We start from the raw sequence: 72,089 nt of genomic DNA, 5'->3' as shown, positions 1-72,089 counted from the left end.
TTAGGTGTTTCAGACCAAACAAAGGGGCCTTAGTAATAGCTGTGACTAAGGCCCAGGGTTTGAGCTGAAACGCATAAGCTACTTTGCTGTTTTTATGCCAAAATAAAATAAAGTGATATTTGGAGCAGATCTCTGTCTGTGTGTCGGTGTTGTAGCACCGGGGTCACCACAGGCATGCAGATTAGACAGGAGGATGTCTATCACGTACCTGAGGCTGAGACCGGAAGACGGGGAGGCGTCTCTTGCGATTCGTGTCCTGCGACCCCTGGAGTTGGGAACAGGAGCGCGCAGGGCAACGAGAAGCACGAGTGCCGTAGGCTGGAAACAGACACTGTACAGGAACAACTTTGTAGAGAGGTCAGCAAGCCAAGGGTCAAATTCAGAAGGCAATATCAAATCCAGGGAACAGGCCGGGGTCAGTGGCTGGCAGCAAGCAAAAGAGTAGTCCAGGGCAATCCGAGTCAAAGCAGGTCTAAGTAGCAAACACAGGAACACAGGTAACAAACACCAAGCTGACAAGACCATCAGCAGTGAAAGGGAAGCTGGCTCCTCAAATAGTCATAGAATTTAAGACAGCTACCTCACTTCCTGTGCGCCTTCCCGCGCATTTTGCTGTGATTCTCGCGCATGCACAGTTTGCCACGATTTTCCCGGTTGGCTCTTTGCGCATGGGCGGCCGCAATCGTGCCTTTACAATGTCTAAGGATGAATATGAGGGGCTTCACCCTGGTTATAAGGGCGGGTTCACACCAGGCCTGTTGAGTTGTGTTGGGCATTGTTTCCCAATATGATCCCTATGCAAAATGTATCACCGTACTAATTCCATAGGGTAAGGAAGCTAATGTGCAGCCCAGCATATTCAAAGTATGGCTTAGGCATGCAGAAAGAAATTAAATGCATGCAAAAACATCAGAGAAAATATGAACCAATTAACAAAATTATACAAATAAGACCACCTTAGGCTTTTTGATCTTTAAATGTTATTGACCATTAATAATTGCTGAGAAGCTTCTACAAACTACATGTGACCCCTGAGTCACTAGTTGGTGATCACTTAAGATTTGAGATGTAGTGGCACATGTTGTGCTATTAATATTGATCTCAGTCAGCTTAAAGCTACATTGTGCATGTCCTAAGCCCACTTACTTGGCAATAAGGTCCCAGGCACGTTCATCTTAGGGAGTGATTTTTTTTTTCTCAGGATGAAAGAGGGATGGATAGCAATCACCCTAAAGTTAACCTGAACAGGTTTTCTTGCACTAGTGCATGGACAATAGGAAGGACAGAGGAGCGTGAAGGTTTTCTACTTTCAGGAAAGGACATGCATCGATGTATATGGGTTTTAAACATTTTTGTGGTGGGGCAATGGATGGGATTAATGGATAAGGATATGGGAAGACCGGGAGGGGGAAGCTGGTGGGGGGTGAGGTAGGGTGGGCTTAGATAGACATAGTAAGCAGAGAGTGTAAAATAAAATGCAGGGGTGGGGGCCAGAAGCCTTTTCCCTCCACCCCTGAGCAACATCTAGCATGCAGAGTCCTAGCGTTTAAGGTAATGTTACTTTAGTTGTGAGAGGACATTGTGCAGAATCTGAAGTGGAGGAGAATTTTGTTCTCTAGAATTTGTCATGGGTTCACCTATCTGAGATGAGATCCTTCATTCATTTAATTTTCATTTATCTTGGCTATCCACAGTGATATGGGGGAGAGGGAGCATTAGGTTGCTTCTACAATTTCAGTATGCAACTCCTAGCTGCTTCAATAAAATGGGGTAGAACAGATTTTGTAATATTTCTCGGTATGGAGATGTAATGTAGAAGAAAAAATAAATTTTTTTAGATCTGCACTGGACCTAATCCCAAAAGGTCCATAAGTGTCTCTGATGCCTAATATCTTCCCAACCAGCTAAACAGGCCTACCAAGTGTGCTGATTGGTTTAATCTCGAAACATCCATAAGATAAACTACCACCTCTAGCACACCATGCTGGAGCCGGCTAAAACAGCAAGTGACTAAGAATGCACTAGGCTGTGGGGGACGGGTTTGCACCCCCCCCTCCGCGCCATACCAGGCCACATGCCCTCAACATTGGGAGGGTGCTTTGCCAGGGAGGGAGCTGGCAAAGCACTTTGTCCCCATTTTTGATTAGGACAAGGGCCGCTTTCCCACAACCCTGGTTCTGGCCCAGAATCTTAACAAGTTAAGAATAAATAGCATTTAAAAGATAAAATAACAATAATAACGCAGACCCCCACAGCCACCTGGCCAGGGTTGTGGGGAAGAGGCCCTCGTCCTCATCTACATGGGGACAAGGTGCTTTGTCAGGGGGTTCCCCCTCTGGCAAAGCTCCCTCCCCATGTTGAGGGCATGTGGCCTGGTTTGGGGTGGGGGGGAAGGTGCACGCTACCCCCACCCCTTTCCTGCTCTGCTAGGCTGCTGCTTGGATCAAGAGTCTGGTAAGAGATTTTGAGCGCAACCCCCACGCATTTTTGTTTTTACTTTTCTTGGTGTTGGGGTCCCCCTAAAATTGCTACCAGACCTAAAGGGTCTAACAGACAAATACAGACAAGCTACATCCCTCTCCTTCCTTCAGAACCATAACAGCCAGGCAAAAATTTAATTTAGAAAAATACTCTACAGCATATATATTTATATATATTTATATATAATTCTGCCAAGTTTGTTGTAAATAACAAATTAGACATTTTTAATAGTCTGTATCACAATATTAGCACCCAAAAATTATACTGAGAATGGGCAGGGCCTGTTCACACAGTGCACACAAACTCGTCACTATATCAGTTTGTGTTTGCCAAAACACTGTTGATTGATTTGCCCTATTGATTTTTTTAAATGGTACATTTTCTCAGTTTAAACATTTGATATGTTTTCTATTGTGAATAAAATATGGTTTTATAAGAATTGGAAATCATTGCTTTCTGTTTTAAGTAGATTTTACCCAGCGTCCCAACTTTTTGGGGATTTGGGGTTGTATGATAGAGTTGGGGTTTAGTTGATCAAGGTATTTTTGGGGGGAAGTATATTCAATTTATTTATATATTGATAGGGCCCTTTGTTTACCACACAAGTGTGCAGAGACGTGCTGCAAAGTGTTGTGCACAAAGCACCACATATTTATTCCCCCTATTGCCACAGCTACCATTAAAGGAGAACTATGGGGTCAGTGTTTTTCCCCATAGTTCTCCTTGGGGTAACGGGAGGACACAAACTAGCGTCCTCCCGTTACCCTAAGCTCAGTATACCGCGAGCTCTCGCGATATACTGAGACGCCGCACCTGGAGCGGATCCCAACGTAGATGACGGGATCCGCCCAGCTGCGTGAGTGACAGCTGGCTCTGCCTATCTAGAGGCAGAGCCAGCTGTACCCGCCCCCTCCCCCGTCCATTCCGCCAGTCAGCGCTGGCAGATCAGAGCGGGGAGAGGGGAATCCAGCCCCTCCCCCTGTCACGGCAGAGAGCCGTGACAGGATCGAGAGGTGAGGGAACCCGGTATGTGTTCCCTCACCTCCCGATCTACTGAGCCGACCTGTGACAGTCTCATTGTCACAGGTCGGCTTAGAACTATGAGGTGAGTGGAAATCACTCATGTCATAGTTCTCCTTTAAAGATGGGTAATACCCTTTAATGCAAATATCAGACAGACCTAAAAGGAGAGGCAGAGGTCCTGCATGCTGTGCTAGTAGGAGGTAAGCAGGTTCTGCAGGACAAAGTGGTGGTTGGGCCACATGATCTAGAGGCAGGGCACATCTGCTTGTCTATTGCAGAGTGGTTGTACCATAAAACCACAGCACAAGGAGGAGGTAGCAGTATACGAACAGACTGCACTATCCAGAGAATTCCAATACTGCAGACTTTATTGAAATTCACAGCAAATCCAGTATATATGTTGCTTCATACACTTGTATTCACTGATATACTGGATTTGCTATGAATTTCAATAAAGTCTGCAGTATTGGAATTCTCTGGATAGTGCGGTTTGTTCATCTGCTGCTGCATTCCAAGGTGGAGACGCACCTATTAGACCAGCACCTGGGGAGTCCTGATGGTGGCTAAGGAATTGGAGCGGTGAGATTTCCTTTGGCTCTACAAGGAGGAGGTAGTTGAGTGGCTGACAAAGCCACCACCTTCCTCCTCTCCGATGCACAGCAGTCAGTTGTCTGCCACTGCTTATGTACCCTCTTCTTCTTTCCTCAGTGCTTTCTATTGCTGCATCCATCAGCAAAATCTGTGGCCTCTAATGACATTGAGGAAAGTCTCACAGGGGTTTTAGAGGCTTAGCGTATGTAAAGTTAAGCAGAGAAGGGCATCAGCATGGGGCCATGCTGAGTAGAGTCAAGCGAAAACTTGAACCTTGTCAGAATTCTCCAAAACCAACCTTGCCATCTGCAGGAGCATCTGTCTCAAGGCAGGTATCTTTTCCACAGCTGCTGGAACAAACTAAACAAATGCCCCTAAATTACCCCTATGCCCACCGTCTTAATGGCAGCTTGGCAAAACTGCTGACTTGGCAGTTTGTGGAATCACCATCTCCTTCTACAAGTTTATGGCCTTTGCAACACCACAGTGGCAGGTACTCAGTCACTATTATTTGTCCAGAAGGCCATTGCTGCCCTGCAACAGTGCGTGGAATGCAATGTATTCATGTTGCTGGACCACACTGTCTGTAGCAAACTACACATGACCCCTGACCACATGGTCCAGTAAGCATGGGGAAGGATGCTACTTATTCTTCACAACACACTGGGTAAATCTTCTGGCGGATACGAAGGATGCAGGATGGAAAACACCATTTAAGCTGGTAATGCTGCCCTATGGCCTGCCATGTCTCTTCCTCTTACATTGCAGCCTTTCCATGCTGCTTACATACCGTCCAGCTACTGTACTATGTGTTGCTATTGTCTCATGTAATACACTCTAATTTTTATTGCAAGATAAAACGTGCTTTGTCTTTTTCTATTTTCCTATTCAAGTATTGTCTTGACAATGTCTACAAAGCCAATTTCTACGAAACACATACCTTAAGCCCATATTTTTGGAGGATAATTTAATTGTACTTTCAATGGCTATTTACACCTACCCAAAGTCAGTCTACTAGGCTTCATCCAAGGTTAACACATTGGTTTTGGTTAGACTTTATTTAATCAAAAACACCTTTTAAATGTGGCTGCCGCCATACACCTCACTGTGGTCTCTTTACTGTGGTCAACACTTTGTTTTACCTTTGTTAATAGCGCGATGCATTCCCCATACAACCATAATGAATGAAAACCAAAGAGGCTATGGGATAGAATACACGCATGTGTAAAACACATTTGTTACACATACATTTGTTACAAATCCTTTATTTAAGACTGAACTCCAAGCACTCACAAAAACAATTATATTAAATAATACTGCTAATAATAATCAGTAAATTTAACTTATTTTAAGGGCTCGTTTATAGCTTTGCATTTGTTAAAAATGTTGCCACACCATTCATTTTGAATGGCACCCTAAAGCACCAAGGTAACACATACCAATGCACCAAAGTACCACCTTTTGTATCACTTGCCCCTCCCTTTTAGATCGCAAGCTCTCATGTGCAGAACCCTCCTAACCATCTTGTTTTGAATTGTATTGTACCTGAAATGTTTTCCTTATATTGTAAAGCGCTACGAATACTGTTGGTGCTAAATCCTGTAAAAAAAAAAAAAAAAATAGGCCCTTAATGCAAGCAGTGTTAGTATCTAATTTGACTTGGTATCAGCTGCTTCACTGTAGAGCTCAAACTAAGGGAGGAAACAGAAGCACAAGGAGCCAACCAGTTTGTTGTAGCGCAGTGAACATGCTGATAGGAGGAGAAAGCAGAGTAGCAGAGAGATGAGCTCATCAGCCAACTGCTTCTCCTTTCACTGTCCAGTCACATGCTGGGGGATGGACAAGACCCGTAAGTCATGTCTTCTGCCCAGACAGACAGTGCTGTTCTTTGTGGCAAAGTTGTGTATCTTTCAGAACCGTATGAGCAGAAATACAAATCCATTGGCAAGTAAAACAACCTCTTTATATGCATTTCATCTGTGTATTTAGCCGTTTGCCTGGAGCTAAGTTTTAAAACAAGTACAGGACACAATATTGACATATTAGCCAACAGTGAGAAGATAATCTTTCTAGAGGGTATCACACTAATAAAGCGGTTATAACTCTGGGCAATGTGGCACCACAAACCACAGGAACATCAAGAGTCTCCGCACCCAATCAATGACATAAATAGGATACTGAACTGTTCATGGATTTATCCTTTAATTATTTAAAAAGCCAGGTACCTGAAGGTAATGACTGCGAGACAGAGACAAATCTCCAATCCGCCATTTAAGAGGATTTTTAGGGTGGTGGTAATTGAATTTTTTGACTCCCAGCATAGATAAGTCCATGCTAATATAGAATATTTATGGCATAAGCTGCTTATCCAGTAAACGAAAGTAATGACAATCACTTGTAGCTGAAACGTTGATCCTGCCAGTCAGGTCAATGCTTGACTTGGTCGGTACCAGACAGCTGTCAGATTCTACTGGAGTATAATGGGGAGGTGAATATTAAAGTTCTAGAGGAAAGCTAATTTAGACTCTTACTGTAATAATGGCTCATACAAAAGGAGTGGCTTAAGTTCATAACAATGAGACTTTGTGCTCCTGTGCAGTGCAGTAAAGCTTATCCATTACAGGCTCCATTTAATACCATTAAGCCAAGCCTTTCATTGTTCTGTGAAGATGTCAATATTTTTCCTTTTAAACATACCTGTAAGAGAACTCCAGGCAAAATTCAGTGGAAGAAAAAAAAAAAAAGAAACATGCCAAGTGGAATACTATTTACAAACGTCTGTATAAAACAAAAAAACTATAAAGTTTTGGGCCTGCTGCAGGAAGTGGTGTGCGTCAAACAATGTCTCGATTCTGTGGCTTCTGGACATTAGCCATCACACACAATGCAGTTTGATGCTTCCTCATCCGCTTTAGCTGCTGTGACCAGACATGTCAAATACTGCTGCACTTCTCAATTAAAAGCACACTAATTTTATGTATGCAAACAGATTGCAAAGGTGAAAAACGACCAAGAGGCATTGGGACTCCAATTCTCATTCATATAAGGCTGTAAAAGGGAAAATGATCCTATGGAAAGCTCACTGGCTCTTGTTAGGCAACTTACAACAAGAAACTGGAATGCTCAGGTCACTCAAAGTACACACCACTATCACTGCCATCAATGGTGGCATTACTTGCTTTTTGAGCCAGTAAAATCATTTTGCACAGAATATTGGAAGCTTTTCTTCAAGTCCATTCAAGTCTCTCATTATATGGGGCCCTGATAAAGGGAGAGTATCTGGACCCCAAAACGCTAGCAAGCAGTAGATCTATGCAAAAAGTAAAAAAAAAACAAAAACGCTTTAACAGCGGTTCAAACTTACCTGTGTCTTCCCTGCACGCTCCCGTCCGCATTTGATTACATGTGATGTGTACAGTTATAGCTGCATCAGAGGTTTTTAGTGGCTTAAAATCTAGACCCAAGAACAAAATTGTATAATATTGCAGCTTACCAGTCCTGTAATGTGGTGGCCACATTAGTTTTGTTTCCCCCCCCCCCCTTTATTTTCAACTGGTCACCCTCTGTGGTAGGGTGACAACGCTCACTCACTGTACTGTGGCTGTGGAGGAGCAGAATTGTCATCCCAGGACAGGAAGTATCTTAGGACATTACCATAACAGGTTTTACTTGTTATACAGATTCAAGTAAATACTTTCAATGGTGTATTTAATAGATCAAACGTTTTTCGGGTGTAAATGCACCTCATCAAGCAAGTAGCATGTAGTGGGGATCATTGGTGCATATGCGATCATGCAAATGTAATTACAACAGGCTAGTTATGCCGCTCACAGCATAGGGAGTCACTGCATCAGTTTTTAGTGACAAGTTACTAACTTTTAGTGATCAATTACAAGTGATTTGAGTAACACGATTATGTTGCGCTGTAGCTCTAGCCCTAACCAAATAACCATACAGTCTCTAAACCAGGGTGCCTTGAAATTTTTACTAGCACCATGGAAACAAAAGATGCTAACCCAGGGAGAGAGAGAGATTCAGCTATGTTGCTGATGTGAAAGAGGGGATCCCATTTGTTTTTGCATGGGGTTTACCCCATGAATACCAGACCCCTATATCTGGGGGCCACACATCTTTTACAATATTTACATTTTAGACTGGGGTGCCTCAAATTTTGTATTCCTTTAAAGGGTGCCTTGTCTAAAAAAAAAAAAAAAAGGTTGAGAAGTGCTGCTGTAAAACATGGCATGTTAGGCAGTATTCTGTTACCCAGTGCTATATGCAGGGCGAGACGTCTGACACAGACGGCAGAGGCTCTATGATCACGCAAACATCAAAGGATGAACAGTTTAAGGAACTAGATTGAGCAAATTACAGCACTCATTTTAGGTCATGACAGTTTTTTCTTAAAAATTCACACACCAAAGTCATAGCACAGGAAGGTTTCAAAAAATATAACTTTATTTCAGCTCATTTTTACATTTTGTAGAATAGGAAAATGCTTTTAATTTTATACACCTTTAATTAATCACTCTGAAATATATAAAACAATGTATTTATATTTATACACTTGTATATAATTAGATATAAAAATATGAATTGCTGTATAAAACCGCTGGCAAAAATGATTGGCTACCACAATGTCATCTGCTGCTACAGGTATTAAATCCGATTTATTTTTCCAATTTCTTTCCCTGTAACAGCCGACTTGATTTCCTAACACCTTTAAAACAGGTGTTAAGTACAGATTATCCTGGCAACCATGTTACCAGGATGATAACAATACTTTATTAATAAGAATTAAATAGTTGTCTTAATATTTATAAAACATTTACAATTGCATTCCAGGAAAAATAAATGGCATCGATTAAAAAGAGAAAAAAATTTACAAACTCCTATTATATGGATATTACATTTTTCTTTTTAAATCAATGCCATTTTTTTTGCAGTTGCATCTCAACCAGCGAAATTTTGCATTTTTAATTTTAAGGTCATCCTGGTGTAACATAAATTCACTGCCCATCAATGTGGTCAGTGAAAGGCTGAAAAATGACGCATTTCAGAAATCCGTAATACTAATCACATAAATTGCTGAATAACTGCACTTTTCAGCTGCTGGAAAATCACTTTTGAGCCAGATTAGAAGGGTAATGCAAATATATTGAAGGCTTTGACAGTTCTACTGATTTGTAGGACATTCCTGATGAAAAAAATGAAAAATACTATTTGAACCTTGCCATGTAAAATGCATCAGCTTTTGGCACTGTGAGAACATGCTGGATGGCTAGTCTAAGCGTGGCACAGAAGAAATTAAAAGGCAAATCAGGCACGGTTCTTGCTCTGGTTACTATAGTTTTTGCAGAGAGAAGTTCCATGTGATCTGCTCTTCATCCTGCAAACTTTACAGCTCATCATCTGATGGCAGCAGATCATGACAGGGAGGGCAGTTTAATGGACAGGCAAGAAAGGACAGATAATCCCAACAGCTCCAGTTTAGGATAAAGTGTTCGTCTGTTCTAATCAAAAGTGTTTTGAGCTGCTTATTTAGAACAGACAAAGAACTAATTAGAATTTGTGAGATCAACACATTCAACTTCTACAGGGACCAGACAAGAAAACACTGGTTACATGGCAAGTGCTGCACCACAAATATTGCATTTTACTGCACCCCCAAAACCGCAGACCTTCCACGTTATGTGAACAGTCCACCAGGCACCACTAACATAGGCATTCACATATCACTGAATTTACAGTGGTTTAGAGTGAAAATTCCCAAATTTTTTAATTGAAAGTTGTACCTACTACACCAGTGCTGTCCAACTCTGTTCTCTCTGGCTTGATCCTCCATTATACCATGAATAAAAAGACGACTTCTAAACCTTTGCGAAAGACACAATGTGTGGCTAAAATGGCACCATAAAATCTTATATGGTTCCCTGTGCCTCTGTGCCAGAGGAGAGACTTTGGAAGTCTTAAGGTGCCCATACAACAGATTGGAACAGGTGGAGATTACTCCATCCACACAGTTCAGTGTAGATGGAGGAATCTGTTGCACCTTTTCCATCTGACCACAGAAAATCTGCAGATAAATTGGAAGGCTGGGCACACACCTTACAACCATCGCAAGACTTTTGTCTTGCGATGGTTGTAAGGTAATTTAAAAGAAATGTACGATCTGCCTATCTTGGACAGGCAGATCGTACTTGCGATGATCGCAAGCCCCCCCCGCTGAGGGGCGGGCTCCCGATGACTGCAATGCTGAAGGGGCAGTGTCCGGCTTTTATCTTACGAACATGCTACACACCCGCCGAAAAACGTACGATTCTTGGCAGGTTTTCGAACCTGTTCCTAAGATAAAAGTCGTGTGACCTTACAGTAGCAGAGGTAGCACGGCTCCCACACACACCTTACGATAATCGTAAGATCGCGGGTTTTTCCGCGACTGTCGTGCGATTATCGTAAGGTGTGTGGGCACCTTAAAGGTGTATGGCCAGCTTTAGGGGGGAAGAAGAGGGCTTGTGATTTTTCAGCATTATACCCTGCAGGAGGATGGATCAGATGTGAAGTACAGAGGCACATGGGCACTGGGTTGAACAGTAGCTGCACTTCCATTACAAAAGGACAGAAGGTAAATGCATTAAGGGATCAAATCGATCTCCATACGCAAAATCAATGTATCTGCAACAAAAGTTTTTGTCTGGATATAGCCAGAGCACTTTAGGTGGACAGCCCGGTACAAGACTATCCTTTGGGTCCAGATGATATTGATAAGTACAGACGTCATACAGGGCTTCAGAGTATGGAAGAGGCTTAAAACGCCTATAAAATGCCCAGGACTTCTATTATTGCTTAAATAAAAGGCATGTTTTTCTTTTTGTGCTTTTACAGTATGTACAGAAGGCAATCAAACCCTTTAAAGATAATTAAGGGAGAAAAATCAACCCTTAAAACAGAGTATAAGAATTAGTTGCTATGGCTTGTTATATTTGTCCATATATTCCGCTCAACAGGATCACAGTGAAGAAAATAAATCCTATCGCTCTACAAACTCATTCCTTTCAGGCTGGATCCAAAAAGACTTCACATAATAGGTCTAATCTGTTCCTAAAACAGAACAAATCTAAGGAGAAACTGATCAGACCCTCCGATTACAAATAAAAGAACACAGAGGGTCGATATACCTCTAATAAAACTAGTACCACAATGTAAATTTAGCTGTAAAAAAAAAAAAAAAAAAAGAAAAGTATTCAAAATAGATTTAAAGTAAAAACGTCAGATGGCAACATCCCTCTGATCAGTACTAGCTGTGAATTCTTGCTTTACAAAGGAGACAAGAATACCACCAGCAATCTGAATTAGCAGCATTTGGAGCAACTGTTTTGCATAGCTTGATAACCAGAAATAAAAGCGTATCCTAACGTAGCGGTCATCTATAAGTCATCAATATTCAGCGTCAGCTGAATATACAGGAAAGCTTTTACTCTTTAAATGTTGATGGCAAGTTTAAATGTGATTTCTTTTTTTTTTCCCCCATCCGTAGGGTCCATTTTTTTCTTTCCGTGTAAGACACAACTGATCAATGACATTCCTCTCTTCAGGTTCTGTAGTAAGGGTGCTCAACTATCCATAGATTTGCAATATTGGATTTCATAGTGGTAATTCAAAACATAGCAGGAAATGCTCTATGTTATATGGCAAAGTCAATCCTGTCCATAAATAATAATAATAAAAAAGCTATGTGCTATATAAATACACTGAAGTATGTACATATAATGTACCTGAATATACTTAGTGGCCTTAAACATTCAGGAAGTGAGTGTTTCCATTTTTTTTGCACCAGGAAAACATGCTTCCACTTCCATATCAAGTTCAGTTTTTGTTCAAGCAGAACTCTGTACGGTTATCCACAGTACGAGATCACAATCTTCTTCACATACTGCATCCCTGCACTATGACCAACGACTGGGCGACTTCCTTTTGTCTCTTTTCTCTAAGCAGCCATTCCATTTATACTTCCACAATTAAGTCGCTGCAATCACTTAAGATCACCAGATTTTGTCCTTCTCAGCTTCCATCTTGTTCAGCTTGCTGCATTGTCCATTATCCAGCAAGATTTCACATCTATGAGCAGCACTAAAATGCTATTCACTTGTGTCAAGTGTACATTCAACATGCTCTCTCCACCTTGCAGATAATCTTTTCTTCGTAGAGTGGTAGCACGGCATCCTCTTCGGAGATTTCTTGGAATACAGCGTTGCATTCAAACTCCTGGCTCTCCTTCTTGAAGTAATATCTGGAAATAATAAGTAGGAGATTACTATCTGGCAAACATAATGCTGTGAAAGATGCAATACAAGTCAAATAATGCATTCATTTAATAAATGGTTGAGGCGGCATTGGTGGTCCACATCAAAATCAAATGGCCAGCTTTCTTTTAGTCTTACACTCGAAAGGGGATTTTCCAATGGTTGCCACAAATGAATGCACTTTTCTGCCTTTTGCACTACTGTATTACATTTGAAAAAACTGCAACATTACAAATCAGATTGGATACTTACTTGTAGCTTCCCTTCTTACTCAGCAGCTCTTTAAATTCTTGCAAAGTCAAGCTTGGCTCCTTTGTTCGAATCATATAAGGGATTCTTTCTCCACAGAAATAATAGACAATCGCTAAACCTCCTTGTCCTTGATCGATGCTCATCTTTTTAGTGGACTTCAGCCTACAAAACACAAAATGTTTGGATGAGTAAAATAGAATTGAGTGAGGGTACCTTACACATGCAGTTCATTTGTGTTGCAGTGTCCTGGAGGCAACCGGATCTCTGCCTGCACTATGACTTGGGTTCATTAACTTTCTGTAAAACAAGTGGCAATCACTTCTACTGATGGTCTTGTGTAGGGATGCACCGATAAGTACAGTACTCGGTACATGTACAGATACCTTTTGAGCTCCAAGACTAGAGAAAAATTCAAAAATTAGGAGGCAGCTGTCATTTGTAAGGAGCACACAGAGCTCCTGGGATGTGTACATCTCTGTTTTAATGTATGATTTTGTTTTTATAAATATAAAGGGATGTACCGATACCATTTTTGCGAGTACAAGTACTGATACTTGCCCTAGTACTTACAAGTACTGATACATTTGTTTGTTTATTGTCATGTGAGTTTTTCTAAAACAATATCGACTAATGATTTCAGAACAGTGGTGGAGCACCAGAGCCCGATCCCAGCTGCAACCCTGGTAGTTCTCCTGAAAATGCCAAGTATCGGCACTGGTACTCGAAAAGTATCTGTGCATCCCTAGCCTTCTGCTGAACTCGCAGTTATAGGGTACCTTCCTTGGTGCCCCAAAGCCTGGCACTTGCAGCCAGATGGCCTACCTCTTTCCTCTATGTCTTAAGTGAGGTCTAGCTTACTCTGTTGTCCCACAACGCCCTCTTATGTAGGTACCCGCATTACATGGTGGGACTGCTCACATAAAAGATCAGTGCTAGCTGAGAAAAACTTTTTTTACATGAAAGGTTCACTTTAAGCACGACAGAGAATGTCACTGCCTGTGTAATGTTGACTGCTTGGGCTTGCAGTCAACATTACACACACCATACAGCCTTGTGGTCAGAGCTCTGCACTTCAAAAGCTATGAGCCAAGGAGCTCAGTACAAACAGAACAAAAGCACACAAATATAAAAACAGACACATGCTTATTCTTAGCTTCTGCACAAGGGTAACAGCAGAGATGGCATGAGATCACAGACAAGGTACTTACTCTTCAGAGAATTTCAGTGTGGAGAAGCCGGAAGAGATGCTCTCAGCAGTTTTGCTTTTTTCTTTCAGCGTTGCAGACTGCACACACCTGGAGTACAAATAAACAGTATTAAACTTGTGCACCTCAACAGCTAGGAGAGATGCATGATGGGGTATATTTATGGCACACTATCTGCACACTAAATGCAAACTAGCATCTTTAGCTGCTATTTAAATATTGTGAATTATTTCACTTGTACCTGGCCATTGAGTAGCCAAGATAGACAATATAACCTTACAATAAGCTACAGTACAAACAGTGTTGTCCAGGGACTGCATACGCCAACAATAGTGTTCAGCAGATTAAAGGCTACAGCCTATTTCAGTATTGCATGGTTGCCAGCAGGTGAATCTCACACTGGTTTCCTATATCTGTTTGAAACTCAAGTGGAAAGATCTAACAGAATGTCCAATGCTATCCCACAACTATTACAAAGCCAAGTGAATGTAGGTTTTCCACAGAATAAAAGTATTGTAGGGAAATCTAATTCCCAGAAAGCGATGCATTCAATGCGGCCTAATGGAAGGAGCAGTGACTCAAAAGTTTTCAGTGGATTTTGCTTTTCAAAATATGCAAGACTGTACGATTGGGTAGTGGGGGGTTACTAGATTTGACTTCCTTTTTTTGCAGTAAAAATATAAATAAAGCCTATAGGCTGAGACACTGTATCAAGGGACGTTACCCTCAATGTTGGTGGCAAGCCAAAAAGGTGACAAACAACCAAGGTCTCTGCACAGTTCCTGGGATAGTACACCTTCTGTGACCATTATGAAGGGCTCCCACCCTCCCTGTGGATTCATTACCTATTTTATATTATGGAGAATGCAACGGGAGAGCCTAGAACAGGCAAATGTGGGTGTGAACAACCAAAAATCCCATCTGGAATCATGGCAGGGAGAACATGCTGTTGGAGTATTTAAGACATACAAAACCCAGGGGCTAACAACTTGGACAATACTATTTCACATTTGCAATGTTCTTTACCTGCTTTTATGAAGCTTAGGAACTCTCTTTTCCTCAACTAGGCGCCTGCGGGCTTCTTCCAGTTGGTCAAGGGTATTAGGAGCATTAAGAGGTGGCATAGAGGTATCCTGCAGGAACAGATGTGCTGGTTGAGATGCTGCACGGTGTGTTGTCCTCTTTAACTCTGGAGCGTGGTTTACACTGCAGAAAACAATAATTTCCATCATTAGCAATTCAAAATTCTAGCAGTCAATCAGCTTTATCTACTATGGTCTGAAATCCCATATTGAGCATATGCAACGTATGCTCCAATGCCCACACATGTAGCATATGTTTACACTTACTTGGTGGGAACGTCCCGATTATGCTTCTTCATCATTTTGGCACTTTCAAGAACCCATTGCAAAACACTGTGGCTGCGTTCTATTTCCTGTTCGTTGGAAAGTGGGGTGGTCAGGCCAACAGAGGATTGACCTTCTTCTGTCTTGTATGTGGTCGCACAGCCTTCTGGCTTTCTGCAACTTCTGGTTCCCTGGGAACTAAAGAAGCACATAAAACATAAGCATTGCCATAGGACACACGTTTACCAAAAAATATTGCTTACAAAAATGATTTTAAATGGAAGGGGCGTCATCAATTTAGTGAAGACCCCAGAAAAAGCATGCAGATGTAAGGATGGTACAAGTGTCCACTTGGGAAGGGGCACTAAAAAAACCCCCAAAAAACAAAACCCCACACACATTCTATACAGTAAGCTGCTGATTCTAATCTGCATGATGTAGTGGTGTCTAAAGGCACGTACAATGCATGAGAGAATATCAGTATGGGGCTCTATAGAAGCAGTCCAGCCTGAAGCAAAAGATATTCTAATAAAAAAAAAAAACACACACAAGACAGCAAGGCCCACTCACTGACAGGATCATACATACCTCATGGAACTGCGCTGTTCTACATTCTGTGTGACAGGCGCCTCCATTCCTGGGGGAGCTTTTGGCCTTAAGTGACAGGAAGTTAAGCTTTGACCTTTGCCAAATGATGCTTGACCTTTGGCTTTTCTTTGAATGAAGGGGGATTGAGATCTAGGCGACAGATTTGCTGGCGTCTTCAAGACCCTAGATACATGGTCATCCAGGATAGACTGTGGGTCATCCTCACATGAAGCAGCTGGCACAGCGTCGTGGCTAGATGGAGGGATATCATATTCCGCTTTCTCTTCTTCCTGTTACGACAAAAAGCATTTTTCTTAAAATGTTTTCTTTCAACATTCCAGCCCCAAATTTTCCTTCATAATTCAACCAAGCCATACCGTCAATCTCTAGTTTGCCTTTTGAAGAATACAAAGTAATTAAAGCTACTCCTGTATCTTTAGGGCAGAACCTTGCCAAAGGCGACTCCAGTAGCATTCTACAATCCTGCATGCCTCAACTTGTCACATGTCATAATGCCAGGTGCATGCTACGATCACAGACATTTTTCTGCTGGTGCTGATAACTACTGCCCCCCTCCCGAAGTTTTCTAAGATTTTTACCTCTTTCAACCTCTGCAGCCTTTCTTCCAGCTTTTCTTCTGCGTCTCTTTGTTTTTTAACTTTTTCCAAAGCTAGCGTTAGTTTTGCAGCAAATTCTGCAGGGTTCGTTGGCATCATTTCAGCTGGTGGGCGCATAGTTCTCTGTAAGAACAAAGAGAAAAATGTTCAGGGAAACAATCTGGCTGCTGCAATAACAAACTCAAACCCTAGACCATCAATATGCTTATATAAAAAGGAGGCCAAGGTGATGAAACAATTATGCCCACAGCAACTACTCCCATTTTTCAGCAGTCAAGAGCGCAATAAAATGAAGAAAAAAAAAAAATCAACAGGTTGCCATGGGATACTGCATTCTAAAAACCAGAAGTCCTATTTGCATTCCTTTACCAATTGAGCTTACAAAAAACTTATTCAAGGAGGATAGTTCAAAGAGCATAGATGAAGTGCATTACCCCCCAGCTAAATGATTTGTATACCAAGGTCAGATGGCAAGAATATAAATTCTGATTGCTGTCATATATTACTGCACTTTGCTCTCTCCTTTATTAAATAAGCTTGCAGTGTTTTCCTGGCTTGACAATTTTAGATGTTTAAATTACAGATTGCTGTTGCAGAGCAAATCCAAATGACTAGCAATAGTACAGGGCACACGAGTAGGAGTGGATCGTCCCTTAAAGTGAACCTGTCAAGGTCTAACAATGATAAATGCAAATACTGCTGAGGTGCAGGAAAGTTGTAGAGTTTGATTTAGCCCTCGTTCACACCTGAACGTTTTGTAGCGCGTTCTACGCTCGACGAACGCTCTACAAAACGCTCAAAAATATAAATCCCATTGTATTCAATGGTCTCGTTCCAACCTTGGCGTATTTCCGCCCGTCCCTAACGCGCTACAAAACGGCCCACGCCTTAAAAGGTACATGTACTACTTTGGGCCGTTTTGTTGCGCGTTTCCATTGGGATACAGCCAAGTAGCCTTCGGAAACGCGCGACTTTACCGCGAATCGCAGTAAAAACCGCGCGACAGACGCGCATATGCAATACACCTAGGTGTGAACGAGACCTTAGTCTTCAAATCAGTCTTCAAATCACTGTACACATCCTTGTCAAGTTCATACATCCAAGCCCCAGACTGTACACAGGGATTCCACTGCTGCCAAACTAAGTTCTGCTCACTCCAGGCTGCATGCTCTATCCCCTGCTATGCCAATGGGGAAAACTCAGGTAAAAATAAATAAAAAAGTACAGGCTCTGGCATTTGACAGTTACCGTAAATGAGGTGACGGGGGCTTAGTGCCAGTGTGGCCAGAAGTCACAGTCTTGTGTAGAGCCTGGGCCTACGATCCAGGACTTCCACAAGACAGACAAATTTCTTTGCAGATTGAAACAGGTATACTCAGGCACCACGTAAGCTGTATCGTTGGTGCGGGCATTTTGTATATGCCCGACAGGATGAGTTTAAATATTCTGACTGTTCAATGCTTATGAATGATTCTCTTTATTCAAATATTAAAATGATGTAGGCACACCCATGTCAACTGCCTGACCAAACAGACTGTTCCCCAGCTTCAGAGTATTCCGTGAGCATACGTAACTGACATAGCAGCACATTTTAACTGCCCAATACAAGCTGAAGTGTCAAATTTGGATAGAGCATGTAATGCTGAAAAGGCCACCATCATGAGACTAATGGAGGTCATTACTAGGATTTCTTATGAGCTCTCCTTTGAGAATGCTAGTTCTATGACTGCCATTCTGATGCTTTATACATTCGGATCATTCTGATGCTTTATACATTCGAATCAATGATTCCGACAGCACTGAAGTTAAACTTAAGTATATCTGTAAAAAATATATCAAGGCAAGTAGACTTGCTGTATTTTTTTATAAAGATGTTTCACTGGTCATGGACTAGCTTCCTCAATTCAGAATTGAGAAAGCTAATTGGATGACCAGTAAAACATCTTTATGAAAACATACAGCAAGTCAAGTTACCTTGATATATTCTTTTACAGATGTACCATGACATGGATGAGAGAGAACCTGCACAGACTTAAAGATAAGTAGTTCTGACACTGATCTAAAACATGATTGTTCTGGGACTTAACAGAAACATACCAAAGCCAGGCATCTAGCATTTACATGAGTCTTGCAATGGCAGCTACATACTTTCTTATGAGGGGGAGACTTTAATACAGGTGGACAAGACATAATAGAAGGTATGTTTGATCTACGCTTTTATTTTGTATCATCTATGCAGAAACTTCACAAAATACTTACAGGAACAAAAGGCAGAGGCACTTGTCCATTGGTACTGACACTTCTATGGATTTCCCTTTGCTTTTTGGAGCGGTATGGTGGAACTCCATCTCTGTTAGGAAGATGAAAACATTTTTTAGTTTTATAATACAAGTAGTGAAGGTCTGTAACAGTTTGAAGTATGACAGATATGTGACTCACAAGTGGTCAAATAAAATCAAGGTTAGGAAGGAGACCCCACCATTCCCTACTGCAGCTTTGTAGCAAGGTTACTAGATTGTGCAAGAGCATTATGTGACTGAAGAGAACATCCTTGTACCTTTCTCATTATACATGGCCTAAAAACCTCCCAATGCCTAAAACCTGGAACCGATTTTTTTCTGGGATATGTCTATCCAGCTGACACGCAGCACAGGCCTGTCTGGCAAGGCTTGAAATGTGATTTTTCTGTGCTGCAGTCAAGTAAAACTTACAGGTCAGGTCACTCCCCTAGCTGTGATTAGAAAATAAAAGGAGAAGCAAAAGACTCAATGCTCTAGCACTTTGCTCCCTCCTCCTTTCAGCATGTTCCTTGCTAGCACATGAGCACAGCAGCACAACCAATTGGCTCCTTGTACTATTACTTCCATTGAGCTCTATTACACAAGGGATTGCAAGAGGCTGATCTAAAGTAAAATTCAGGTAACTACATGGCTTGCATTTTAAAAATGCATATAATGATGTATTATAATGGAGCTTAACTGATTTCAGTCAACCGCCAGCAACAGCTCGCGGTTGACTGAGCCTAGGGTGACGGGAGGACGTGTCCTCCCGTTACCCTAAGGAGAACTATGGGGAAAAGCCTTAACCCCATAGTTCTCCTTTAACAGTTTTAACTGAAACCATAACTGGACTAAGAAGTGTTTAAACCATTTGCCTGGGGCTCCATGGCCTATATGATGCAATAATATTCTCCAGTAACTTACAGTATATCACTGCTGTTTTAAGTGTGCACATTGAACTGTTACAAGGAACAAATATGATGGGCTCTTTCAGCTGTGAAGGTACCAAACAGCCAAGTGAACGCACACCACCACTTATGGAAGCAATGCACTTGGCAACATCATCACAGTGAGCAACAAAATTCCATGCATGGTCTTTAACAATAGGAAAATAAAAATCAAGAGGCCATGTGTTTCTTGACCTGTACCCTCTGGCAGTCTACATGCTGAAAGAACCAAGGCCCACATGACCATGTGCCAAAGACATCTGAACATGTCCAAGCATGTGGAATTATTTTTCTAACTCCTGCATTTCCTTTTGGGATGCAACCATTTCCCCTCATGTTATGTTATTTGTTTTAGGAACTCTCATGTACCAGATCATGGAGTTTAATATTGGAAATGATAACCCTAATGTTATCACTAGAGGATGTCAGTTCGTGGCAGAGAAATATGCATTTGATATTGTTATGTTATGTAAAGATCAAATACTTACACACTACCATCTGTTATAGACATACTGTCTTCTGTCAGGGCATCGCTTGAAATTTCACTGTCATTGATACTTGCCGCAGGGGCAAAGTACTGGTAGGCAGGTTCGGTCTTCCGCAGATGGGATCTGCAAAAGATATGGATTAAATTATATACTAAACTTTTTAGCTTAAAAATGTTAAATCAGGTAACTGATGAAAAACATTTCTAAAATGGGGAATCGAGTTTTAACTGCACCATTAAAGCAATTGTGTGGCCAAAAATTGTCAAAGAATGGAAATGTCAATATGGACCAGTGAGGATTGGATGGTATGACTGGACTGGGAAGTTTAAAACATCTTCTTTTGAATGTCTTGATCTTCAAAAGAAAAGGTTTTAAACTTACCAGTGCAGCCACCCCATCCAATCCTCTCTGGTTTCAAAAGCTATGGCCACCTGAACAATCTACAAATCTGACACTTTCAAGAGTGTGGGATGCCTAGACAGCACACCATTGTTTCTTCTGCAGGCCCCTTCGTCCTTGCTATGCCCTACAGTGACGCAGACGCCTGCAGGGGGAGCCACAGAGTGCACCCACAGGGAAGGGTGGGTTGTTTCCAACACATCAGGAAGATTAAGAGATTAAGAGGCTTTGATTTGCAAGAGAGTGAAGATCGGGAAAAGGGCAGAAGTCAGGTGAGTATACAGCCTCTTTCAGGAGAGGCTTGTTAGTGGGTCCCAATAGTAGGGACCACAAACCAGTGAACATACACATCCCATTGTCAAAACAGTGCTCAATGTCTTCATAACCTTTAACTTAAAGCTATGCCCCTCTTCCTGGTAAGACCTGACAGACTAAGAGGGCATGCCAACTTGACATGGATATAGGATACCTAGTAATCATATCAAAAAGGAAACCCAATTTCTACATGAGCCTACCTGAAGGTGTTATCTGTAAAATCTACTCCCACACAAACTTTTCCCTGGAATATCTCTAGCTCAGTGAACTTCTCATGTGAGCAGTTAATGTAACCGTAGTTATTGTATCAAATCATCTTCCTTGTTTGAGTGTTAGGCAAAAGAAAAAGATTTTCCAAAAGGGAACTTGACTGTATGCATTTTATTTTTTACTAGCAAGAAGTTTGGACAATCAAAATAAAAAAAAAAAAAAAAAGAGCTGTAGCTCAAATATATCTTCCAAACTGATGCTTCTAACAGATTTACTATCTAATCCAGCATAAGCCATAAAAAAGAATAACTGTTATTTAAAAAAAAAAAAGTCATTATAAGATAAGGCTTTGAAACAGCAAGGCATCTTGGGAGGGAGGGGGGGGAAGCACAGAGGGAGAAAAAAAAAACCCGGCCCGCTTCATGGATCTGCTTCTTTGATCTCTGGAGCAGGGAGAGATTTTGTTCACATCAAAGATATGTGAGCTCAGGGAAAGGAATAACAGCTAAGTTAACCTTTAACACAAGGAGGGGAGGAACAAAGAAAATGAAGAAAAAGTGCAGGAGAACAAACAAAATAGCTTGAAGTAAAAAGAAAAAAAAAAATTAACCCATCATTAGCTTAAAAGGAATACTAACAAATGCAAAAATTAACAACTATTTTAAAAGAGTAGAAAATGACATGAAAAAAGGAACTGGTTTGTTTTCCTGGTACTCACCTTTGGTTTCTAGGCGGCAATCGTGAGAAGGCACGGTTTCGTTTCCCCATTGCTCCCAAGCCAACATTATAGTTGTGGAACCCACCAAATTCCTCATCCTCAGCCAGAGTTGGGAGACCAGGTCCAGGGCTATCCGGAACGGGACTGTCCACAGCATGAGCGTATTCCTTGCATATGTCAGATTGCAAAAAGGAAGGAAAGGCCTCTTGCTCCATGGCCCTCTGAATCTCCTGCTGAGCCTGGTCAAACAGAGTCCTATTCAGCTGTTGGTTCTTTACACATTCCTTCACTTGGGCCCTTGTGGCTGGCTTTAAACGTCCCGAAACAGCTTGGCTATTTTGTACATACCAACGATATATGGCTTTGGCAGTCTTTGATGTCTTGGGTTCTGTCGGTTCCATGGCTCTAAAGCCATTGCAAGCAAACCAAAAGCTTAGAAGGTCCACCAGGCCCTGCCCTTCCAGGTACATCCGAAAAAGAGTAGCACCATCTTGATCATCCAACAAAAGATTGAGGGATCTGCCCCACCGAGAGAAGCGCGTGTCATTGGCAACGCAACCTTCGGCCTCCCTAAAGGACTCTTCCTTGTGCTTTATTTGTTGCTCAAAACATTGTGGCTCCATACTGAATTTTTCAGTCTTGAGTAATTGAGAGAAAAAATATTTGATTAGCATCATACTCAATGGTAAGCTTCATCAACTACTAATAGACCTGTGCTATAAAAACATTTGGCGAAAGAAATGTTGTTAGCTGTCTAAAGATGGTCCCATCTTCATTCTGATTGGATGCACTGAGTATCTACTGCTATTCTTTACATGAGGACCATAATCTAATAGAAATAAATCACATTTATTGAAAAGGAACTTGTATTACTCTGCTTTCCTTATAAAGCTAACCTCAAAAAGGTTTAGATTATGTCTGAAGTCATTGACAACTTTGTAACAAGCAGTTATAGTATCCTGAATGTGTTGCAGAGTATTGTTTGTGAATGTTGTACTGTCTTGTCCAAATATTACCCATGTGTACTCTGGGCATGGACCAAAGGGCATCTCTTTATAAGTAATAAAAGCTTACCTTGTAGTTCTTGGTCTCCTGGCCTGGCACTGGTGGGCGCATAGAAGTCTCCCTGAAGATTCGTCCTGAGTCTGGCATGCAGGTCAGCACCCCAGCAGAACTCATGGCTGCCAGAAGTTGTGACAAATGTCTGATAAAAGAAAAGGACATGTTAGTAAATGACTCATAAGATGCATTTGCAAATTTAAAGTGAACAGTGTCACAACCTTTATTATAGTATATGAAACAACCAGAGACACACCTATTTGAATAAAAGGCTAAATCAAAAGAGTAAACATAATAAAGCTGCTGTGTGGATTTCAGTGGAGGCCTCTGATGTATGATGACTGAAAAGCAATGGCCTCTTGTACAGGCAAAGCCCAGCTTACCAACCAAAAACGCCAACACAATGGTCTAAACATAAAGCTACAAGTCCACCAATCAAGTGCCTGTACATAAAAGGAATGGAGATGGCATGCCACTGGCTACAGAGAGTCTTAGGACACCCCTTAAAATCTTACACAGACCTTCTCTACAGGTTTGATGCTTAAACCAGCAAATCACAAGTTGGAAATGTTGCCCTTCACTGCTGCCTTCTTTTCTCAGACTGTTATCCTGTGTACATCACTCATAAGTGCCTTATTGTAAATATGGCCAGGAGCCATCTACTAGGACTGAAACCCAGCATTGTAAATCAATAATAAAGTTGCATCTGCGTCCTGCAGGGCAGATTTATAAATTGAGGTTAGCAAAAACTGAAAAAAAAAAAATTGTAATCACTTTGTAAATGGGCCCTGCAGCATTCATTGTGTGCTGAACCAGTAGAGAGCTCAGACAAACTTGCAGCGTCTCAGGGAAAAGGATGCACTACATCCCCATGACACGGACCATCCGCCGTTATCACTTCAGCCAATAAGATATGCCAGGCGATAGATAGTGACATTTCTAAAGATTTCCTGAATAATCCTGCAGTCTGTACACCGCCCATCAAAACATACACAAAATTCGGTTGTGAAAATGTGTTTTTGCTCTTGGCTTCATAAAGTTTCTCGTTAATCATTAAGTGTGCATTAAGGGAAGAATCCACTTTAGACTGCAGCCCATAACTCCTCCGGAACTGCAAGTTTCTATTACAAGTAAATGGCCATCTGGGATCCATTTTCCTCCTTTTCAACATGACTTACGCCATACCCTGTCGCCCTGTAGAGTTTTCAAGAGAAATTATTCACAACAGGTGGGCCAAAGGCTCTCTCTTCCCCAGCATACCAGTGAATGTGTCCAATATATCCAGATGTTTGAACACTTTTATAGGTACAAGTTCACAGGCATTTGCGGATAAGGGAAGCAAGAAATATTTCACCAATTCTCATGAAATACTATACAGTTGAGGCCCACTTTGCCCCTCGCCTACAGACAGCATGAGAGCTGTGATGGGTCACACTGCAGCTCCTATATAAAAACGGGAATGCTAACAATACGGCTGTTGCTCATAGCAACTCTAGGCCTGTTTGCATGCTGCGACTCAAATCTGCTCAACAACAACATTTTTGAGGTCTTAAATTAATAGAACAAAAAATAAATCAGGGGGATTTATGAAAACTGGAGCAAACAGAATCTGGAGCAGTTGCCCATGGAAACCAATCAGCATCTCTTTTTCAAAACTTAAACTGGAAAGAGAAGCTGATTGGTTACTATGGGCAACAGTCCCAGATTCTGAGGGTGTCTGGTTCTCCATAAACTAATAGGACACTACAGGCCACAGTGTAAAGCCAGACCACCACGTAGTAACACATGGTTACGTCTGGTGTGCAGCAGTGGTCCTTAAATTGCGGCCTAGCGCACCCCAAATGTGCATTTTAGCGCAACACAACGTGCTGATGTTCTCCATGATAAATATTCGAAAAGTGTATAGGTCTATTAAAATATGCATTGGCAGCTGGCTGAAAATGAATTGGCTGCCTTAACACCACCCACAGTAATGCCTGCACGGCAAAGCACTGGACCCTGGCAGGCACTAGAAGGAAATTAGTTGCCATGGACAACGTCTCCGCTTTTCTTAGCTTCAATTCACCAGCCCATTGAGTAAAGACTCCGATCTTTTTGGTAAACTGAGACTATGAGATAATTTCCCTACATCTGACCCCCAATTAAGGAGTCTGTTGGTGTCCGGTTAACTTCATTTCAAAGCGTGACACTTGGGGGCTGCATCCATAGCCTCCTGCTGTGACACAGAGCAAGCTTTGGACTGCACAGGACATGAAAGCCTCTCTGCAAATTGATGCCTCTCGTTTCCCATAGTGGGGTAGGTGAGAACGACCTTTCAGAAAATATTTAGCTTGGCGGGGGTGTAGTATCCTCTTCCACTGGAACACACTGCATACTTTGATAACCAAGCGTCCGCACAACATTATTAGAACCTGACGCGGTACAAGCCGCCCTTGCAGGTCTACAAGAAAAGGAATCGTTCTGAATTAATCAGAACCTCTAGGCCACAACACAAAAACACAGCTCATTACTTTAGAAAGGACTTGACTACACATCAAGGGGAGGGGGGGAGGCTACGCCACGCTAGTATCCATTACATCCCACATGGAGAAAACTGGGAACGTCAGGCAATAAAGTGCATTCAAACTTCCATGAAAAGATTAAATGCAAAGAAACCAAATCACACAGCCACCACGCCACAAGCATCTCAAAACCATTTCCAAGGACAAGATATTGCTCATTCACTTTTACAAAGCAATCCCCATTATGATAAGATTTAGAAAATGGGAAACTGTTTCAAATGCACCACTTAGGTAGTAACGCAGCATTGGGAAAAGGAAATTGTATTATAAAGTTGATCAGAGCGGATCAGGTCAATTTTCAGAAACACATACAGAGCCTGGGACTGAAAAATCAAAATCACTTGGCAATGGTGTGATGAGTATACCTTCGGACAAAACTTTTTTTTTTTGCGGTCTTTGACCCATTGGAGAGATTTTTCCTTCACTTCCTGTCTCAAACACACCACAGGAAGTGAGAGAAGATCTTTCTAAAGGAAAGGAAATCCTCCTCTAAACAGTTGGAAGGTTACCCCTTCTATTCATATTTTGGGGACAACTCAAAATTTTGGGATTTTCCCTCAAATCCAGTCCCACTGGCAATGGTCATCAGGACAAACGAGGGAAATTTTGGGATTTTCACTCAAATCCAGTCCCACTGGCAATGGTCATCAGGACAAACGAGGGAGAATTTGGGGCACAGGAAAGAGAACTGAGGGTATCTAACCCTTCCTCACTGTATCCAACACTAAAAACAAACAAAACTTTTGTTGGTAAACTTTAATGGTAAGTCAACCATTAGCTGAGCCTGTGGGCACACAAGTGTTGGTGCCTCAAGTAACCCCCCTGTCTGCCAGCACAGGGCAAGTCCTTGTTTTCCTGGTCCCAACTTGGTAAACATGACTGTCCCTACAGATGATGGGAAAACATGTTCAATAATCATATATAGAAAAACCACCTCTGCCACCTATAGGCACACAACTAATAGTCCCTGGAGAAAAGGCAATTTCATTGAAAAAGTTGATTATTGTTGATCATGTCCACTTCCAGGGACAGATATTCTGTGATGATCAAATCACTTGGCAAGGTGCCCATGAGGCCAGGATAACATGTAAAGACCTGGAGGCCCCCTTTGGGAAAATAAGGATTTAATTGTAAAGTTGATCAGATCCTGTTCTAGGGACTGATACTCAGATGCTGGGGCCACAAATCACATCACTTGGCAAGCATGTCCATGAGGCCAGGATAACATGTAGAGAGCTGGAGGCAGCATTGCAGAAAGGAGAATTTCATTTAAAAAAAAAAAAGTTGCTTAGTGCTGATCAGGTCCATTTCCAGGGACATATCTGTGACCATCCGATCACTATTGCTGTACAGAAAGCCAGGATAACATGTATACAGCTGGAGGCAGCATTGGGGAAAAGGGGAATTTCATTGTAAAGTTGATCAAAGTGGCTTAGACCCTCTTCTGATCCTGAGCCAAAAATAAGATCACTTGCCCAGGGTGTCCATATGACCCAGATATATAGGGGGAAGACCTGAATTGGGGATTTCAGTGTAATGTTGATGAGAGTGGGTCCGGTATACTTTCAGGGACAGCTATCCAGAGCCGGGGGCTAGAGATCCGAATCGCTTGGTACGAAAAAAAAAAAATGATATCCCAAAAAATACAAAGTACAAATATAAAAGTTTAAAATACCAGAGGGAAAGTCATCTGGGGAGTCAGACATACACAGACCACTGTAGAAAGAGGGGAGCCAAGTTGCTCGGTGTATGACTTTGCTGTGATCAGACCGGCAGATCCGGTGCACAGTTGGGGAGTTTGGAAAGAGGTGGGGGGGGGAGCATTCGATGGTGCTGGGACACCGGGGAGCCCGTAGCGGGGCAGATCGCACACCGGCCGGAGAGGTTCGCAGGCAGTCGGGGGAGCACTCACCTTCTTAAGCAGATCCTGGCTGTCGGTACGCTCCGGTTTAGAAGAGAAGTAATCCAGCGGGCCGGGGCGGCTCACTCATGGCTGATCCCATGTACAATCCGAGTTGTAATCCAGGCTGGAGAAAGCAGGAGAGCTCCCACCTTCCTCGGGTGAGTTAGAACTGGAAGGATCCCTCTCCTCTCCCTCCTCTCTCTTTTCTCTGAACTTTTTTTTTTTTTTTTAAACAAAACCAAAAAGCCCTTTTTCACTCCCCCTGGGGACAAAGCCAAAAGAACAAAGGGGTGTTATGGCTTTAATGAAACATCAGTGGAGATCACTGAAAGCTGCGTCCTGGAAGCTCCATAGAGGCGCCTCTTCTTACAAACCGCGTAAAGTCGCTTCAAAAAATTCCGCTGCCGTTCCCCGTCTCTTCCCGGGGAGTTCTAATAACGTGGCTTTGATTTTCTCTTAAAACGGGGCGGCTGGGGATTTTTCCCAGCGAGTTCAAGTCTTCCTCTGCGTTCGCGGCTCTGCTAGGACCTGGGATTTCTGAATTCCTTTCTTAAAGCCAGACTCCCCCCTCTGGTTAAGAAAAAGAGTCCTTTGAAGGCAGCCGGACCAATGAGCGCGCAGAGTCTCCAGCAGCTATTCCTTTCATCCCATCTTCAAAGAGCCTTCAATCACTGTTAACCCCTGAAGTGCTGCAAGCCAGGAGGCCGAGAAAAGGGAGGGGGGTGGGGTGGGGAAGGGATTAAACATTTTTCAAACTTGCAAAATCAACTGTTCCTGAACTGGATGAGCAGAGGAGAGGGGGCTGGGGGGATAACTACAAGGAAACAAAAAAATAAATAACACATTTAGAGTTGAAAATGATGTGCTTGAGAAATCACATGCACTCCACATTTGTGAATGATTAAGGAAGTTTTTTTTTTCTTTCCCCCTTCTCTCTGTTAAGTGGTAGCATGTGTTTTAATTCCTATTTTTCTTGTTTTTGAACCAAGTGACCTGAAAGTATTTAGTTTATGCTGCAAAAAAATTGCAGTGCTTTTGTTTCGCTGCTACTAAAGTGGACCCGTCAGAAAAAGTTTGCATGAAGGCATTCCTGACATGTCACAATATACAGCGGCGGCGGAATGCTTCAAGAACAAAAAGACGCATCTTTTATCCATAAAGAGACCCTGTCACCTTGTTAATTCATGGCAAAGGGACAAGGTCTATGTTCCTGTTTCCCCGCGGGGACACATGCGGCGCTCTGGGGCCCCTAAAGACACTAATCTATGTTTTGGTATTTACTGCTAGTGGGGGGCGGGGGGGTATTGGGGGGCTTGGCGCAAACTAAGTTCACTCATGGAAAACTGTCACTGGCAGCGCCCCCTCCTGGCCCAATCAGTTGTGGAGGTGCATTCCCATGTCACAAAGGGGTGGAGAATGCCCCGGCTGCAACTGATCCGGTGTCAGTGACAGTTTTGCGCAGGCTTGGGCGAACACCGCTGCACATCATTACTTACAACAGCCGATGAATACAAAATATTCCGTAGACTGGCTGCTTGCCTTGTTTCTTTCACTCTGTCATATTTTTTCTGTCCTTTTTATATAATGTAAGTTGCTGAGAGAAATATTAAATGTGGCACAAGTCAATTTTAGGGGGGGCTGCAGGGAGCACAAATGTGGAATCATGGGTTGTAAAGGGGCAGTAAGACCTCATTCACACGGCAGGTGGACTTTACCGGCGACTGAGAGGCAGTTTGAAGGCGGTCGGGAGGCAAAACTGCCGCCTCCTGAATGTCTGGGGGGAGTTCAATTCCAAAGGGGATTCTACATTAAAATACCATTGGTACATGGTTGCATCATGGTCCCATTGACTTCAATGGGCACATTTAGCAAGCAGCACCACCTGCCCAACGTGACATGCCGAATTAACAGACAATGCAGTGTATACAGACCTAGTACACACCCTGTTATTGTGTAGGTAGGCAGTAAGGGGACAGATAAAATGCTGATCAACCACCTGTGTTTGCCACCCATGTGAGCCTAAGAGCAGTGATCTCGTGCATCCTCATGTTTATGTGTCTCCAGTCTGACTTTTGTTTGCATGAAGAAGGGACCACTTGGTTCCGAAACATTGCTTTAGCAATGTGACACTACTATGGTCAATAAAGAAGATTGACTATAATTTGAAATGGAGTGCGAGTGACTTTTTGACTTGTTATGTTTGATATGCGAAGGCATCTGCAGTCACTTCCAGCACCCACCTGACTGGTATCTACCATGTATTGAGTCCAGTCAGTGACTGTCTCCTGAACCATGTCCCTAGTCTCCAGCATTCCCATAATCTCTGACTATCTCCTACAGCATGTTTGCAGTCAGTGAATATCTCCTGCAGCATGTTAGTAGTCTCACCATCTCCTGCAGCATGTTAGTAGTCTCTGACCATCTCCTGTTGCATGTTAGTAGTCCCTTACCATCTCTTGCAGCATGTTAGTAGTCTCTGGCAACTTCCTGTTGCATTACATTCACTGAATACCATGTGTGGCCCTTTTGTAATGCCAGGGACCTCACTTGAAACCCCCTATATTAAGAATGTTGACCACCACAGGTGCCGCACCCCACCTCAACCAAATGATACCCACCTCTCCATGCTCTCCTGCTACTCCTTCCGGGTGCTTCCAGTACTGGATCTGACCTCCTATGATTCAATGTTTGGGCTTAGTGGCCAATCTCTGACCTCAGCACTGTCACATGATAAAAGAAATGTCATCACCCCAGCCTCTAAAAGCTGACATTGGATGTTGGGAAATACTGATGATGGCATTGTCAGGGGAAGCACTGTGATCTCTGCGAGAGGTAATAAATCCCTGGAAGTGCTACACTTACTTAGTATGCATGCAGTTACATAAAAATATAGTTGATGTTAACTCTACTTAGGTGTTAGCAGACTATATATTTGTGTGTTACATATATTTGTGTGTTACAGCAGAACCTTACACAAACAGCTAACTTCACAGATGAAATCCATACATGGGACATGTTTTACCTGGCAAATAATTTGTTTTTCTGTCCATTCAGTCCTGAGACTTACACAGCTCTGTCTGGCATAGGAGGAGACCTGATTTTTCTCTGCTAAAGTTAAGTAACATTGACAGGTCTTGTCCCTCCCCCAGCCTGCAAATGGCAATGAAAAGAGAAGCAGCAGACTGATAAGATCATCTACCTGTTGCTCTGCAGAGAGAAAGGGGACTTCTCCTGCCTCCATAAAATGTTGGGAGTGGGTTCACATTCTTGAATCAAGGTGTTGCACAAACTTTATTGTGGGTGTCATTTTTTCAAGATGTGTTGCAGAGCGCCATTCTCTGCAGAATTCAGGACTACCCACAGGCGGCACAGCAGAATAGAAGAAGGAACCATGACCTAATGTGACCGGGCAGAAGAGAGCAGGAAAACATTTATGCATGCACAATTTAAAAAAAAAAAAGGTGTTGGGAGAGATGAACGCCAAACCTGCAGCTGGGCTGTAGAGTAGATGTACGCCTTATTCAGCTTCCCTGTGTTCAGGATCCGCTGCCATAATCTAGTCATTTTACCACACAAGTCTATTGTATTCCGATAGTGTCAGATGTGCGCTTTCAGAATACCCAAGCTGATTGGCTGCAGTCACTGTTCGGTCGGGTTTTTTAGGCCTGTATCCACAGCCAATTTGTGCTTATCCTGAGTGACCCAATGGAAGCAAAAATTCCATTGGGTTGATTTACTAAAGGCATGTAGGCTGTTCACTTTGCAGGGGAGTTTTGACTTAGATTAGTGAATGAGGTGAAGCTCTGCTGACTTCCTTTGTCCAATCATGTCCAAGCTAAAATACTGTTTTGTTTTTTTCCTTTCTTGTGATTGGATATTCTTTTCAAAGTGTACTTTCACAACATTCAATAAGCTATCCCCTTGCTAAGTGAACAGCCTATGTGCTCTATAACAAACATGATTACCTACATTATCAACTGTCCATCCACAGGAAAATCAAGTCTACAGATTAGGCCATCCCAGCCTATACTGTGTACTCACTATTGTTTACGTATTCACTCTGGTCTATTCAATGTGAAGATACAGTGAACTGGCACATGGTGACCACATATCAATCACAGGCCTGTGTCTATGGGTTTTGTGAGCTTCAGACGGGTTTTGCATTCCCATAGGGGTCTATGGGAATACAATGCTTCTTAAATCAGGTCAAATGCAGGTTAGAAGCAGGTCAACTGCAGATCAAATGCACATGTCAATGATTTCTGAATGGTCTCAGAACCATCTCAAAGTGATGCCATTGCCATTGAAGTCACTCAACACAGGCCCCTATATTGTTTAATATTTGTTTGATATAGGCCTACACCTTTATACCCGTATACCTTTTATGTGATTTAGAAAACTGATTGTACCAAAAATAGGTAAGAATAAGTCCTTAGGGTTGACACTGTTTGTATGTTCCCAAGCCTGAATTTGAACCATTGTACTCTGCAACAGTATGTTACTACAGAAGGAGGCATGAACTTGATATAACCTCATTATGGCATCTATGCTGGCTCTCGTGAACTGGCACATGCTAGAATGCTGCAGAGAAGGACTCAAGACCAGACCACTGTGGTGAAGCAGTAGTCTCTCTCCAGAGGTCTGCAGAGTCAGACATAATGCCGCAATCAGCAAAGCTCATGCTCCTTGTTCATTGAAGAGTTCTTGTTCTAACCCAACAAGGGGAGGGGATGCATGTCAGTCCTCTGCATGGAGACCAGTTTCTACACAGAGAGCGAGGTTCCTTCTCTGCAGCATTCTGGCACGGGACAGACTCTTCTATTCTACTCTGCTGTCTAAAGAAAATGAACTGCAAGATTTTTTTGTACACCTTTTGTTTTGATGCACTTGAAATGTATTTATACCGAAGGTTCAGTTGTGCATTAGCTCTCACTTTCTGTCCCAGTATCGGTAATTAAAAAGTATGTGAATTTCTCCAATAGGAGCATAGAGAAAACTTAAAAAGGTTCTAACCTTTCCATATTCTATCCAAACCTAGAAAAAAGTTTTTGACTTGAGCTCCAATTTAAAATACAACTAGCAGCTGGCTGGCAATAATTGTCTGAAGGGGTCTATTGAGGAAAGGAGATTATTGAGCCATTCCAGTAAAGACAAACAATGAATTTCACCCAGAGTACTTCAAAGGGTAAATATCTACTGTAACAAAAACTATTTCACACCTATGTATATTTTCATGTGAACTGAATGTCTTAGATGTTTAAATTATAATGTGATAAAATAATAAACCTGGTTACAATGCAATTTAGTAAACTGATCCTATGGAAGAATAGGAGACGCAGCGCATATGCATTAATGTCGTGTATCCCATTTTCTGTGCAGATGTAGGTACTTTTCCATACACATTGAAATTGAATATCATTTGTGGACAGTAGATGATCAGTGTGTATTTTTTGGGTTTATCTGTACTCAAAAATCACCTGTATTACAGGTGTATAGTAGACTGTAGAAATACAATAGTATTAAAGAGACTACAAATAGTGTCTCTGTTTACTTTAAAGAGGAAACCATTGTTTTTACATCCTTCCTCGCATCAGGAAAGAGGCCAGTGCTCCACCTGAATTAAGAAAGACATTCATGTTGTGTCAGTTTGGCTCTCTGTTAAGGAGTATTATTATTATTATTATTATTAATAATAATAATAATAATATATTCCAATGTCATTTTCCCTGCAAGCCATGCATGATTGCTAACTGCAGAAACTATCTTTCCTTAGACAATATACTTGTCAAGAAAGGTGAGTATGCAAGATGCAGTTGAAGACCTTAAAAGTTGTAAAGTGTCAAAGGGCATGTGAAAGAGAATTCCAAAGTCCTTAGTGGAAGAGTGTGTGAAGAGGTGACTATGGTGGGAGAGGAGAAGACCATGTGCATAGTGAGTGTTGTTTGGTTTGGTACCTATAGAGTAGTGAGAAAATGTATGGAGTGAGCAGATTAGATAGCTTTGTAGGTTAGAGTTATGATGACCATAGAGGTTAGATGTCCAATACAACCAGTTTCACAAGAAAGCTCTTATTCGACTTCTAAAGTAATGCCTCACTACCCTCTAATGCATATGGCAGCTATTAGAAGTTTAAAGTGAATTCTTTGGGTAAGCAGCCAAATGAAAGGGGACAGACTGGGAAGAGGATTTAAGAAGTAGGAAGAGACATAGATGAGTTGGGCAGCAAAATTAAGGATGGAGTGGTGCCAGTCTAATTGTTGGTAGGATCAATGATGTGATCAATCTGAAAAATAATAAGGACATGTGATAGCATTTTAGTTGTTTTGTGCATTAGGTAAGGGCAAGTGCAGACTATTTTTTTAAATGAAGATTAGAGGAGGTGGTTACTGAGTGAATACTAGGTTTAAATTGGAGAGCAGTAATAAATATTACCCCTTAGGCCCCATTCACACCTGACCGTTTTGTAGCGCGTCCTACGCTCGATGAACGCTCTACAAAACGGTCAAAAAAATAAATAGCATTGTAGTCAATGGTATCGTTCCCACCTGTCCGTATTTCCGCCCGTCCCGAACGCACTACAAAACGGCCCACGCATGAAAAGGTCCCGGATCGTTTTTGCTGCGTATTGGTCCGTTTTGTAGGGCGTTTTCCATTTGGATACTGCCAAGTAGCCTTTGGAATCGCGCGACGGTCGCGCGACTTTTTTACCGCAAATCGCGGTAAAAAAACCACGTGACGGTCGCGCGACAGACGCGCATATTACAATACGCATAGGTGTGAATGGGGCCTTAAAGTTGGTATACATATTGTTTTATTTCAGTTTTTGGGCTTATCCCAAAATATAACCGATTCCTTCATCCACACTGTTTAGAAATCTCCTACTGCGGCTATTGTATTTTGACAGCCAGCCTCACTGGCTGTCAAAATACTTGTACAGTACTTGCAACAAATTGGATGCAGGTGCTGTTTGGCCACCAATTTTCCAACTGGCACCTTCAATTTCCCAATCGAAGGATGTTGGGCGGGAGCCTGGAGACAGGGCCACCCGTTGTGGGAATTTCAGCTGGTTCATCAAGGAATGAGCTTGGAAAGCCGTGGTTATATATGTTTCAACAGTGATGGGTGCATGTAGAGCCACTGTTACTCCACAAAGTGCTTAGAGATTATATAGTCATTACAGAGGTACTAGTAAAGACATAGCAGATAATGAATTCAAGTAAACCTACAATGGGAGAAGTATGAAGGCTGCCATGTTTCATGGCAGGTTTCCTTTAGTATTGCCTACTACCTGCAACAGAGCTGTGTTGATTGTACAGTTTTTCCCTTCATAACGGTCTGTGAAAGATGTTGCTCATCCCATATAATTCTCTGTGGACACCAACAATGCTACATTGGTGTCCAGGTACTCATAGATGTTACATGGTCTTTAGCCAATCCTGATTATTTTGGTAAGATCTGTCAAAACAATATACTGTCTGTCTAAAAGCTAGTCATAGAGGGTGGTCATACTTGCAGCTAGGTCTTTTCTGCTAGCAGCTCCATAAACATGCGGTCTTAGCTTAACCGAGCGTGCATGTTTTTAATAGGAGGTAAGTCAAGCACCACCAGCACAGGCTTGTCAAAAGGGCAACAAATGTTCCAACAAAATGACAGCCATTTCCCCTGAGGTTTGTTCCTATGGTTATATATTACTGTTAGCGCACCGTTTCCTAGCATGTCTAAATCCACACCATTCAGGAGGGGGTTTTGTCCATCATTTGATTTCTAAATGTTTGACTGTCATTTACTGCCTGTAGATACCTTAATTGCTGCTAGTTTGAATCAAATGAATGAAACAAATGTAAAGGTGACTGCACCAGATTTAGCTCTGGTCATACACAGCCATCTGTGGTCTACAAATGATCTGATTCTCAAATGATCTGACTCTTTTTTTTGGTTCTATTGTGCAAGCATAAATCTGCATCATATAAACCTCAATGAGTTGCTCTTGATTCTGCACTTCAATTAATCATTAATAGCAACAAGAATCTAAATGCTTTCTGATAAAAATTTCAAACATGGCCAATAGCCTTTTCCTTGTCACCTGTCTAGTAATGTAGAATAAACACTATTTGTCTGATTGTTGTCCAAACTTATCTGATGATGATGTGTAACATCTACTGCTACCTTTAGAGCAACATGATTGCCAAAGCCAATGAATTGATAAACCAAGCATCTGAAATTTACAAATTAACCAAATGCAGAAAAATCCCTTTTTGACAGGCAGAAGAATATACAAGTCTATACAATTGTGTATGCTTACACATATTGCAGACATCTTCACCAACATTATTACTTTGGGAAATTAAACTGGCTATACAAATTTTGTTTGAAAAAATATGTTTTCTGAGCATTTGTGTGAGTTACATAGTTACATAGTATTTGAGGTTGAATAAAGACATTAGTCCATCAAGTCCAACCTATTAGGATCTCATTCTAGGAGTACCTGTACCCCTGTATATTGCGGTCCCTTAAGAAATCGTCCAAAAGTTTCTTGAACAATTCCACATTATTTGCTGAAATCACCGCCTGTGGCAGTGAGTTCCAGACCCTAACTGATCTTACTGTGAAGAACCCCCTTCGCCCCTTGTGCTGGAATTTTTTTTCCACCATTTTAGGTGGTGGCCTATAGTTTTTATAATGGAGTTAATTTTAAACAGTTTATCGCTAATGTTGCTACCACCATTGAACATTTTGTACATGGAGATCATATCCCGAGTTTCTAATAGCCAATGGGGTCAAATCAACAATCGTTTTCAACCGTAGAGATGGGAACAAATATTAAGGAAGGAAACTTTTTCTTGAATGAAATTTTAAGAGTGAATGTTGTTTTCATTTGAGAAACTCCATAATTCCAAGCGACGATGGTCCATACAGATGATGTGGTGAGCGATGAGTGCTTGATATATGTCAAACATCAGGTGAGGACAATGAGGTTGCGGGCTCAGCGACGATGGTCCATACAGATGATGCGAAGAGCAATATGGTAACCAAGAATAAACTTTTGTGGTGTCAAATCTGTACATTTTATATTGATTTGAGGAAGATTCTTTAAGGTGGTTAATCGATTGTTGATGAGTAGACAGACCTTCAAGCGCTGCCTGCATCTGACAGAGGCAAAAAAAGGTCCTGCAATGGTTTCTGTGGTGTTTGAGGGTTGAGGTGGGGGAAATGCACGACCCACCAATCCAGGTGGGGTGGATGTGACTCAGGTGCGAGAGATACTGAGCACCTTTTGGAGGGGGATGGAAAAAATGTAGATCGGCTGTCAGTGTGAAATGGCTGATCAGTGAAGGAGCGGTGGCTGGTGGTGGCGGTGAGGGAATATGAGCGTGGACAGAAAATGAGGGCTGCGTGGCACGGCTCAGATGTCAGTGGAAGAGAGCCGGCTCAGATCCACCTGAGTACACATTCTTCACCCCTCCGCTCTACCATCTTTAATCTGCGCTAGGTCGTCGCGCTTCGTCCTCCTTTTTGTATCCTTTTAATTGAGATCAATTGAAGTTAGAAATCACCCATAGTCATCACAGTACAATCCTTTCAAAATCTAAGGATACCATCAAGGTAGCCACAGTTCTCTAGAATCGAGCAGCACTGTCACAAATGTGACTGGTCGGCCAAGCCATTCATGACTGAAGAGAGAGGAGGAGAGTGGCGACAGAGCAGGGAGGATCAATAGCCATCACCACAAGTGTGCTTACTAGCCTGGTCAGTTGTTTCTCTGGGGGATTGTTCAGCTTTATGAGCAGGGCCCACAGACATAAGGCTGTTGCCTTATCTAAATAAGCGAAGCCAGACTGGTGGATTGAAATTAAGATGGTCAATATTAATAACCCTGTTTCCCAGTATGGCAGCCAAAAAAAACCAAAGTGTGTATGTTTATAACAACATTGTAAATCCCAGATATAAAGCTTTCCTGGCCCTTGATAAGCCATGACAGCCACCATTAAGGATAGAAAAAGTGACCTCATTAAATCCTTATTTTGCTTTTTCTAAGGTTCCACTTGGTTAGTGTCAGCCTTTGCCAAAATTATACCTGCAAGTTTTACTTATGACCAGAACTACAGTATACAAAACTCCTTCTAAACAGTACTTCTTTATCAAGCTGTGTAAAAGGTGCTGATAGCACGTTAGACATCAACCACACCGACAGTGCTTATGGCGTGTCTTCTGAACAGTTCATTATATCAGTGCTGTTCCTCAAAGTTCTCTAACAGGGACCATTTATCACTTCTCACAGATTTACAGGTAAGTTAATGAGTGCTATCCTCTTGCTTTTGCTACTATTGTATACAACAGTGCCCCTACCTGGTGGTGGAGAAGGTATTGACTGCTAGCGGATATTTAGGAGTGTAACTGAGCCTCTTTTGATTATAATTATTGGAGTTTGGTTTCTTTCGCAGCTAAGCCTAGACCAGGAGCATTAGATGGATGTAGCCCCCGTTTCTACTGCCAACCCTTTTGCCCATCTGTAGGCAATGTACGTAGCCCTCTTGTTTGTGCAAATTGTAAACATACATCATATCTCTCCCCACATAAAAGTACAGCCCTAGCATTGGCCAGGGTATGCTGGCACTCATAGTTCTCTGACAGCTGAAACGCCACAGGTTGCTTAATCCTGGCCTAACTCTCCACTTTATTCAGAGTCGGGCATCTGCATCTGCTTTTGTTGTGCTTGGCAAGTATACAGCACATGCTGCAAGCAACAACAATACATCAAAAACCTTTTCATAAAGGAGAGCTGCAAACTGTGATATGTTTCGGAGCAAACCTTGTTTATATACTGTCGGAAAACTAGCACTACATGGTTTGCCAGTTAATTAGAATACCTGATTGCGTGATTTGGTGAGTAACTGGTTAATGGGATGTTTGGTTGCTGTTCTGGGTTTGGTTTTAATTTGGCTTTATGAAAAGCTGCCAATTGAAACTCCTTTGAATGGAGCAGCCACTCATGTGTTGGCAGCTCCGCATATTTGTCTCGGTGACTGTGTGGGCCTGTGTGTGTGACAAAGTGTGTTTTGACTACTAGTGATGCCACCAGCTTGGAAGAGAGCTGCTACAAAAAGTGTGTGGCTTTTTTCAGTATGTCAGTATTGCAGCTTGGTTTGTTGGAAGACTGATTAATTAATTGTGGCTCCTTCATATAGAAAATAAAAGCCAAATACAAGTATTTCTTCTATTAGGTGCTATCTATTGTGACTGGGCCTCTGAATCTCACCACTCCATGTTACTGGCTATCAATACCTCTTTCACCTTGTATTTATATGTAGATTGATTGTAAGAAAACCCAATCGCTCGAATAAGGGGGATTGACAAACTCCAAGTCCATCTGAGAAGCAGGGATTTCATATTCAAGCATGTAAAATAAAGATGGAGGTGTACTGATTTGTCTAAAACTGGCCATAGATGCATGGAGAGAATGAATGTGCAGGCTCCAGAATTGGACCCACAAGGGCAGAATCCAGACATCAAGGTGCTCTAGATGAGTGTTTCTCAATCTTTCTTTTTAGTCATGACACCTTCAAAAGTATGCAGAATCTTGAGGGACCCCAGTTTAAAATGTAATGGATTTTAAGGGGGGACCTCACACAAAAACAAACACAAATAGGCTTCCCTTTTTTAAATCAAAGTCCCCCTTCAAATCAAGAGCCCTCTTTCATATAAAAGCCCCCTCCTTTAACCTCAGATTCCCCCTTTTACATCAGAGTTTCCCCTTCACACCAGGGTCCTACCATTACAACATTTTTGAGGCATCCCTGAGGAAGCCAGAAGACACCCCAGGATGTTAGAATCAAACAAAATGTTGAATGATGCTGTTGTCAAATCTCTGATGACATTATCAAATGTTCAAAGAAAAATCTCCAAATGTATAGCCACAAACTTTGATTCATTTAGATGCAGCCACTCTTTGGGTATTCAGAGAGCCGCGGGTGCTGATAGCTGGCAGGGAAGATTCCGCCATCCATGCTTTTCAGTGTAAATAAGGGAATCAAGTGATTTAATATAAACGAACAGGGGAGAAGGAGTTTCGCAATAAGTAACAAGTGTATAAACTATATGAATTCAGCTCCTGGTATTTCTTTGCTAAGGGGATAGTGTTGTCTTGAATTAAGTGATTTCTCGCAGACTGGGATGGAGAAATTTGAACCTGTATAGCTAGCATTAAACTGGGTACAATCAGTTCTATTTTCTTCGTTCAACCTGCGGGCTAAATAAAGAAAATATAACCGATTCCTCCATCTATGCTTTCAAGCATGGATGGACAAATCCCCTGCTGTTTCTATTGCATTCTGATAGCAGCCGACAGCTGATTGGCTGCAAGCTCCATTCAGCCGAGAATTTTCCAACCTGCTCCTTCAATCAGCTGATCGAGGGATGCTGACGGGTGCTGGTAGGCAGCCACTGTGCAAATTTCGGCTGGTTCATGGAGAACCAGATGAAATTTGCACTGTGTATAGCCTGCCTAACCATTTCCTACTCTGCAAAACGTTAATACAAACAAACATTCCACATGTTTCTCCAGACTGGCTGTCTTCTGTCTATGGATTACCTTTAGCTTTTGGCTTCCCCTTCTACTCTGGATACTGGGAAACCAGGTTGCAGAATATGCACAGTGCCCCACCATGCCATTATTTGCTCTGGCACAGACTTGTGATGAAACTACTGCTTATGAATGCAGGTTTTCCCTAGATCAAATGATGTGCAGATTACGGATCAGCATAGCTTTTTAAAGATTTACTCATTTGTATCATTTAACTGTAAAATGATTTAATTAGTGAATCAGCAAATATCTTTTTATTAGCTAGAATTGTACTATTACTCCTTAATATAGTTACGTCACTCTTATATTTATGTATTTTTCTTTTGTTTAATGCTTTTTTTTTTTCTCCAACCCCCCTTACAACATTCCTAAAATCTTCAGAGCACCGAGTCCAAATATGTGTTTTGCGATGAGCGCCAAAATTCCTAAAACCAGCTCTGCTTATGGAAAAGCAATTCCTGATAATGTTGTCCATTGTTCTCTATGCGCTTCAAATATGCAGGGATCCAGCTGCCACATTAGGAAGCTGTGTAAGGCTTTCACAATGTTTTGTTGTCTAACAAAAACATTTTAGATTTTAGAACTAAGTACATTGGCTGTATTTCAGAAGCAGTGTAAATACCCCCCAAAAAATAAAAAAAAGAGGGAGGGGGATTAGGCTTGTTGGCGCATATACTTAAGTTTCAATCGGGGAAAAAATGACCTTGAGTGAACTATGCCTACTCTAAAATTAATATCTCTGGATAATTAATTTGAAAGCAGAGCTGAACAGCTCCAATCAGATATCTCAGGACTGTAATACTTTTATCAGGGTGTTTTTTCTATCTTAGAAGTACGACTTATAGGGTGATACATTGGAGTTTGTCTGGCTAGAATGATAAATGAACGCTACAAGTACCAATGACAGGGCTGCAAAATGTGAAGTTAACTTGCCAAAAGTCTTGAAGTTGAACTACAGCCTCTGTCCATTCTGGATAAACTGCCAGCTTGCAGGGTCAGGCTGTAACAGCTCCCCCTATCATCTGTGCTGACTTTGGCCTTTGATATTTCCTAAGTAACTAAAGCTACACTGAGCCCAGTGTTTCTAAACGTGTGTCAATCCGCCAAGCTATAATGTTTTATCTCCGAATTTTTAAGAAAATGTGCAAAAGCAGCTTTAGAGAAATAACATTGCACATGTTCTCTATTTGTCATGTTTGTCATGGCTGGCTCCATGTTGTTATATCATTTTGTTGGGAAATTCATATGGTTGACATATGCACCTGTCAAGCTATATATTATAGAAATGAGTCCAGTAGAGGAATTATATAATAACTCTGACCGTTATCTACCTCTTTCTGAAGGAGTCATGCTAAGATACAGAGGAAAAATGTGGGATAAAACCCCACAAATTAAAGTTTGTTTTTACGTTTTCTTGTTTGGCTACTGCAGATATTGTTTGGACAACTTAAAATATGGCAAAAGAAAAGAGGAAAGGGCTTGCCAAGAGATGCATCAAGACTCACAGCAGCTCAGATGAGTTTTCTCTCTTTGCAGGTGCCACGATTTTGGACCATGCCGTCTAATAAAAAATAAATATAAGGAACGAAAGTTTGTTCTGCAACATGTTACATGTACTTTCATATCTGCTCTAGTAAAACCACATAATGCTGAGTGGCATGAACTGCTGGGGTTTGTATTGCAGCAAAAGTCAGATTGTCAGTCTTTGTTGAGATATATTATATACAATAAAGAATATATACTGAATGTAGAGACGATCGGTAATGAACAGAAGAACAAAGTGCATACAAGTACATGAGGTTGTTAGGCTTCATATGGTTGTTGGAATTGCTCTGTATAGTTACTGTAAGCACCCATATAGAAATGAGATAATGGCAGCTAGGTCTAGTCATTTGTAGGGGAAACAGGTTAGGAAACTTGTTCTGGTCATCACTGTTCCTCCCTGATAAGTCTTTCTACTCCTTCCTGCTCCCCCTTCGTCTCCAATAATATAATCTTGTAAGGTCAACAGAGGCAACCTATAAATTCATGTAGTACTTTGCAGCATTCCACAGATGGCAGACAGATTTTTGACTGCATGAACAACTCATCCTCCAAAGGCCAGCCATAAACCTATGATGGCAGTGGGGCATACTGTATATACATGTATAGCTACCACAGGCCATTTTTTGGCATGTGAATAGAGAGAGAAAGAGGAGACCATCGGTGGAACTGACAGATGCTTCCGGCATCAGGGGGGAATAATAGCAATGAGGCATATTTTCTAACATGCTTTGTTGGTGTACTCCTTAATGGTTTGCAACTGGGCAGCATCCAAGCTGTGCCAAAAATTGCTGGATCAGGTGACTTTAATCTCATATGTGTACCTTAAGTCAATGAGCAATTTTGGGCAGCCAAATACTACCTGATATTCCATTTGTTTTTCTCAATTAACAGAATGGAGTAGAGATGGTCTTAACATTTTAAAGTAAATGACTTCTGATAGATTTGCAGGAGCCGCTCGTTCAACAGAAAGGTGAACATAGAGCAGACTCAGAATATGTTAAAGGGTTTATTTTTGCAGGTTGTCCTGCCAGCCCCTTAGAACTTCAAAAGACAAGCAAAAATCCATAGAATGTTTTTGGGCCGACTTGCTCAGCTTGTAATTTCCACATGGATCCATCTAAAAATGATGTCACTTTTAATCACTGGTTTTAATACTTCTGATAAGAATCACATTACATGTTGGGCCACAAAAGTTGGAGTCTGTCTGAGTCCGAACACAGACCTGATGTAAAACTTTCTTTAGTAAATCATCACCCTAATATCTACTTCCTTTGTTTACCTCTGTAAAATAATTTACCAGTATTTGAAATAAAGAATCTAATAAAATGTTAAACACTTATCATATGTAGTATTTTACTGGCCATTCTGAACACTTCAGATCAGACTGGAAAGCAATTAAGCCATGTATGTATCCACAATTTTAGAGGTTCTGTGTAATGGATCCCCGCCATCTGCGCATGTGCGGCCTGCGCGTTCCCGCGCTGCTCGGGAACGCGCCATTCCGCGCATGCGCAGAAACAGTTACCTGCGCGGAAGAAGATGCGCCATCCCGCGCATGCGCAGAAGCAGTAATCCGTCAGCATGAAAATCTGCCATGATGGCGCACAGGAAATGACATCACTGGCCCTATATAAACCCAGCAGCAGTACCACCATGTTGCTGGTTTATTGTCAGCTAATCCTTGTTCCAGTTTGTTGATATCTTGCTTGATCCTTGTGACCCGGACTTCCTCGATTAACCTTGAATTCTGCCTGCCTTGACCTCGGAACTGTTATTTGACCATTCTTCTGCCTGACCCCTTTTGTACTGGAATTGCCTGCTTGGAACCTGACCTCGGATTGCCCATTGGATTACGGCTTGCACGGTGCTCAACACCACTGGCACTCCTGCCACTTGTTGTCCCGCTGGGCTCTGTTCCCATCCTCAGAGTCTCCCAGGAAACAAGGTGCAAGGGAAGCCTCCTCTCACATCCGGTCTCCCAGAAGGTACGTAACATTCTGTTAAAATCTAATTACATGAAGATCTGATCAATCTGGAGAATATGGTGCACTCTGAATGCATTGTCATGAACAGGAGAAAATTCTGGGTTATTAATAGGACCTATTTACAGTACAGTGTGTTGGAAAAAGGTCCTGTATTCTGCAGTTTGGAGCATTGACCTGTAATTTGGCATTCAAGTCAGTTCAGATTAAAGCAGAATCCCAGGCAGAATTTTTTTTGTGAATTATGGTTTGTGAAAAAAGGTAACTCTAATGATCTTTACCCCACGTCTAGAAGACTGCTGTGTACTGTAAAAATTTTACTTTTATTGATGCCAGAAAGTACTGCCGGTGCTATACTTCCAGCACTGCAACTATGAGAGCTTTGGCTCTCATAAACTGAAGCTGTACACTCCTTTATCCATCCTTCCTCTCTCCTTGTCTATTCACAAAATGCCTTATATTCTGTGAACCATTTACAAAATATAAGGTGTTCTGTGAAGGAAGCGTTAAAGGCAGGTTTCTGAAGGAAGAACAATATAATGGCTCTTTAATTTTTTGCACATTGAAGTTCTCCATAAAAAATAATACTGTTCTATAAAAGAGCCTGTTGTTATAGAAATATTGAAGCTGCCATTGCTAGTTGTTTCGGAAGGTGCACACTGGGGTTATCTTTTCCATCCCTTCCATCCTTTCTTGTTTAGAGATTCACTGGTCAAGTGTATGTCAGGTGTCTCAACACTTCATTGGCTGCATGCTTGTTTTGGGTCAGTAAATAAGTAGTAAAGCAAGGATAAGGATAACCGCTCTAGAGTCTGCACCTACAAAAAAATGTCAGTGATGAAAGCTCCCATGTTTCTAACCTGAACGGTTCCCTTATTGTCTTAAGTGTGGTATGGGAAAATAAAAAGAAGAGTCTGATTGATTGCAAAGAGTAAGTGCCTTCCTTCAAAAACTGCTTGAGTCCCTTTGTTGTTCTGTGATCAAATAAAAAGGCCTACAACCAGAGCCATTGTTTCCAAACCTGCCTTCAGATACCACTGACATTTAAAGTGTATGTAAACCCTTACAATGGACTACTCTGAAGCTGACTATACACTGGTCAAATATCGGCCATGTCCTGCTGACTTCTCTGAAATTCGACCAGTGCGTGTCCCTGTGGGGCCTCCACTGTCAGAACAAAAACTAAAGCTGGCCACACACTGTAATATTTTCTTCATTAATCCTGCGGTTGATTCTCATATCAGATTGTAACGTATTGTAAACGACTACCAATGTCAGTGTATGTTTGAAGATCATGGCATTAAAATGTATTAAAACCCAAAAACTAAAATGTAATATATTACAGCTTACCAGCCCTTAGATGTGGTGGCTGGATTATTATTTTTTTTCAGGCTTTATTTTTCTTTGTCACCTGGTGATCTTGTCAGTAACACACTTCCTGTCCTATAGTGACAACACTCAGTTATTGTACTGTATCTATGGTAGAGCAGATTAGTCATCTAGCTGTCCTTTTTTGGACTACAAAAACTGTCTCCTCTCCTCATTTCCATTAGATAGGGGGATGTTATTTACAGATGATAGCTTGGAAAGCTGATAACTGTGTTAGAGAATTCAAGTTCAGTACACAGAAATGTATAAGGGCTAAAGATTTCTGACAGGATTAACAGATATTTTCCTGTATTTGTAGAAATATACTTAGCCTGAAAAAAAGGAAAACCAATGCAGCCGCCACATTTAAGGAATGGTATGCTGCAATATATTACATTTTTGTTCTTAGGCACTCCTGGCCATTCTTCTTGGAAGACCAAGCTCAGCTGACATGCATATCCAGTCCATGTTGTATAGTCTCCCCACAGGTTCTAGCTTTTGGTTTCATTTTAGCGCTACTCTTTTATCACAGAACAATAGTGAACTGGCCAAAAATGTCAACCCTTATAGTTTTGAAACTCAAGGACATTGCCAACATGACTATATTGCCACATGACCGGACTAGTTATATTTTGTTTCCTGAGACAATTGAACGCCTAGTTTTCCTAACTCTAATTTCACCTAAACAATGTCCTAGTATGAAGCAGACATGTCAATAATGTTAGCTACACACCAACAATACATCATCTTTGTTTCTTTATTACAGCTCACTGCAAAGCTGGTTCTTCCAACAGGACAGATAAAATAAAATAGCTGCCAATGACTCTGCCAATGAGATGCCAACAATAACCATCCTCCCGGTTATGTTGAGATTTAGAGACGGAAGCAGTTATGAATCCTGTGTTTTTGCTGGTAAGCATAAGTAAGAGGAATGTTTATTTTAAGTGTTGTTCTAATGATCATAACCTTTACTTAATGAATATTATTTGCGGAAAATTGTGTTGATCCGTACAAATTACGTGAAGTAAAGAATTATGAATTGATGCTTAGTATAGATGGTCAGCATGACATCCAAGACAACTAGGCTACATATAGTGTGGCCAGTCATCTGAATATTAAGTTAAAAGGAATCTGGGCAGATATATAGAAGCTGCTACTGCTGACTTGTTTATTAAGGTAAAAGCTTCAAGGCTGTCCTCCTGGTCCTGGTCTCACTATGCAGTATGTCACTGACTTACATAAAATGGAACCAAGAGAAGCATTAAATCATCTGATTTGGCATTGGGATGAAAGCCCCAGACCCATACTTTAAGAAACCAGTCTACAATTACATCTTCACTGTTATTATCCTGAGAGTCAGACCAAACACATCTGTGAGAAGACTTTGATGAAAGTATAGTGACCAAGTGCCCTACACATCTGCTACCTACCATAATGACCATGGCTGGTACCCTTCTAGAAAGGGATCTTTACTGATGCAGAATGCCCTTTAACAGGAACAACAATGATTGTATAATGCAAGTTTTCTTCAGGATCGGTGCATGCACTGTTCTAGTGCCCATCTCCAGTACAACAGTCCTTAAACTTTGGGACAAATATGTAGCAAATGACAGCTGCATAATCTGCTAGGTGCCCTAGCTGTAGAATGAGTCCTATATACTGCTTTGTACACTTATCGCTCACTAAAGAGATGTACAGTCACAGAGTTATGGTCACTGGAACACATCTTATGTCACAACTCTAGGGGACCCTCTAGCCAATCCAAACAAGCACACCACTGTGTCACCAGTAAACCTGGCCACCCACATCTTGAATTTCAGCTGATTCCTGCTGAATTGTCTGAAACCGAAGCTGTGAGTGGCCATTTCAGCACCACCTAGTTAACTAGTTTATAATAGAAGTTGGGTGGAAAATTGTGTCTGCACCCAATAAGATGCAGGCACTGTCTAGAGATTAAGAAGGCACAAGAGCAGGGGGTGTAGAATACAATAGCCAGCAGCAAGGGATTCAGCATACACAATGTTTAGCATGGATAGTGAATGTACTGATTTCTCTCCTTCAGTCCTGTGGGCTGAATGAGGAAAATCTACCACAGGGGTGCCCACAATGTTTTGTGTTAAGATCTACTTTTCAAATACTACAGCTACATGAGATCTACCAACGAAAAAAAAACCTCCCTTGCTCTCTCTCTGCTGGCTGTCTCTCCTCGCTCTCATGGCTGTCTCTCCTTGCTGTCATTCCTCGTTTTCTCTCTTGGCTGTCTCTCTTCGCTCTCTTGGCTGTCTCTCCCCACTCTCTCTCCTGGCTGTCTCTCCCTGCGCTCTCTCCTGGCTCACCTTGCTATATTTTGCAAACACTGCAGAGCCGCAGGCTGTGTAAACTAATATTCTTTGATGTAATACATAGCACTTCAACCACCAGTATCCACCAGAAAGATGTCAGGGAGCTTGGCTCAGCAGACTCAGGCTAATAGGTAATCATGTGGGCACAGCTAAATAAATATACCAAAATGGAGTAAAGGGGCTGCCATTCACACCCTTCGTGATCTACCAGCATCAGCTTTGAGAGCTACTGGAAGATCACAATCTACCTAATGAGCACCCCTGATCTACCAGTATATAGCTAGCTTAACACTACTCTCTCTGGCTGCCACAATATACCCCTTATATTCACATCTACTTCAAAAATAAAATAGCTGCTGGAGAATGAAAGTTTGAACTGGCTTGTTTTTTTATGCGCTAGAAACAGTTCTTTTTTGATAAGGCTTATTCATAAGGCTGATAACTTAATTTTGAGGAATCTTGTCTTCGGAGAAACCACCCTCAGGCATGAAAAACTGACATGTTGCTCATAATGCTGGAAGTTCAAATAAACTGTAAGCATAGCACTAATGAGAGAGGATGAGGTGGTTCAGGTAGTGAATGCTGATGAGTTATTAGCAAAGGGATCAATAGATTTTCTAACCTACCCTATCAGTTGTGAAAGTTGTCTTGTGGTGGTTATGTTGGGTTCCCTTAGACATGGTAGTCGCTAGATCTAGCAAAAAAATGGCCAGATTAGGTAGTTGCCACATACCAGGCACCTCATGCCTCTCTGTACCTTTTAGGCCTAAAATGTTTTGATCTAAAAAGCCAAGTCAATCAAAAAGAACCTTTTATAGAAGCTACAAAGATGTAAGGGACCAACAAAACCTGCTTTATTCTATTAGACATGCAAATTGTTTCTTTTAATTGCTGATGTCTATTCAAGTTGTGCTCAGCTAACACAGAAAAAAAAACACCTTGATCAGTACATTCAGGTTACTAATTAGCATATGCCAATGATCCACAAAGGCAGTCTATTAGAGATCAAATGTGTAGGACAAACAAAAGTCTTGTTGACTGTATGATAGTATGTGCTTGGAAGAGTGTTGGGTTTCAACTATTTACATACGTTTACAAGTCCAGCACCTGAATTCTAATGCACTCTACCACCAACACAATGGATCAACTGTGCAGCCTGGCAATGCAGTTCTGACAAATTATTATTTATTATTATTCAGGATTTATATAGCGCCAACAGTTTGCGCAGCGCTTTACAAAACTGAGGGAGACAATACAGTTAACAATACAATTTCAATACAGGATGGTAGGAGGGCCCTGCTCATGAGAGCATACAATCTAGTAGGAGGGGCATGTGATACAAAAGGTAATAAATATTTTAAATTTTTTAGTGAATCTTGAAGCAAGGTTTTCCATAGATATACAGATAGTGTGGGAGGCTAGGCGAACTGGCAATACTCAAAACAATAGCCAAGATGATGCTGCAGAATTCATTGCCAGCTCAAGCAAGATGGCATTCAATGCAACTTCAGAAAAAGGATGGTTTCATTCTACTTATTAAAAGGTTTTAACAGAATGTCTGTTTGTAGGCATTTGCTGTCTGAATTTTGTCTCCCAGCCTCACCTACATTAACTAATTATACAGTCAAATTTTTGCAATCTTATTATTATGATGTATGATTTAGATAGTGCCAACAATTTGAACAGCTCCTTATAATTCAAAGGGAGGCAGTGCAATAGTATAGAGTATGGAGTTGTGGCCCTTGGTTTTAGCAGTTAGTGAGTTGATAGTGAGTTTTAGTATGGCAGTTTCTGTGGAGTGTTTTTTAGATGATAGCCAGACTTTAACGGGTTGAGAAGGTTGTTGTGAGTGAGGTAGAAGTTCCAACGATTGTAGACTAGTCGTTCTAGCAGCTCCCAGTAAATTGGAGAAAGGAGAAAAGTCTATTAAGTTATTCAGACTGGTGAAGTTCAGCACGATAGAAGTTAAACACCAGTAGCAAAAAACAGATTGTGCATGGCCAGTTTTACTAGTTCTAATCCTCTAATGCATCTTTGAATGCAGTACTGGATCCTGACTGGTCTGCACAGCACCTATTTGGATTTTCTTATTAATTCAATATATTATTCTCCACTAGACAATAGTAAAAGGACATATTCTAGGCAAACAACCACAAAAAATGGCACAGGAAAGATGAGGATCCTGCTTCATTTTGTCTGTTCTTACAATGGTTCATGCTTCAACGCTTTCTTCTACCTGTCAAGTCTATACATTTCTTTTCTACTAAAGCTGGCCATACACTGCTTAGATTTTCTTTCTTTTGACTTTCTATTATTTGATGGGGTCAAATCGACGAAAACAGTTGAAGGAGATGGATACCATTTTTTTCTCGAACAAACAAAATTCTAACAGTGAATGTGGTTTTTGTTTGGGAAACACCATTCATTCCAAAATCGAATGTTAAAATCAAAAAAATTTCAACTGACATTCCTCAAGTGTCTAATGGTATTATCGGGTGGTAAAGAAAGATCTTTTATACGAAAGTTTGTTCGGAAATCTGCTAGTGCATGGCCAGGTTTATGCTACCTACAAATAATATATTTACCCTCCCAGCAGCCCATACTCACCTTCTCTTCATTCTCCTGCCACTCTGATTGGCTGCTAACAGTAGAGAGACATACCTGATACTTCTGGGTATGGGGAGAACGTGACTAACTCCCTTTTCTCTGTTTTAGTTCATAAAGATGGATAACTGGGAGATCCAACCGCAAATATTTTTATACAATCATTTGTAAAAATTGTAATTCTGCAGAATCATGCTTGTACATTCAACCAATATATGTTGCCTTTGACCAGCTTGAGAGGTAAGCATCATGGGTGTGAGGGACATGTGACTCACTCCTCTTATGATCTGACAATCACTATTACAATGAGTTCCAACAGACATTCCTATCCAATTTTTCTTCTAAAAATAGTGTATTTCCAAGAATTGTTTCTGCCAATTGCTATTATTTGCCCCAATATAAGGCTTGAGTTGGTAGTGCAAAAATGGGGAGAGAGTGGAAATGCAACTGCAAAATGTATATACAATAATGTGTAAAAATGGTAAATGGCAGTAGGATCACAACAACTATTGCCAGTAATCAGCTTTAGAGGTTAACATGATACAAATTAACAAAATAGTGTTTGTTGGAAAAAGGGGAAGGTTAGTGATCACAACATCTATACCTTATGTTTGGTCTTTGGATAACCTATTTGAAGGTTTTCTTTTTAAAGTTCCTTGAAATTAACAACAAGACCATGTTTACACATATAATTGTTAGTAAACTGTGAGAGCCCATTGACACCAGTGGGCACACAGTATGCTTTGCATAATGTACATCTGTTGGTGTGCTCTGTGTAGGGGCAGTGCAATGCGTTGTAACAATGCATCATACTGTCCATCTTGTTTTTTTTAATGGCCTTGAAGTGTCACAAAATCACATTTTATTCAACTTTTGCACTGTAGCAGAACGTGGTATACTTTTTTTTTTTAGCACACACCAACACAATGCGTTGGAACAATAGAACATAAGACAAAATGCCTTGTCTTTGTGTTGGAACTGTGTTGGGCAACCCTGCCCAACACAGCCCAAAGCATATGATGTGAATGGGCCCTGAAAGTGTCTGTCTGTTTTGTTGTTGTATTGAAGCATTAATCTCTCTTACACCTTTACAGATGGTGACCTCCAGTGATCAAGGTCATGAGTGTGATAATAAGACGGTGTCCTCTATCTTCCACAGGAGCTGTTGGTGTGCTGGGTTGTCCAATGCTTGTCTAACTGACCACACACAGTTAGGTCTGATTTGTTTTCTGACCAGCCAGATATCAGCTGTTTGCTTGAATGACAAACTTATTGGTCAATCAACTACAAAATCAAATAGTTAAAATAGCTGCAAAATTGCATTAGCATTATTAAAATGTTGCAATTGTCTGACCCCCATTTATGGCTGAGATATGATTGTTGAAACAATTATATCTTTTGAAATAATTTATTAATCCAATATGTACATCCTACATTGTACGTCTAGTAATCAGCAAACTGATTTGCAAATTATTCAGACTGTGAATTTTTTTAAATCTCCCTAATATATACATGTTGATTTGTAAGGATAAACCCGGGGAATCATGAATGAATTCCTGCATTTTATGTTTTCCTGCAGATCAGGCTAACAGGGCTTGATGGTGGAGTCCACCTTTATTTTTAAGTAGACAAGTCTTTTAAGTATATAGCAACGGTTGGGTGACATCATACAGTTCCCTGCGTGAATGAATTACCATCAGTCCAGGTCTATCTAAGCAATTTGTTTCTGTTTTCAGCACATGCCTGTGAAGTCAGCACGGCTAGATAAAAAACAAAGTTAGAAGAGGAAGGTAGATTTTCCTATAATCCCCTTAGCAGTTCAAACTTTCCTTCTGGTTTAACCTCCTCTCCCCGCGCATATTTATCCCTTTCTCACTTCAAACAGCCCCTTCTGTCTCATTGTTTGCACCTTGGAGGTTTTTCTTTTTTCCCTTCATATCACACTGTTTTTTGTTGACAAAGCTTTCCCCTCTCAGGGGGGATGGAAGAGGAAAGGCAATTGGTGAAAGAGATTTGGAAGGCTTCTCTTTTATCCTCTGAACACTTCCCTCCCCCATCTTCCCCCATTCCTGCATATGTATATCACCTCATCTCTTTGTCACTAATTTAAGGTCACATTACACCCTCACTGTATGAGCTATCAGCATGGAAGACTTGCAAGTGATACGTGACACTGTGTGCCACCCAAGGCTATCCCAGCAGTTGAATTCCACAATGAAAGACCCACTCAATTATGTACCTTTAATCACAAAACCTTAAATTTCTGCCAGAGTAACAAAGCTGTTTACAACTATTTACTCAACAACAGTATAAAAAAGGGCAACAGCAAATAAATTACCATTTGTAGTTTGGAATGTAGTTGGAGTGCTATTATATTTCCCGAGACATAGAGGGTCTGCATGCAGACCAACAGAGGTAGTCAGATGTACATGCGCAACGTGACCACTCTCAGGCACCAGAATCAGGCAACATTTCCATGAACAGGAAATTTGCACTCATCTGTGCATTTTTGTCTATGTCAATGGTGAGGAAGAAAAGGAGATGAGTGGCATTAACAGACCCTGTTGTTGCTTATTTCCGAGAGGTACCTGCCAAATCAATTGTTCCCCTAGACAGTGGTTGGCTGTCCGGGTCAGGGGCCTCCCATACTTACAGCTGGTTTGAGCGATTGTCATTTCATGTATTTTCTCCTAAAGGCATTCCAAAGATAGGCAAATTTCTCACTAAGCATGATGGAAGGATACTAAACTGCCCATTCCCTTTCACTTGCTCAAAATCTCTGTATGTGACAATGGGGTTAACTTACTAATGCAATAGAGACTGTCCATTTAGCAGAGTGAATGTTTACTTAAAATGTTTAATAGGTGAATAAAGTGAAACTGTGTTCACTCCAATCATGTGCAATTTTATTGTTTTTTCCTTTCACGGGATTGAGTATTCAATGTGAACACAGCTTTACCTTATTTACTAAGCTAAGAGAACATTCACTTTGCTAAGTGAGCAATCTCTACTCCTTTAGTAAATCATCCCCAATGAGTACCGTTGAAATTAAGAAGTGCTCTTAATTGCCCTCTAGTGAACGTCTACATGGCCCGATACTCACTCTATGGTGATGCTCAAAATGGTTATTGACTATCCTAATGCTAAATATACATAGTTTGATATTTGCAAGCAATGCAATCGATTTGATCATCCTTGGAGATTATGGGGTTGATTTACTAAAAGCAAAGAGGCTATTCACTTTGCAAGAGAATTTTCCCTTAGTTTAGTAAATGAGTTGAAGTTTTGATGACTTCGATCATCCAATCATGTGCAAGTACAAATACTAGTTGTTTTTTTCACTTCCTTGCACATGATTGGGTATTTTTACCTAATTTCCTAATCTAAGTGAAATTTCCCTTGCAAAGTGAAAAGCCTGTTCGCCTGTTTGCCTTTTGTAAATCAACCACAATAAGTCAATGTAGCAGTCAAAAGTAGTACTTCTTTGGCTAAAAAATACCAAATTAACTCAAGGTAATATGTTTAATGGCATTATTATTATTATTATTAAACAGGATTTATATAGTGCCAACAGTTTGTGCAGCGCTTTACAATTACAATACAATTCAAGACCAGATGGTAAGGAGGGCTTACAATCTAAAAGACATTTAATCCTTCAAGGCGTAAAGCCGCCATTCAATGTTGGGGTTAAAGCTTCCCGAAGGGCTGCTGTACGGGCTATTCACTATAGCCCGTACAGCTCCCGAAGTCGGCCGAGCGGCTCAGTCGAGCCTAAGGCATATGCCTCGGCTCGACTGAGCCGAGGTGAAAGCCGAAGCTGGCCGAGCGGCCGTCATCTCACGGCTGTCTCCGGCCACTTTCAGAGAGATCAGCGTCCCTGGTTACCAGCTAACCAGGGACACTGTCATTACACACTGAGAGCGGCCTCTCCATGTTCTTAGTGTGAAATGACAGATGGCGTTCCTGGTTACCTGGTAACCAGGTCCGCCATCTGTCATTCCTCCCCGGGATGCTCTGGGAGTCTAATAGGCTTCCGGCCACCCGGGAGAGAAACACTTTCTCCCAGAAAGGTTCACTCTGCTCGATCGAGCAAAGTAAACCTTTCCCTGCTCGTTTTTTTCTTTTCCTCTGACATCGGAGCCGTTTTGGCTGCCGTCAGAAGAAAAAAATAGGAGTGCAAAGCTAGATTACTATTGGCTATTGCAAAGTGAAATAGCCAATAGGAATCTAGCTATGCATTCCTATGGTGTGTTCGTTTTTTGTTTTTTTTTTGACGGCAGCAGAGCCGCCCAGCCAATAGAAAACATTTGGGCGGAGCTAGCTGTCACTGCTAGCTCCGCACAATAGTTTTCTAATATTTTTTTCCCCTACTTTTTAAACTATTTTTCTATTGTGCTCGGTCCCACAAAGGGACCGAGCAGAACAGCCGAGCCATTCGGCTATTCACTCACTGCTGTTCGGCATCTATGAGAATAGACCGAACAGCAGCGAGTAGCCTGCCGGAGGTTCGGCTTAGCCGATCCAGATGTTGGATCGGCTGAGTCAACCTCCTTCTGCACTTCGGGTCGGCCGAACATGCTGAGCATGTTCGGCCAACCGGAAGCCACACGAAGCCACAATGATGTACTGCTGATTTCAGCCAATATACGGCTGGAATCACCCATACCAGCCTGAAGTGAATAGCCGAACAGCGTACGGCTCACTTCGCTTGGGGTCGATTAATCACTCGGCTGCCTAGGGCAGCTTAGTTAATAGACCCCAACTATGTTTGCCACTTTGAGGAATCTGTTATGTTAGTGATTCCCTTGTCTAACTGCTAAACAACTAATGTCGGGGTGACCAAGTGATTGAGCATGCAACTACTTCCCCGCTAAGATAATGTCTGCAGCAACATCAACCAGCAATTCTCATCTCTACCAACTGCCCTTTTACATAAAAAAATAACCAAGGCACTTAGCCAAGTCAAGCTTGGCTAATGTTTGTGGGTACAGTGGGCAGCGGGTGGCTCCTGAAAGCCGTCTTCATGTATGCTTACCTGACCATCTTAAAATATCTATGGGTACCCTTACTCCTGAATGATAATAAACATTTGCTTAAGATTTCAGAATTGCTTGTTATCCCACAAAGATTTTCCAACGCACTGATAAATGTCTCTGATCTTCCAATGATTGTTCCCTTTTCTATAAAAAGTCAGTAGTCCCAGCACCCCAGGTACACCATATCTGTAGGTTGGCTGAATTGGTTTTAATGCTAATAACAAGTCTCAGTATTGCAAAAATGCAACTTAATGCAGACTGATCTCCAACCACCTGTTGTTCTTAGTGAGAGTGCATTTGTTTTTTGTTTTTTAAATCAAACCTTTGAGATAGTATTATTGCTTGTAATAACTGGGTCCCAAAGCATGGTGCCCATGCAAACTATAAAAATAAGTGCAGAAGTGTGTTCATAATCAGCAGTGAATTTCCAACATGTTGGCAGATATCTGCAGCAGATAAGGTTTTATTCAGTCTTTCATCTTCAATTGTTGTTGACAAGAGAGCTACCTAAATATGATGGTTTTGAGTGTGTTTGTTGACTTTTACATGATTCCCCCCTTGATTGTTATGTATTTTTACTATAATGGCTTTCTGATCGCATGCTGGTGAGATTGAGCTGCAGCCCACTTCAAAGGCCCCTTTGTCTTAGAGGCGGACCTAGTGTTTCCGTTTTCATTGCAGTCATGTGTTCTTCTGCCAAGTTGTACAGAATTCATCACAAAAAAATACTGCTGTAAGATGCATTTATTTAAAGGTATAGTGTATTTCAATTGAGCACATATTTTGAGTTATTAGTGCAATGTTTACCTAAAAATAATGTATACATTTTTAAATGGTTAGGGCCAGGTCACATTTTGCGATCCTATCCTGAGTGTTAACTGGCCAGTGACAGAATCGCTTTACAAAGGAGAGAAATACCTGTTTCCACGCTATTGCTCCTTAGCCTCCTTTGCTGGCCAGATGAGTTAAGCATTGCACCATTGCTGGTGAGTGACATTCTGCAGGTTTGTAGTCCGGCCAGCGAGGGTGGAAGAAGGTGAGTATCTTCTCTGCACTTTTAGCAATCCCGGCCTGTCACAAGTGTGCTATGTGCCTTACTCTCCCATTTTTTTGTTATTGTACTAAATATAAATATGTTAGCTTAGGCACTAGAGGCAGAGTAGATCCACCATTACAATTAATCTGGCTACACATGGCTCCAATTTTTGATCATTTTTCACATCACCTACACTTGGTACAGAATTTCTCTTCACTATGTTCAAAATAAATGTTTACTAGTTTAAAAAAAAATAAAGAGAAATAAACTTACATTAAATAAAGTGCAACAATTGTACATTGTGCTGCCTGGCCAACCGTATGCTGACACAGCGCCAGCCCAGCCTGCAGGACATCAGAGATGCCTGGGGAGCAATTACCACCCTGCTGCCCCCGTGGCAGGGTGGTACATTTATATTTATTTATTATTAAAAAGCAACTACAATAAAGCAGAAAGGCCCGTCAGCTGACTTGTAATTCCTGAAGTGGTGTAAAATATAGTTCCGGACAGTGGGAACTTCCAGGTTCAAAGATGGCCGCCGCTGCCCTCGCGCGGCGGCCATCTTAGTGACATTTATGTGAGGCAGCCCGTGCAGATGAGCACAGAGCTTGTAAAAAGTGCCTGGCCTGTTATTGGCACTTCCAGATTTAAAGATGGCCGCCGCTGCTAATGGGAGGCGGCCATCTTGGTGACGTTACTGTGCGGGCCTGTGCGGAGGAGCACAGAGCTCGGAGAGTCGCAGTATCACAGTCGCAGCATCACCGATCAGAGAGGCGACGCTGGCAACCAATAAAAGGTACCAGGAGCCTCTCACGGGGCCCCCTAGTGGCCGCAGGCCCTCGGTCCATGCCCGAGTGCCCAAATGGTCAGTCCGCCCCTGGTTGGCCTACTCATAGAACATGAAAAGGAGCAGAAAAGCACAACCGTTGTATATTACTGCAAAGCAGGAAACAGAGTCTGTGTTTGTAATGCGCAAATGTGGCTGCCCCCCATGCACATATTTGATTATATATTATACATACATTTTAAATTAAGACATGCTGATAGGAATATTTATAGCAAGCTGATCCTTTTTTTACATGTAAAAATAAAATAACATTTTGAAGATGATATATGTCCTTTAAAGTGTGTCTAAAGCCAAAACATTTTTTCTTTCGTTTTGGATAGAGTAGGGAACCCTTGTCAGGTTTTATGATGTATTATTTAACATTGATTTAAGTGTTGAATTTGTTGACTGGCTGGTAAGTGTGCTGGGAACTTGCACCTTGCTTTAAAAAGCCGATTGTCAGCTTTACACTTGAAGCAATTCTGGCGGCTGAGCTGCTACCAGATTGCTTCCATGGGCCGGTGAACAGGGTCCCCCTCCCTAGCCTGACACCCAGACTTGCTTCCTGGGCACCACTACCCCTCCTGTGGGCTCGGAACCAGCATCATAGATGTCAGCGACCAATCCCTTCCCTGCTGAATGAAGATGGATTGCACCACTTCCGGCTCCTCAGCAGGTATCTCCCGGCTAGAGAAGCCAGGGAAGAAGTTATTCAAGTGCAATCTTTACTTTAATAGCTTCTATGAAAGGGAAAGGTGACACAAAGAGCCTAATAGACCCCTAATGTCTGGTGAACTTGTTAATACTAACATGCTATGATATAGGGGGCTTGTGAGCTCCCCCCTTCCCCCATGTGATAGCAATAAAGTTAAATTTAATTTTTTTTAAAATAAAGTTAAATAATATTAATTTAAAGATACAAAAATAAAAATGTGAAGTCCCCCGACCTCACGAATGCATGCATACTAATGTAAACACGTGTTGGGTGTACCTAGATACAAAAAAGACAATTGCACTACACATGCTGGGTATCACTGTGTGCACCAGAGTCAGAGTAATAATTCAAAGAACAATATTCACAAATAACTCTAAACTCATGAGCTGGACAGGATTTAAAGCGCCGCCTATGGACAATTTGGGGTACCATATTTTGCCACAGTTTTGCTGGTGTACACGATTTTTAAGTTTAGCATGTTGGGTATCTATTTACTCAGCACAACATCATTGTATTGTGTTGTATTGTATTGTATTGTATTGTGTTTGTGCACTAAAATTAACTTAAGTGTAATTTTTACTGGAATTTTGGTTTGATAAAGAGTTGCACTAATATCATGCAGTGGAAAGAATTTAAACTGCTACTATTTTATTCTACAGGGTCTGTGCTTTCAGGAAATATATAGTTCTCAGAAGTTTTAAGTAATTTTCAGGCCTAAAATGTAGATTATAACGTGAGCAAAAAAAACCTTTGGCAGTCGGGTACAGCTGGCACTGCCTCTAGATAGGCAGAGCCAGCTGTCAATCACGCAGCTGGGTGGATCCAGACATAATAGTCGGGATCCGCTTCAGCTTAGAGCTTAGGGTGACGGGAGGACGCTAGTTTGTGTCCTCCCGTTACCCTAAGGAGAACTATGGGGAAAAGCCTTAACCCCATAGTTCTCCTTTAAGGATTCCTGTATAAACCTTCTGCCCAGCATAAAGCTTGGCGAATGCCATTTGCACAGCTTTACCGCCACTAGGTGGCATGGAGGAGCATAGAACTTTTCCTATGCTCCTTGGCGCCGTCTAGTGGCAGTAATGCTGGGAAAACTATTTGCCTAGCATTACACTGGCTTGTACATAAGCCCCGTAGTGTTTAGTGGTGCTGGCTATTTCTGCTTTAGATTTGTGCCGCGCACACCACCTAACAACACTGATTTTGGACAACAGTGTGGGACAGGATGTTGAATGGTAGGTTTTTATTGTTGTCTGTGTCCCCAAACAGAGATTCACTCTCTAAGGAAAAATGCTATTTTGATTTGTCACCAGAACAGGAATAAAAAAGACAAATCTTCCAATGGGGAAGACGGTGAGCGGTTTTCTTCACTTTAAAGAGATTCCCTCTCACTTCCTGTTCTTCTCTACTTCCAAAATAAAAAATAAGTTTTGGCTTTGAATATACTGTAATTTTTCCATAGCAAAATGATTGCTAAGAAGATTAACCCTCCACTTATGTTGCATTGTACTTCCTTTATGTTTGGGCATACATCCTATTTAAAATAGTTAATCCCCATTTTGAACGCAGGTGCGGTGAAAGCTACAGCATTATTTAACTTATCACTCATAGGTATGAGATGATTCTTGGTGGCAGGCAGAATTCATGTTGGAAAGCCTGTCCCTTTTTTTCCCCCCAAGATAAGTTTGCGGAAAGGCTCACCTCTATCCTTCCACCCTCTCCAGTATGTATTAAAATTAATACATATTAATACTGTAGGTTGGCTGACCGTGACATTTTACACCGTGTTATGCAGAACTTGGAAGACCAGCAGAATTGACCACCCTGTACAGCAGGGGTAGCCAAACCCCATCCCTCCAACTGTGATAAAACTACAAGTCCCAGGAGGCATTGCAAGACTTAGGCATGACTTTAAAAAACCAATGCATGATAGGATTTGTATTTCCACCACAGCTGGAGGGCCGAACTTTGGCTACCCTTCCTCTAAAGTCTATGGGCAGCCTTGTACATGAATGGTTGCCATATCCAGCCATGTCCACTGTGCCCTGAACATTCCTGATCTACACTTAAATTTGCCTTCATACATTAGGAAGTGCCCAGTTGTGCATGCGCAACCCAGCTACCAAGTGGTCTTTCCAATAAAATGTCTAAAATGCAATATTACAGAAATTAAACTTGCAGGTAGGTGCCTATATAGAAGAGAAGGAGTGAGGAAAAAGTGCTGGTGCTGGGGGAAACAATAGTGATTGTCAAAGCCAATTAACTTTCCTGTAAGCAGGCCTGGCCAAGGAGCATCAGACAGGGTCATAAATGGGCCTAAAAGCATTTAAATGTTCCCCGATCTGACCATAAACTGCTAGAACAGGCATCTTAAGGCTCTAATACAATCAACTGAAAGTGCTAGATCCTCTTCTTAATATACGTTCTTGTTTTTCACTGTGCATAATATGACAGCTGGGTGCTATATTTGAAAAGGGAAGGAACACTTGAATGAATCCATGTAATGGCTATAATCTAAACACATTTTGTAGCAAGGATTACATACTTGCCAGGGAGGGGTGACCCAGTGATAAAGAAACTGCTTTGAAATGCGAGAATGTGATTCAAGCTTTATATCTTCATAGCTTGGCTTCCCGTGCCTGAGGCACCAAACTGTATTGTAAAGATCTTCAGGTCAATGATTTATGCTGCCTAGACCACAGAGTGAATAAACAAATCAGTGGTTGTCTTTGTATATATCCAGAGGAACAAAAGAGACCGTACACTGTTGAATTCTAGCATAGTGGAAAATAACTGACTATAAAAGTGCTACTTTTCTTTAAGAAGGTTTGTTTAAGCCCTCATACATAGGAGTGCCAAAAGGGAGCGAGCACCCATAGAGTGTTCTCACAACGCACTTGTCAGCATTACATGTACAAAAATGATGGTAAAGCTGGGTATACACGCATATATTTTCTTCGTTCAACCTGTGGGCTTAACAGATTCCTCCAACGCTTATAAGGGTTGATCGAGGAATCCCCTAATGTTTCTATTGTATTCTTACAGTGGCCGCTGTCTGCTGTCAGAATACTCGAATGGAGCCTGCATCTGATTGACTGCAGGCTTTGCTCAGCTGAGACTTTTCCGACCGGAATCTTCGATCAGATGATCAAGGGATGCCAGCTGGAAGCGGCATCCACTGTGCAAACTTTGGCCAGTTCTGTAAGAACCGGCTGAAATTCACTGCCATTCATAACCTTCTTAAGCATTATGGCTCCATACACATGACTGCACAGTGTTTGCTTTGTTCTGTACCTGCAGCCTCAAAGCAGTAGTTATAAATGAGTATTGCGCCATAATAAAGTTGCTATTTGTACAAAAACGCAAGGCACCACACACATCCTATATGTAACAGGTTTTAGGGAGACTTTATGTACAAAAGCTCATTACATAAATTATGTTTTATGTACAGTACAAGAGCCAATATAGAACATGTAACCCAATCAGCAAATAGGGTTTAGTTTTAAAAACAGTTTTCAGTGTTTTTTAAAACAAGTAAAGCCAAACCTTTTTTTGGCTTGACTTCTCTTTTGGGTTACAGGAGTACGTTTAATAATCTACTTCACTGACCCAAAATGAGCATACAATGGGCTACTACCCACAAAATACTGACAGCGCTGCACCACAGCCAGGAAGGATCCTGCAAATATTGTCGGCATCCACCCGGCTGCCTGATTTACAGCTGGTTCCACCTTTCTAGATCCAGCTGTGCCTGCCCACCCCCCTGTCTGTCCCTCCAATGAGTGCTGTAGGAACAGAAAGGGGAGAGGGATTGCCTGTGGGGTTGGTGACTGACCATGATCTCAGCAATCAGCAGTTACACAATCTCTAAGCTCTCAGTATATAGAGCTGGTGTGTGACAGCTGTAGTATCAGACGCCGGCTTTAAAGTGACATTAAACCCTCAGATTTTTTAACATAAAACAATACTGTAATGTGTGCCTTGCTGTAATCCATGGTTGTTTCCCTCTCTTTGCTGCTCTTCCTTTTAAATCTGTATCTGTTCTCATGCTCTGCAGAACTTCTGTTTTGCAGCAGACTGCCTTGTCTCAGGAATGGATACACGGTGTCTGTGTTTCCGTTTGCATAGGCTTGTAATCTGAGCCAGCACTACAGGAAGAGGCCCTGAGCTGAAAAGGGAAGTTCTGTCCAGCATGAGAAGACATGAGGATTTAAAAGGAAGAGCAGCAAAGAGAAGGGAAACAACCATGGATTACAGTAAGGCACACATTACAGTATTGGTTTATGTTAAAAAATCTGAGGGTTTAATGTCACTTTAAGTATTGGGAAGAGAACATTTTTCTGTCCTTCTTTAAATCTGCAGCTTATATATTACAATACCAGGTTGTTCTGTTTCAAATGCTGGTATATGCAGCTTAGACCCAGTCTGTGCAGACTGTATGGCTACTTGGTGACTTGGCAGAATTCACAGATCTTCTTCCATTGTTTTGAAGTGTAAGAAAGCAATGATGTTTCTAAACCTTGTCTCTGCAGTGGAAAGTGATATTAAACTATGCAGTAGGGGAAGGTGTGGAGTGTTTAGCCAGGGACTGTACTAACTAGAGAAAAAACAGGCGGAGGGAACAGAGGAATATAAACAAGATAGAAAATAAATAAGACCAAAAACAGTGGCAGCACACTGGTAATCCTTTAATTAAGGTCCTTGTTCAGGCACTTTTTGTTGTCCATTATAGTTTTACCGTTGTTTTTGTCCCTGATGTTCTTTTTACTTTCTGTTTCAGTGACAACATTGTCACTAGGACAGGAAATACATGGGAATTTATCCAACAGGACACAGAGAACGCTGTTCCCTTCTTTATCGAAAGCAAAAAAAAAAGCAAAAAAGTTTGGCTAGAGATACATTTTAAATTGGAAACAAGCTAATAAAGACGTGGTGTTACTTTGGTTTCTCAGCAGAAAGGGAACTAGGCACTAATTTATTTAACAAAATTGTAATTGTCATTGCCCTTAAGGTGTACATAAACTCTAACAATACACTTCTCTTATTTGCTCCCTTTTGATCTGCTAAAAATATCATTGAAATGTTTTGTACTATATCTGTTTTTTAAGTGCAAAAAATATCAGCTGAACCTACCAGAAATTCAGTGAGCTTCTAACAGTATTCTTAACCCTGCTCAGTTCTCCACTGAGCACTACAGAATATTCCTGCTAAGTTATGGTGATGAGGAGAGGGGGTGTTCTGTAGACCTAACATGCTTCTGGTCCTAGGGTGACAACGCTGCTCCTCCACAGAAGTGTGTAAGCCTTGTTGCCGTAGGACAGATAGTGTGTTAGGGATACAGAATACTTCCCCCCATCTCTATAACATGGTGGGAGGTATTCTGTAGTCCACAGGCACCAGTATACATATGGTAGGAGAACTGGACCCCTTGTGTGGACAGGTGTATAAGGTTCAGTTCCTAATCTTTATGGAGGCAGCTCTCTGGCTTCAAGGGTGTTCATTCACGTTGGCTGTCATACCGGCACCTGACTGCTACCATAAACATTCTCTCTACACAATTGCAGTCCAATACAAATTTTGTTATCAGCAGACAAGCCCTGATGAAGAGGGAACTGTGAGCATGAATTGGATAAAAAATACTTACTGGACTAAACCAACTGGTGTGGCACTCTCAATGTTCTAATGCCTCCGAGGAAATCTGGGCATGGCTGTACTCCTAATACACTTCTATGGCACAAACACTTCTCCTATCTAGATAAAGTACAGTAAGTGAGAGTTGTCACCCTAGGACAGGAAATGTGTTACTTGCAGGATTACCAGGTATAAAACAAAGGGAATTAAGACTGAAAAAAGACTAATCAGCCATCACATACAAAGACGTATAAGCTGCAATATATTAAATGTTTGCTCTTGGGTTTAGATACACTTTAGTCTAGAATCTTGCCAGAACTTTGCTATACAACTGGAGAACTGAATCTGAATGTAAAGTTTCCAGTGGGAAAAAAAAAGTTCTATTGGTTTTATAAACTTGACCAGAATGATTTCCCAAAAAAAATTTGCCAGTAGATGATGTGTCACCTGGCAGGACAGTGGCTCTCCTACAGAACAACTCCTTCTTCCGCAAACTCATTTGCACAATAATCATTAGGTATACCAGACCTTACTATTACAGGGAATAATGATGCAGCAAGTCCTCCTTACAGATTTACACAGAAGGATGTTTTTGTATAGAAACAGAAGATGAGATATTAGAACATTCCTCCCTTTACCAGACATGTCGTTTTTTCCTAAACGCCGTTGCAGTCTATCTCTGCATTATCAACATATATAAATGGAATGTCATATTGAAAAAAATTGCAAACCCATCCAATTCCTTGTGTCATGGATGCCAATTGTTTGAGCATAATATCAGGAGGGATTTTCTCTTGATTGTCTAGTCGCCCAGTAATCTGATGCTGGTTTTGCACACCTCTACAAGTGGGGTATCAGAAGCACAGAGATACATGTAATTTATGAGCATCAAACCCATCAGCACAAAAAGTGCTAGTATTACGACTAAAGTACATCTAGAGAGCCAGCATGGAAATGTGTATATATAAATATGAATATATATATATATATATATATATGTCCTTTTCCTTTAAAAAGATCCCTTTGAATTATACGTCACTTACCTCATGAAGGAAATGTGTAAGAACTTTTCAATGATGCAAACTTATTTTGAAAATAAAAGAATAGGCAGTACCAACCAGATGACTATGCTATAATTACACGAGCATCAGTCATAATGAGTATAAACCATGGTGTAGTCAGCAAACACACCCTACACCCACTATATTAACATTCTATTAATTTTATTTAAATTAATTAGGAATGATTCGAAATAAATCAATGAGGACGAGAAAATTGGTTAAGCAGTAAAGTGATTCATGAAAAGAGAGGTAGGTGGAAATCAAAATGAGAGATATATCAAGATGTTTGCACTGTACTGGGTCCAGGAGATTAATGCTGAACAGCCTTGGAACAGAATGCCAAAAACCCATTCTGAGACAAAAAAAACAGGGTTAGGGTGATACTTTGAGACAAGGTTTGAGATATAGCCAGGGGCAGAGTTGTAGATGGCTTTGACGGTTGGTTAGGTGGATGAGTCTAGCAGCAGCATTCATGATAGACTGAAGGGGGATAGCCTGTGTAGAGGTAGGCCAATGTGGACGGGGTTGCAATAGTCAAGATGAGAGATAACAAGGGAGTGGCTGAGTAGCTATGGGGTTTCATTGGTGAGGAAGGGCATATTTTGGAGATGTTACGAAGGTGAAGGCAGCAGGATTTGGATAGTGATTGGATGTGGGGCAGAAAGGTGAGGTCCGAGTCAAGTATGACACCTAGCACCTTGGCATGGGGGGGAGGGATAGATAGTTGTGTTGTCAATCTCAATGGAAAAGTTGGGGGAGGGTGCACAGGGGGAATATCATGAGCTCAGTTTTTGGAGATTGACGTTTAAGAAGTGTTGTGTGTGATAGCAATAAAGTTAAATGGAAAAAAATAGTAAAAAAGTTTCCCCCCAATTTTTTTTTAAAGTTACACAAAAAAAGAATTTAAAAAAACAATTTTTTTTTTTAAGTCCCCACCCCTACATGTAAACATGCGTCAGGTGCGCATACCTGCGAAAACGACGATTGCGCCCATTACGCCGCACCAACCATTACGCCGCACATGTTACATATCGCCGCGAACGTTGGAATGAGAGCAATCATTTTAGGGCCATCAATCACTGATAACACTAAACTGATGAGCGTTAAAAGCTTTTAAAGCGTCGCCTATGGCCAATTTTGGGTATGCTAGCTTTTTGCGATTTTGCGAGTGCGCGCAATTTTTAAGCTTGACATGTTTGGTGTCTATTTACCCGACGTGACCCCGTCTTTTATATTTTACCAAAAAAGTGGATAAAATTAGTTGTTTTATAACATAATGTAAAAAAAAAAAAAATTTTTTTCAACATTTTCAGTAATTTCTCCTGAATATAGTAAAAAATAAAACCCCCAGTGGTGATTAAATACCACTATAAGAAAGCTCTATGTGTCCCCAAAAAATGGTATAAAATTAATTTCAGTACAGCGTTGCATGACTGAATAAATGTCAGTCAAAGTACTGCAGCGCTGAACACTGAAAAATGGCCTGGCCAGGAAAGGGGTCTAAACACCTGGTCTTCAAGCGGTTAAAGCATTGCCTATGGCCAGTTTTGGGTATTATCGTTTTTTGAGGTTTCGCGCGCGCACGCAATTTTAAGGCTTGACATGTTTGGTGTCTTTTTATCTGACGTGACCCCGTCTTTTATATTGTACCAAAAAATTGGGTAATAATAAATGTTTTATCATTTAATATAGGGGAAACATTTTGTTTTTATTTCGGTCATTTTTCCTTAATATATTAAAAAATAAAAACTGCAGTGGGGATTAAATACCACCAAAAGAAAGCTCTATCTGTCCCCAAAAAAATGGTATAAAATTAATTTCAGTACAGCGTTGCATGACGGAATAAATGTCAGTCAAAGTACCGCAGTGCTGAATACTGAAAAATGGCCTGGCCAGGAAGGGGGCTTAACACCGTGAACTTCAAGTGGTTAAGGCAACAGGATACCACATCTTAGACAGTTGTCACCAAAACAGGTTTCATATTGCAAGATTTCCCCTCACTACTCGTTTTAGTGACAATTCAAAAATTTTGGGATTTACCATCAGTTTTTTGTCTCAGTCACCAGAACAAAATAAAGAGGGTGAATCTCCCATACCGCGACACAGACCGCAAGAAAAGCCTGACAGAGGTTTACACACACTAGGTCTACCTTGCCATCACCTGGCTGGGTAGAAATGTAAAGGGTTATTCATGAAGGAGCCGAAGGATTAAGCCGAAGCATCGGCTAATCCTTCAGCTCAGTTCTGCCGCCGGAGCCCTCCAGTTCAGCCGAACTGAAGTGCTGCCGTACAGGCTATTCACAATAGCCCATACAGCAGCCAAACGACATATGCCGAAGCAGACTGTTCTCCCCGCAAATGTAAACAACTGGGCGGAGCCAGTCGTGATGTCACTGCTGGCTCCGCCCAGTTGTCATTCAATGACAGCCCAGCGTCCTCGGGTTATTTGAGGACACTGAGCTGTCATTAAATGATAACAAGCGGACGGAGCCAGCTGTGATATCAATCAGTGACAGCCCAGTCTCCTCAAATGACCTGAGGACACTGGGCTGTCATTGAATGACAACAACTTGATCACAGCCAAGTGACCCATATGACAGGTGTCGGCTAAATAAAGACAAATAGGTGGAGCCAGCGGTGATGTTGCTGCTAGCTCCCCCCATTTTTTTACTTTTTGCAGGCGCCGGCATTTTGCGTCGTGTGTTCGGCGGGTGTGGACAGGTCGACGGACATCTGGCTTTTTGTTTTATTTCGGTGAGTCGGCGTTGTGGTTGACAACACTAGACGTCGTGATTGACGTGGATTACTTCATTGGATCAATTTTTACATTTTTTTTTTTTTTAATTAAGGAATTGTCAAAAACCTTTTGTTTTGTTTATTTGCACAAGGGGAGGCAGCATCTGTATTAAAGGGGGTACCCTGATGCAGATAAGCTCCCCTACCCGCAGACCCCCACAACCAACACCCCAGTGCTTGTGGGTAAGAGGCCCTTGTCCCCATTGGCATCGGGGACCTGGAAAAGCACCCTACCAGTGCCGAGAGCATGTGGCCTGGTATGGAGCAGGGAGGGGGGCCGCTCCCTAGTCCCCCCTTTATTTGTCTGCCAGGCCTGTGCTCGGATTAAGGGTCTGGTTAGGAATTTTAAGTGGGACCCCACGTTTTTTCCCCTTATTTTTTGGGTGGGGTTCCTTCTTAAAATTCCTATCAGACCTAAAGGGCCTAGTATGACTTTAGGGCGCACTCTACACATTTTTTTTTTTAACTTTGAGTCCCTCCTAACTTTTCTTAGCAGACCTAAAGTGCCTAGTATGGATCGGGAGGGGGACCCCACACGTTTTTTTTTCTCTGATCAACTTGTCATTTTTTAATTCTGCTCGCTACCTCGGAGGTAGCGAGTAGAATAACTGAGCCGAGTGCCATTCGGAGGCATTCGGCTATTCACTCACTGCTGTTCGGCCCCTATGAGAAGAGGGCGAATGGCAGCGAGTGAACTACCGGAGGTTTGGCTCAGCCCAACCAGATGTTGGATCGGCTGAGTCGAATGGCTCCTTGACTGCGGCTCAGCCAGCTGGTATATGGCTGATTTTAACAGATGTACAGTTGAAATCAGCCGTACTGAGCCGAAGTGAATAGCCAAACGGTGTTCGGCTCACTTCACTTTGGCTCGGTTATTCATTCGACTGCCTTCGGCAACTTATTAAATGAACAGTCTAAGGGGGTTATTCACCAAGTGTGGGACTACAGTTGTTTGTGATCATAATAGATAAACTTGAACATTTGGTTGCCATTTTATCATACTGCATTTAAATGAATTTACTAAGTGCACCTTTTTCATTTAGACTTTAGGTAATGGATGGCCTTCAGGAAACATTTAAGCTACCAACAAATATTCTATCATATGAAGCACATCTGTACTCTTATACCCTGCAAATATCTAGTGGATGTGCCCTTCCAAATGGAGATAAAGCTGTGAACCTTGGACAGTGTGAAAATCAAAATTGAAGCAGAAGTTTTTATAGTGACTGAATATTTTTGTAGCAGCAACGGTGTAGGTGTGGAAGAAATCTGACCATAGTGACTACACTGTTGTTAGCATTGCAAAAAGTGGTGGAGTTGGAGTGGTAGTACCATTTTAAGAGCACAGATTAGAGGGTGACTTACATCTATGGTGAATTCCACTTTTCAGCCTTCTTATAGAAGAATATGCCACTAGGCACTGGCTCATGACCTGACGCCTGGCTTCCTGATTGCCTGTGAAGCCGGTGTGCTAGCGAAAAAACACCGGCTTCAAAGGGTGCCTGGCTTCCTGACCAATCAGGAAGCCGGGCAGTGAGTCATGAGGTGCCACCCGGCTTCCTGATTGATCAGGAAGCCAGACTACCTAGCAACAAGTTAAGCCAGCTTCCTAGCCAATCAGGAAGCCGGGTGGCACATCATGACCCGCCTTCCTGATTGTCTAGGAAGTCAGCTTCACTTGTTTCTCGGCAGTGTGGCTTCCTGACCAATCAGGAAGCCAGGAGGCAGGTCGTTACATGCCGTCCGGGCTCCTGATTGGTTAGGAAGCCAGGCTGCTTAGCAACACGTGAAGCCTGCTTCCTAGCCAAACCGGAAGCCGGGAGGCTGGTCATAACGCACTGCCTGGTTTCCTGATTGGAAAGGAAGTCGGCTCCATGCTCCCTCGGCACTGCCGGCCAGAGGGAGATCTCCCTAACTGTGTTGAATGGCAAAGCAGGTTGGACTTGATGGACTAATGTCTTTATTCAACCTCAAATACTATGTAACTATGTAACTATGATATAGCGTGCCTTGTCATGTTGGAGAACTGTAACCACAATATCACCTTCCCAGAAACCCATATAATATGTAGAGATATCCCTGTGTATGTAGATGTATATATGCATACACTCATTTGCTCCTAATAACACATGTGTGCTGTCACATGTCTTTGCAACATGACCTATGTATATTTGGCTTGTTTAATAAAACTTTGCTTGAGCACAAACACCTCACCAACACCTCACCTGAGTACTGGGAAGTATGTCTTAGGAGCATTCCTCACTGTGGTATGAGGGCGGACCAGGGGACTGGCAGGGTTCCTGCTGGAGTGTATTCATTGACTGGTGGGGTTCCTCCTCATAGTCCAAGAAACGGAGGCTGCCAAAGTACCATAGCTGAAGGACATATACATCCTCTGCTGCATCCTCTGACTTCATAGACAAGCGAAATTCGTTCTGCTCCTTACTGAAGATGGTGCGGAGGTTGGAAGAACCAACGTTCGTAGAACCGAGTGTGTCCCGTCTTGACCATGCCCCTTTTATACAGGCCCCCGGGACACATGGATCAGAACAAAAAGATGGAGAAGGCAACCACATCCAAGCAGCTGCCCTCCAAGCACAGAGGAAGATCTGGAAAGAAAACCAGAGCCACTGCCATGTCACTTGAGGAGATGGTAGAGATGGTTAGGGTTATGGAGAAGGAGGATTATGATTGCAGACTGGGTCAGAAAGGACAGGATGCTGGAGAAGGTGCTTGGAGAAGTTCAGAGTGCAGAGGCCCAAGGATCAGTTAAGAAAGAGATGGTCTGACTTGAAATTGCGAGAGGAGGACCAGTTGCACAGAATCCACGGGATCCTAGCCAAAAGTAAGTTTGGGGGTACATAATGTTGAACAAGCACACATGTGTTTCAACTTTGCCTTTGCAGAGGTACAGACCTTGCCTTTGCAGACTGGGATGGCATGCACTGATCAGGTATTTGTGGGTGAGAGGGGCTTGGTGCCTCCTTGCTTAGCATGGGTCATGTGGCAGACTGCTATGTTGACATGTGGCATTGCCTGCATAGAATCCTTGCATGTTGCCCATCTACATGCCCGCCATGATAGGTGCCACAATGTCTGGGGACACGCACACCCAGAAGAGCATTCAGGGGCCTATGGAGGAAAGGAAGCCAGATGTTGCGTCTGTGGAGTGTGTTGAGGTTGCGGAATCAATGGAGAGCTCAGGTTCTGGTATGTACTGTTCTTTAACTTTCACATGGCATGCAACATGGCCTACACATTGTGATTCTTCTTTTGATCTGCTCATTCAATTACAGTGCACGTTCCATCCCCAGGCCAGGGCAGGGCAACAATTGGGAGATTAGCGCAGTAATAATGCGTTGCTGCATTGAGCTGGAGGATATTTCCAAACAAATAATGCAGAGGTCCTTAAATGATCTGCTTTATGTGTTACATACGATGTAACAGGCTGACGTTTTGCATGCGTTAGAGTTGGCATGTTTGCCCTGTTGTTGAGGTATGTTTTTATACATGGTGCATTCATATTTCTATTTATATAAAGTTTTGATATATGTTCCTATTTAAAACCAAAAATTAATAATCATGTTTATGCGACATTTTCCCATGTTTATGTGTCCTCAGTTCTTGCATGTACGCCTTTAATGCATTTATTATCTCCAGGTTGAGGGATGTTGTGCAGGCGCTATGAGTGGATGGTGTAGTGTGGTATTCAATCTTGTGTGGGTTCAATGGTGCAGCAGTGCATTGCCAAGGTTCACACACTCCACAGATGTGTAGGGCATGTACATCCCTTTGCAGTCTGGAAACCAGGTGCAGGAGGGATCATGACCAAGTGTCATGTAGCCCAATTGGCCGGCTTTACACTCAGATTGACATCTGGCACGTTTATATTGTGGGGATAGGCTTTGTGGAACTCGGTTGTCAGGGGCAAAATAGGGGGATTCAAGATCAGGATCACAATAAAATCTTCCTGGTTCCGGATCATGTAAAGGGGGCATGGAATATGTTGAACCATCTTTATTCATGCTTGCATTTGTAGGGTGAAACATGTAGACAACCCTTGCATGGTTATACAACTGGTACATGAAACTCACAGTCAGGGGCTGACTGGCAACTTTTAGCCCAGGGGGCAAGTACAACTTGGAGGCCCATGGTGCAGCAACTTGGCCTTGGGGGCCCAGTCCGCCCCTGCTCACAGTACACAAAGAGGGATGCTTGGAAACGAGCCAACATTCGTTCTTCCACTTCCAATCTCTTTTGTTTGGCACATATGCTCTGCACTTTGTGAGAACAACGACACCACTCACTCATCGATTTTTGTTCAGAACAGGAAATGTTTTCCAAAACGACCAATCGAGGAAATTCGTTGTAACCGTTGAGTTCCTATCAACTGCCTGATTATCGTTTGAAAACACGTTCAATTTCCAAACAATAATCGCAGAGTGTATGGGCACTATTACACTCCAGCACACATAGCCCATTTCCCATTATCCATGTCACTTATTATATCAGCACTCTGACACGCACAGTTCACTCCTCAGTATCCATGTCACTTGTAAGATATGAAGTCTGCTCAGTGGCGGACCTAGGGAACAAAGGGCCCTGGTGCAAGATTTTTTTTTGCCCCCCCCCCAACCCACAAACACAGCGCTCTCCTTCCGCAGCGCTCGGCCGGCTGTCACTTTCTCTCCTCCTCGCTGGAACACAGAGCAGCGCCCAGCGGGGAGAAAAGAAAGCAGGGATGTGCCACTGTCTCGGCAGAAAAATGGCACTTTCGGCATTATGCCAAAAGTGCCATTTTCGGCCAATATGTTTTGGCGGCCGATTTATGGTGCATCCCTAATATTTACAGCAATGCAGAATGGCACAGGCTATAGAGGACTACACATCCCAGCAATACTTTATATAACAATAGCATTTCTGTATAAAGTGCTGCTGAGATTTGTAGTCCTCAGCAGGCGATTGCTTGTAAGTCATACAGCAATTGCCTGCTGTTAAAAGCGGTGCCAAAAGCAGCAGCCGTGTTCTTGTTTTAACCACTTCTCCGTGCCGCGGTCTATAGACGTACTGCGGCCCGGAAGTGGTTAAAGTGACATTAAAGTAAAACATTTTTATCCCTCCACCCCATGTTAATGTTAGCACTTACCTTAACTGATGTCTCTTAATCCGATCTTCTTTCCTGATGTTTTCATCTGTCCCTCCAGCAGTGCGGCGGGTGTCCGATCCAGCGCTGACTCCTCCGTCATTGCGTCCATATACTTACCGTGCGTCTCTCCTCGTCTCCT

The 72,089-nt window shown here is 41.9% G+C and overlaps 1 protein-coding gene across 1 annotated transcript; it reads right to left on the bottom strand.

Moving 5' to 3' along the window:
• Positions 1–11,631: 11,631 nt before the first annotated feature.
• LOC108804668 (axin-related protein-like) lies at positions 11,632–27,899 on the bottom strand. Its single transcript, XM_018576508.1, has 12 exons — positions 27,295–27,899; positions 22,837–22,966; positions 21,763–22,400; positions 20,121–20,243; positions 18,666–18,756; positions 16,389–16,529; positions 15,790–16,079; positions 15,205–15,399; positions 14,882–15,061; positions 13,859–13,945; positions 12,651–12,812; positions 11,632–12,385 (listed from the first exon to the last, which is right to left on the bottom strand). Exons 2-12 carry the CDS (start codon positions 22,939–22,941, stop codon positions 12,259–12,261), a joined length of 2,139 nt encoding a protein of 712 aa, XP_018432010.1. The 5' UTR covers positions 22,942–22,966; positions 27,295–27,899; the 3' UTR covers positions 11,632–12,258.
• Positions 27,900–72,089: the final 44,190 nt, after the last annotated feature.

Source organism: Nanorana parkeri, unplaced genomic scaffold (assembly GCF_000935625.1).
Source record: "Nanorana parkeri isolate BGI_ZX_2015 unplaced genomic scaffold, ASM93562v1 scaffold69, whole genome shotgun sequence".
Lineage (NCBI taxonomy): Eukaryota > Metazoa > Chordata > Amphibia > Anura > Dicroglossidae > Nanorana > Nanorana parkeri.
Note: the sequence above shows the minus strand (reverse complement) of the source record. Positions and strands in the feature narration are given on the sequence as shown.

What these genes read in the sequence shown, in the direction of transcription:
- LOC108804668 (XM_018576508.1), bottom strand. Translation starts at nt 22,941, where the DNA reads ATGAGTTCTGCTGGGGTGCTGACCTGCATGCCAGACTCAGGACGAATC. An exon ending in TCTATAACAGATGGTAGTGT is followed by an intron (nt 18,757 to 20,120) that starts GTAAGTATTTGA and finishes TCTTCCTAACAG; the next exon opens with AGATGGAGTTCCACCATACC. An exon ending in ACACTGAAATTCTCTGAAGA is followed by an intron (nt 12,813 to 13,858) that starts GTAAGTACCTTG and finishes TGTGTTTTGTAG; the next exon opens with GCTGAAGTCCACTAAAAAGA.